This window comes from Schistocerca piceifrons, chromosome X (genome assembly GCF_021461385.2).
Source record: "Schistocerca piceifrons isolate TAMUIC-IGC-003096 chromosome X, iqSchPice1.1, whole genome shotgun sequence".
NCBI lineage: Eukaryota > Metazoa > Arthropoda > Insecta > Orthoptera > Acrididae > Schistocerca > Schistocerca piceifrons.
In genome coordinates, this window is record NC_060149.1 from 489,234,671 (window position 1) to 489,306,759 (window position 72,089).

Consider the following 72,089-nt stretch of genomic DNA (forward strand, 5'->3'; position numbering starts at 1 on the left):
GTGCAACAGATTTTTAAGTGCCAAATTTTAACCCGAAGAAAATGGTCTTTACGGAGAAGTCACCAAGGTTCTATACGCGTAGCTCTTCCAAGGATTTCAGGTGGTAGATCCTGTTTCATTTTTGTTTTCAAAATTAAGGTAGTAATGAAAGACCTGACTGCAGTATTTTTCTGGAACAGTGAAACAGTTCCATGCAAATTATTTCCCCTTCGCATCCAAACATGCCGTAAGTAGGTATTTTAGTGGAGCTCCTCTGCTCACGCCAAGTACATCCCAAATGAAATTACCGACTTCCAGGAGTTAAGGGTCCGCTCCTCGTGGTCTCGCGGTAGCGTTCTCGCTTCCCGAGCACGGGGTCCCGGGTTCGATTCCCGGCGGGGCCAGGGATTTTTCCTGCCTCGAGATGACTGGGTGTTGTGTTGTCATCATCATCATCATCATCATCATCATCATTCATCCCCATTACGGTCGGAGGAAGGCAACGGCAAACCACCTCCATCACGACCTTGCCTAGTAAGGCGGTGCGGGTCTCCCGCATCGTTCCCCTACGCTCTGTAAAGAATTATGAGACTTCATCTCATCTCTCAGGAGTTAAGGCACTAATGTGTCGATTATCTCGGCATTTTTTTTTTTTTTTTTTTTTAGACGTAAATTAGGGAGTGTGCCAGGCCATGACATCTTTTATCGCTTATCGATAGCGTTCGTAATAACCACTTTTGTTATCCACGCACGCACCATTCTCTTTTACATCGATGATGTAATGCCGTCAGCTTTAGGCTGTATTCCCACAAAAGGGAACAAGATACTGTGATACCTAAGTTAAAATGAAGGAGCATGTGTATCGATAGCTGGATGATTAATGCTATCATTCACCTTAATCAAGAAATCGGGATTCGAGTACCGGTCTAAAAGATTTTCGTTTGTCACTATATCCCACACCAATGCCATGGTAAGGTACTTGTGCGCTAATTTATTTAGAGAGTAACTTCGAATGGCCGTTAGTTGTTACTGTATGTTTCTGTAAACGGGGCATCAAAAGAACTTTTCGCAAATTGCTTAGCTTGTCATCTACTTGGGACAATTGTTAGCGTTTTTCTAGAATACGCCACTAGTATACTGCGCGAATACCCTATTCCTCGTTCCATTTTCCGAGAACACAAGAACGTATTTACGCAAGTGAAAATTTGTCAGTTCATTTCAATGTGTGTTCCGTATCTTGCAGTGATGACTATTTCGTGTGTGATGTCCTGTACGAAGATCAATCTTAAACTGTTCAAAACGGGCCCAAAGCTTAAGTATCATGTATTGTTAACATGAACTAATTTTAATGATAAGAATAAAGGAACTTGAGAGGCTTGCGAAGTTTCTAGGGACTAATCCATTACAACCACTTTGATCATTTACCTTTAATTCTTGAGTAACTTAAGCTATTTGTGTTATACGGGTGCTTCTGATTAAAATTCACGTTTAATCTTTTATTGTAAGATTTTTGAAATAGGTACACAGAGCAGCATAGGCTTTGATTATTTTACAATACAATAAGTTGTAATTTGCAGTAATTTGAGAAAATTACTCTCCCTGTCCGTAGACAGTCTTATTTCAGTACCAGTAGTTACACAGGTATCTATGGTAATAACGGTTCACATTCAGTGTTAGCTGTGGTCTCAGCAGGTGCTGCTTCTGTGGTGTTCTTTGTGAACAAGCACCTGGACATGACGCCAGCTGCAATGCCTCCGACAAGTGGCCCCACCCAGTAGATCTAGAAAAAGTAAAAATCTACAGCAATATTTTAACGAGACTGATGTGGAAACTTTTGTTCAGATGTTTACATTTTGTCAGACACTAATGCTTAGTTATTACGAATAAAATTGAAATTTTTAGAATATGCTACATTTGTGCAAATTAATGTACAACAGCAATTTTCTTTTACAGAGAACGGACAAACTAAACAGACAGCAAATGCACAGCTGGAACTAAGTCCTCCGTTAGCAGCACGGAGTCCTCTCACCGCCACGTTTGTGGTTTAAATGCTGTGCTTCTTTCACTTTTCGAACGTAGAGAAATGTTTGGGAGACCACTGCAGGTGACTTACTGCATGATACTGATACAACGATGATACATTCCTTATGGGAGTAAGTTCTGTTTCTCCCAAGATATTTCTTGTTTCTGCCTAGGGAACTTCAGCTGTTTACATCTCTATTAGGCATTTTAGATGACGCTGTATTTGAAATTGGTGACTCACGGTAGCGTTCGGGACGTGTTTATTCGAAATAAGCTGATATTTATCCGGAGTTCAGTTGTCATTCGACCCTAGGAAACAAGCACTTGTCACTAATGTATGGCAAACATTTGAGTGTGAAAAAATGGTATTGTGCCGCTCTTAAGCTACTTTGTGTGTTTCTGGGTTTAGTAACCACGCCTAGCTACAAGCTTTTTCTGGAAGCAGTGGAGACTTCAGCGTTGTTCATATGATACAATAAATCTTAATTAACCAGTAGCAAATGGTGCATTTCTAGCAGCGAGGACAGAATTTTACTCCATCAGTGTCAATGGATGACACGTTCAGAGACTTTTTTTTTTGGTTGGGTTTAAGGGCACTCAACTGCTGAAGTCATTAGCGCCCAGTCACTGTTGTTAGAGCACATGGAATCTGATAAAACTCAAGGGGATTTGGGGGGGGGGGGGGGACACCAGAAGGACCTGACAATGTCTTTGGACAAGCCAGTTCAAGTTATAAAACGCAGAATACGAGCAACTGCTCTAGCGTCATCAGCTAAAACATCCGGTAAAGTAGATGGCAGGGACAGGACAACACGAAATTGACTAAAACGGGGACACGACAATAAAACATGGCGCACTGTTAATGGCTGACCACAAGGGCACTGCGGGGCTGGGTCACCGGAGAGCAGGTAGCGGTGGCTAAACCGGCAATGCCCAATCCGCAACCTGGTCAGAAGGACCTCCTCGCGCCGAGATGGTCGGGAGGATGTTGTCCAAGCAGTTGGGAGCGGTTTTACTGCCCGGAGCTTGTTTCCTTGGAGGGATGACCAAGCATCCCACCACAACGACACAAGCCTCTTACATACATCCCCACGAACGTCAGATGACGGGACACAATGGGAGGCTGGCCGAGGCAGGAGGACTGCAGCCTTGGCTGCAGCATCCGCAGCCTCATTCCCAGGCACTCCTACATGTCCGGGAACCCACAGAAAGCTGACAGGAGAACCATTATCAGCGAAAGAATGGAGGGACTGCTGTATCCGTTGAATCAAGGGATGGACCGGATAGGGAGCTCCAAGGCTCTGAAGAGCACTGAGAGCGTCAGGGCAGAGTACATACGATGAATGAGGGTGGCGGCGGGCATACTGAATGGCCTGATGGAGAGCAAAAAGCTCGGCCGTAAAGCTGGAACATTGGTCGAGGAGCCGGTATTTAAAGGTGGCGGCCCCGACGACAAAGGCACAGCTAACACCATCGTCAGTTTTGGAGCCACCGGTGTAAATAAAGGTGTGACCAGCAAGTCGAGCGCGGAGTTCGACAAACCGTGAGCAATACACTGTAGCCCGAGTACCCTCCTTCGGGAGTGAGCTGAGGTCGAGATAAATATGAACCGGAGCCTGGAGCCAAGGTGGTGTTGGGCTCTCACCCTCTCTGAAGGTGGTAGGGAGGGCAAAATCCAATTGTCGAAGCAGGCGACGGAAGCGGACTCCGGGGGGCAGCAGGGCAGACACATACAACCCGTACTGACGGTCGAGAGAATCGGCGAAGAAGGACTGGTAAGAGGGGTGGTCGGGCATTGACAACAGCCGGCAGGCATACCGACACAGCAGTACGTCGCGCCGGTAGGTCAATGGTAACTCGGCAGCTTCAGCATAAAGACTCTCGACAGGACTAGTGTAGAAGGCTCCGGTCGCAAGACGTATCACCCGACGGTGGATGGAGTTGAGCCGGCTTAAGAGGGATGGCCGAGCGGACGAGTAGACGAAGCTCCCATAATCCAGCTTCGATTGGACTATGGACCGATACAAGCGAAGCAGGACAGTGCGATCCGCTCCCCAAGATGAACCGCTAAGGACTCTGAGGACATTAAGGGAACGTGTACAATGGGCCGCCAAATATGAGACATGTGGAGACCAACACAGTTTCCTGTCCAACGTGAGCCCTAGCAACTTAGTTGTGTCCACGAATGGGAGAACAACGGGACCGAGATGTAAGGATGGCGGAAGGAACGCTTTATATCGCCAAAAGTTGACACAAACCGTCTTCTCTTCAGAGAACCGGAAGCCATTTGCCACGCTCCATGAGTAGAGGCTGTCTAGACAACGCTGAAGGCAGCGCTCCAGGAGGTATGTTCTCTGGGCACTGCAGTAGATCGCGAAGTCATCGACCAAGAGAGAGCCTGAGACGTTAGGTGGAATGCAATCCATAATTGGATTGATCGCGATGGCAAAAAGGGCTACACTCAAAACGGAGCCCTGAGGCACTCTGTTCTCCTGGAGGAAGACGTCGGACAATACGGAACCCACACATACCCTGAACTTTCGATCCATTAAAAAGGAATCAATAAATGGGGCAGGCGACCGCGTAGGCCCCACCTGTGCATAGTGCGGAGGATACCTCCTCTCCAACAGGTATCATAAGCCTTCTCCAAGTCGAAGAACACGGCTACCGTTAGGCGCCTTCGCAAAAAGTTGTTCATGATGAATGTTGACAAGGTCACAAGGTGGTCAACAGCGGAGCGGCGGCGGCGACGAAAGCCGCATTGGAAATTAGTAAGTAGCCGTGGAGATTCAAGAATCTCGACTAACCGAGCATTAACCATGCGCCCCATCACCTTACAGACACAGCTTCTAAGAGAAATGGGGCGGTAACTAGAAGGAAGGTGTCTATCCTTCCCGGGTTTGGGTATAGGAACAACAACGGCGTCACGCCAACGCCAGGGGAGTTGACCTTCGGTCCAGACGCGATTGTAGGTACGAAGAAGGAAGCTTTTGCCTGCCGGAGAAAGGTGGGCCAGCATCTGAACGTGAATGGCATCTGGCCCCGGAGCAGAGGACCGGGACAGTGCAAGCGCACGTTCGAGTTCCTGCATAGTAAAGGGGCATTAGAAGTTTCCAGATTCAGCGAGTGGAAGGAAGGTCGCCGAGCCTCTTCTGCCACTTTCCTGGGAAGGAAGGCAGGATGGTAATGGGCGGAGCTTGAAACCTCCGCGAAAAAGCGGCCGAAGGCGTTGGAGACAGCCACAGGATCAACAAGGACCTCATTACCTGAGGTCAGGCCAAGTACCGAGGAGTGGGCCTTAATGCCCGACAGCTGGCGCAGGCTACCCCAAACGACGGAAGAGGGAGTGAAACTGTTAGAGGAGCTGGTGAAAGAGGCCCAACGAGCTTTTTTGCTGTCTTTGATGACTCTACGGCATTGCGCTCGGAGTTGTTTGTATTCAATACAATTCGCCAACGTAGGATGGCGGCGAAAGGTGCGTAAAGCACGTCGTCGAGCACGGATAGCGTCCCTACAAGCCTTGTTCCACCAGGGGACGGAAACGCGACGTGAAGAAGAAGTAGTAGTACGAGGAATGGAACGTTCGGCAGCATTGATGATAACAGCCGTGAGGTATTCGACCTGACTGTCACAACTGGGAAAATCGTGGTCTGGAAAGGTCGCCAAGGAGGAGTGACATCCCTAGTCAGCTTTTGGTATGTTCCAGCTCGAAGGACGTGGGGATGGGGTGTGGTGCAGGAGACGAACGACACAGGGAAAGTGGTCGCTCGAATAGGTGTCAGAAAGGACATACCACTCGAACCGACGGGCGAGAGTGGTAGAACAGATCGAGAGGTCCAAGTGGGAGTAGGTATGAGTAGAGTCCGAGAGGAAAGTCGGGGCGCCGGTATTGAGGCAGACAAGATTGAGATGGTTGAAGACATCCGCCAAGAGTGAGCCTCTTTGACGGGATGCAGGAGAGCCCCAAAGGGGATGATGGGCATTGAAGTTGCCAAACAACAAAAACGGCAGGGGAAGCTGAACGATCAGGTGCATCATGTCAGCCCGACTAACAGCAGATGATGGAGTGTAGATGGTACGAACTTAAAAAGTAGAAGCTGAAAGAGTAATGCGGACAGCTATTGCTTGGAGTGGGGTGGTCAATGGGATGGGACGGTAATAGACATCGTCCCGAACGAGCAACATGACCCCACCATGAGCTGGGATACCGTCCACAGGGGTGAGGTCATACCGCTCCGAGGTATAGTGGGTAAAGGCAATACCGTCAGTCGGGCGCAACTTGGTTTCCTGGAGACCAAGGACGAGCGGACAGTGCAGGCGGAGGAGCAGTTGTAATTTCTCCCGATTAGATCGAATACCTCTCATGTTCCAATGAAACAACGCCATCGCTAGTCAAAAAGTTTGGGGAACGAGACGGGGGAAGAGCTGGTCACCTCGACGGCCGCGGAGGGCCAGGTTTCAAGGGAACAACGCTACAACCGGTGGGAGGTGGATCCTGTTCCATCGACTCGTCGCCAGCTGCGGCCGCTGTCCCTGGTTGTGTAGGAGGGGCAGCATCATTTGCCGACGAAAGTCCAGCTGAGCGCCTGGCAGCAGAGTGTCCCAGCGAAACTGAGGACGGCCGGGAGCAGCGACTCACGGATGGAGCATCAGACGAAACGCACCGTGTGCAGAGGGGGATAGAGACTTCTTCTTGGAGGCCTTCTTGGAAGGCCGAGGAGGCACAGGGATGGTGGGCTGGACCCGAAAAAGGTCCTCACGCGCGGGGTGCGTTTTGGAACGCCGGACCTCGGAAGCTGGGGTCCGGAACGTTTCCCCGATGGACGCCTGAGAAGAGGATCGCTTTTCAGGTGGCGTGGGGGGGGGAGGAGGAGGAGGAGGAGGAGGAGGAGGAGGAGGAGGAGGAGGAGGAGGAGGAGGAGGAGGAAGGGTGGCCCCTGGGGCAGAGGGGGTGGGGGCCACGGGGGAGGACGATTTGGAAGGGAGGGATGTGGGAGGTGGAGGCAGAGCCCCCTGATGGGCGGAGGAGGCGGAGGGGGGACAGGATAGGGGTGAGGATACCGCGGAAGGAGTGGACACAACTGAGGCAAACGAAGTGGTCAATGGCACGGGATGGAGGCGGTCATACTTCTTCCTGGCCTCAGAATAAGAGAGCCAATCCAAAGTTTTGATTTCTTGTATCTTCTTCTCCTTCTGATATGCGGGGCAGTCTGAGAATCTAGGCGAGTGGACGCCAGGACAATGCACCGAGGTGGTGGGGTGCATGTATGTTCCTCACGAAGAGGACGTCCACAATCGCCACGAAGGGGCTCAGCCTCACACCGTGACGACATGTGCCCAAAGCGCAAACACCTAAAACTGCAAATAGGAGGCGGGACGTAAGGTCGCACGTCACACCGGTAGCACATCACCTTTACCTTCTCCGGGAGAACGTCCCCCTCGAAGGCGAGGATAAAGGCCCCGGTGTCGATGCAACGGTCTTTGGGGCCGCGCTGGACTCGCCAGACGAAATGCACGCCTCGGCGCTCCAGGTTGGCCCTGAGCTCATCAGATTGTAGCAGGAGGTCACTATGAAAAATAACCTCCTGCGTCCTATTTAGTGCCAGATGTGGGACAATGGATACTGGGATGTCTCCTAGGCGGTCGCACGCCTGGAGCGCCGCCGACTGTGTGGCGGAGGTGGTCTTGATAAGAACAGACCCTGAACGCATCTTGCTGAGAGCCTCGATTTCCCCGAAGATGTCCTCAATGTGCTGAACAAAGAACATGGGCTTGGAGGTGGCGAATGTCCCCCCATCGGTTCGAGAACAGACCAAATAGCAGGGTAAGTACTTCGCCCCAAGTCGGCGGGCCTGTCCCTCCTCCCATGGCGTGGCGAAGGGGGAAAGGGCAGGAGAACTAGAACTAGAAACGGTACCTTTTCTTTTGAAAGACTCGGCCGCAGAGCGACCTGATACGTGTAGACGTTTCATCTGCGAAACGTCCGCCCCGATACCACCCACTCCGACCAGGGGCTCTCCCCACGGGCGCCACCCAGCCACAGCAAGGGCCACCTGGCAGGATGACCATTGCCGGGAGTCCTGATGCCCCAAGGAGACTGGCATCTATTCCTTGGCCAACGTGGGGAGGGTGCAGCTCAGGTATCGGCAGTACGATCCCCATGTTGTCAGGGGGCTACAACCTAGAGGGTACATGATGACCCCACCACAACGGGCTGGCTACCGTGCTGGATTTCTGGTGCCATGGAAAGTCCATCATGATCGCTGGTGCAGATGGAGCTGCACTATGGGCGTAACTTGGACAACCCATCAGGCGTTTAGGCCCAATTTGAGGAATAGTGGGTATGGTTACAACGCCGGTGCAATGCTGAGTGCCAAGGTCTTAGTGCACTTAGGACCAGTGGTACACCATGTAAGGTGTCCTTCCCCCAAAGGCTCGTACTTCTGTAGAATTTTGAAAAATGGAGGTCAAACCCCAAGGGGGACCATCACATGGAAGGCCGAAACAGTTTAAACTCGTTTTAGTCGCCTCGTACGACAGGCAGGAATACCTCGGGCCTATTCTTACCCCAGACCCGCAGGGGGGACGGTCAGAGACTGCGCTTATATAACTTGAAATTTTGGAAGAACCTCCAAACAGCAAGCTATTACCTACTTGTTTCGGAGGTCTGAATCACATTCGTAACTAAAAGCAGAAGCAGGAGCTCCGCCTAGGTTCCTAATCCGATGACCACCACCACCACCACCACCACCACCACCACCACCACCACCACCACCGTTTTAGGGCGCACAACAACGAGGTTATCAGCGCCCGTTCCCAAAAGTTCAATTCAGAGCCGAATTAGGAGAGAATTTGTATTGTTCAAATTGCAAGATTGGACACAGCACATCAAAATAGGGAGATAAAACTAAAAATAAAATAGCAGTACAAACAGGTAAAAATAATTAACGGTTGCTGAGTGACCACTTACAAATAATGGGTGACCAAACCACTGGACAGCACATTAAGACTTCAATCCCAATATTTTGGGAAGAAGGCCAGACATCACACAAAAACGTAAAACTCTAGCGACACTCGCCTCATTCTTGGTTAAAAGAGAGGGTAGGTCTGGTGGGAAACTGAAATCTTCCCTCAAACCCGCATATAAAACACACTCAGTTAAAATATGTCGTACCGACAGCTGTGTCCCACATGTCTGACACGTTGGTGGCTCCTCACGACGTAACAGAAAACCATGTGTCAAAGGACAATGTCCTATTTAAAGCCGTGTAAGGGCTACTTCCTCAGCGCGTCGTTGTCGGAAGGCGGTGAGCCACAGTCGGACAGAATCATTCACCGCTCGCAACTTATTATCCCTCACGTCCAGCCACTGAGCCTCCCACCAACGCATGACCTTCCGAGTCACGAAAGACTTAATGGCCTGCAGGGGGACGGAACAGCGAGCAGGAGGTGGGATGGAGCAAGCCTCCTTGGCAGCCGCATCTGCAAGTTCATTTCCAGGAATCCCTATGTGCCCTGGAACCCAGCAGAAAATCACATCCTTACCCTGCCGTTGCAAGGGCAGGAGTGCGTCCTGCACCTCTTGCACCATCCGATCTGCTGCGTAGATCTGTTCAAGAGCGTGTAGAGCACTTTGGGAATCGGAGCAGATGAATTTCGTGCCACGATGTCGGCGCATATGCTCTAATGCTTGCAGAATTAGAAAGTTCTGCATACTAAACTGAGAACTGCTCTGGGAGCCCTATCCGATGGACAGTATCAGGAAACACAGCAGAGCAGCCCATAAAATCCCACTGTTTAGACCCATCCGTGTAAACAGTAATAAAATCGGAATGGCGTTCTAAAATCTCAGTAAGTTTGATTTTAAAAAGGTGGTCCGGGGTACAATACTTCCTGTAAGCAGCCAGATCAAGAAGTGATCTTGGCCTTTGTAGTCGCCAGGGAGATCCCCTACTCCATCCCTGGTGGAGGACCTTAATGCCCTCCAGGTGTACTGACTGGAGACTCCTTTGCACGGATGCCAAACGGCTTTGTTGCCGCCGGACGGTGGCGGAAGAGACGTGCCAGTGCCGGCCGGGAAAAAGTGTCGGACGTCAATGAAAGAGGAGTGGACTTGGCCCTGTACGCGTGCCGTACCACGAGGAGAAGACGCCGAATGGACAGCGGAGGCTCACCCGCCTCGACACACAGACTAGCAACTGGACTCGTGCGATAAGCCCCCGTTGGAAGCCTAATACCCTCATGGTGAATCACATCCAACATTTTGAGGTAGGAAGGTCTTCCAGAGCCATAAGCTTGACATCCGTATTCCAGTCGAGGCCACACAAAGGCATTATAAAGTTGGAGCAGACGTGCCCTGTCAGCGCCCCAGGATCTATGACTGACGCATTTAAGGACGTTTAAAGCTTTGAAACAGCGGACTTTTAGATCCTTTAAGTGTGGCAAACATGTGAGCTTCTCGTCAAAAATAGGCCCGATATATTCCACTTTTTCCATAAAGGGGAGAACAGTGTCTCCTAGTTTTAGAACAGGGAGATTAAAAAGAGAACGGGGACGGTTTACATCTACACAAACGGTCTTCTCCAAAGAGAATTTAAAGCCCGTGGTCTTAGACCATTCCTCCAATCGCACGAGTGTCAGCTGTAATTGGCGTGTAGCAGCTGTGAGGGAGGAAGACGCACAGAAAATGGAGAAATCGTCCACAAACAAGGAGCACTACACGGGTCGTCGTACAGTGGACGCAATACTATTGATGGCAATTGCGAAAGCTGTCACACAGGACATTTCCTTGAGGGACACCGTTCTCCTGCTTAAAACGGTCAGACAGGACATTCCCAACCTTATACTTAAAATACCTGTCCGACAGAAAGGATCTGATGAGTGTGGGTAAACGCCCACGGAAACCCCACTCATAAAGCTGGCGCAAAATGGTATGCCTCCAGGTAGTATCGTACGCCTTCTCCAGGTCGAAGAAAACCCCGATAAGGTGTTGCTTACGTAGAAAAGCATCCTGTATCACTGTTTCGAGTAGGATCAGGTTATCTAGGGTGGAATGATACCTCCTGAACCCACACTGGCAGCGGGTAAGTAAGGATCTGGATCCGAGAACCCACACCAGGCGCCTATTGACCATACGCTCAAATGTCTTTCGGACGCAGCTCGTGAGACTAATGCTACGGTAGCTACTGGGTTCGGTCCGATCCTTCCCTGGTTTTAAAAGGGGAATTAAAATCGATTCTTTCCACGAACTAGGGAAGTCGCCTGTCTTCCAAATTTCATTAAAAAGTTGAAGGACTTCCTTTGACCGCAGATCCAGCTGCTGCAGCATGCTATACGATATCAGGTCTGGACCAGGTGCGGTATCCCGAGATACGGACAGTGCAGAGTGCAACTCCCACAAAGAGAAAGGCTAGTTGTATTCCTCAGCGTTCTTTGAACGGAAATCAAAACCAGCCCTCTCCTGTGTACCCCGATAGCGCAGAAATTCTGGGTCCTGGCTAGAATCGGCCGTAATAGTTTGAAAAGATTCTTCCAACGCCCGGGCGATGTCTCTTGGAGATGTTAGGAGACACCCCCGCTCACGTATAGCTGCTATTGGCGGTCGAGAGTATCGCCTTGAGATCCTCCTAATGGCTTCCCATACTTTGCTTGAAGATGTGGACCTATTGATGGAGTTCAGGAACTCGCGCCAAGACCTCCGTTTACTCTCCCTAACGATTTTTCTCGCCCGCGCCCGTGCTATTCGGAAAGTTGTCAGACGCGCAGCCGTGGGGCACCGACGGAATCTTCTCAAAGCCGCCTGTCTGTCTGATGGCGGTACGACAGTCGTCATTCCACCAAGGGACAGGCTGCCTCACAGGTGTTCCCGTTGACTTTGGTATGGATAAATCAGCGGTATGGTGCATCACCGCCGTAATGTGATCCACCCAATCCTGGACGCCTTCACACCGTTCAAAAACAGCCAACTGCCGGTAGAGCGTCCAGTTTCCCTTCCGGAACAACCATTTCGGCGGCTGTGCGACACGACCCATTTCAACTGGCAGATGGAGCCAGATAGGATAATGGTCGCTGCCATGAAGGTCGTCGTCGACGACCCACTGAGCAATATCCGCAAGCACAGGCGAACAAATAGAGAGGTCTATGGCAGAAGACGAACCTGAAGCGGTGCTAAAATGCGTGGCCTGACCTGTGTTCAGCAGTATGATGTCGGAAGTCCTGAGCAACTACTCGATCATCTGGCCTCTGGGGCAGGTTTTGTTGGAACCCCATAATGCATTATGAGCATTAAAGTCTCCTAAAATGAGAAAGGGACGGGGTAGCTGATCAATGAGCCGTGCGAGGGCTTCACTGTCAATGAGCTCAGCGGGCGGTAAATACAAGGAGCACACTGTGACATTAACCTGGGCCAGGATCCGAGCTGCAACCGCTTGTAGTGTTGTGGTTAAGGTCACAGGTGGGGAGTGGAATGTGTCCTTAATGAACACTGCCACCCCACCCTGAGCCCTATTACCAGTCAGGTCGCCTTTCCTGTACATGTGATATCCCTTAAGTACAGGCGTGTCAGTCTCTTTAAAATGTGTCTCTTGCAAAGAGATGCAAAAGGGGTTTTCCTGTACTAACAGCCGCAATTCTGCAAAGCGAGGTCTGACTCCATTCAGATTCCACTGAAGTATGGGAGCCATATCAGCGTTTCGGTTTAGATTTCCCCCTGTCTTTGCGCTGCGCTGGTGAGGCACTTGTAGAGTGCGTGGCAGCAGAGGGGCTGCCAGGTTCTGGGGAAGAGGTATCAAAATCCATGACGATTTCCTCCTCATCAGTCAGGGATGCCATGACGACATCCGATGGTGCCTTTGGCAGGTTTGACGTCAAACGCCGTGCCCCTTTCCCTGGTCCCGTTTTCTTTGTGGAAGTCGGGGATTGGGGAAGTGGAGAGGCCCTCTGTTTCTGGAGGGCCTTCGAAGGCTTCACTGTAGCTTTCTCTGCAATAGCGGTTGGTGCAGGTGGAGCAGCCTGAATAGCTAGATCGTTATTGGGAGTGCTCTGGCAGGTACAAACGCAGGTACAGGTATTGTTGGAGGATATTGCTACGCTGGACATGGTCTGCGTCGAAGCGTCTACTTGCGACGCACGGTTGTGCACCAAGGAGGCACAGGATGTGGCAAAGACAGGGGGTTTTGTAGCCCTATACTCTTTTTTGGCTTCCATATAAGGTAGCCTCTTTGTCACCTTGATCTCCTGAATTTTTCGTTCTTCCGCAAAGACGGGGCAGTCTCTGCTCCAGACGGGATGGCTCCCAGAGCAGTTGATACACAGCACCGGAGATGTGCAGTTGGTCCCAGCTTCATGAGCTGCCTTGCAACATACCGCAGGTTGGTTCACCCCCACAACTGATTGTCGTACGGCCAAATCGCTGACATTTGAAACAGCGCATAGGGTTAGGTATATAAGGCCGAACCTCAAGGTGGAGGAAACCAGCCAGAACTTATTCAGGTAAGACAGGCGAATTGAAAGTCACAATGAAGGTGGCAGATTTCTCAATAACTCCATTATTCCTACGTGTCCTTTGTTCCACGTCTACAATCCCCTGTGTTGCCCATTCTTGCTTCAGCTCGTCGACATCGATATCCATTAAATCACGGCAGGTGACAACGCCTTTACTGGAGTTGAGGGAATTGTGCAACTCGACAGTAATATCATACTCGCCTAACTCGGTTGACTTTCGAAGCAGCTCCACTTGCTTTGCCCTAGTAGTCTCAACTAACAGGGTAGCATTCCTCAGGCGTTTGATAGATTTCAGTGTACCTGCGAGTCGTCCTAAACCTTTATGTATGTAGAAAGTAGACCCTTTTCTCAAATGAGCCCTCCGTCCTCTTAATCACGATGAAAACATTGTTATTTACGACTCCATAAGCCCTGTTACTCTTTTCCATCTGCATATCTGGAGGACTAGCCTCCCTCATGCGCTTGACTGATTGCGAAGTTGGTGAAGGGAACTACGTGGTTGCCATGTGCGTCCCACGAGCAGCTAGGGAACGAAACGTCAGCCCAGACAGAGCCCCGCATGCCTGGGTAAGCCTTATACAACTGAGGTGCGGCAGGTTCCTCAGAGGTCGCCCGCTAGCGACTGTTCCACCTCAACAGCCATGCATCTTATCAGCGCGCAGCACACATTAAGATTGAAGGGTTTTTTATAGAGGTATGTACCATCCACGCGATCCAGGCAATCAAGCCAAGATCCCCGGTCCCTGCGGCACACAACGTTCCACCGTTGCGCCACACGGTGGTCGCTGAAGCATGCCCAGAGCTTACGGTATCAGAGGACTGGCGGCGCACACCAGTCCACAGTTCGGGGACCCCGGGTTCGCCAAGCCCGTACCCAGCAAATAAATGCTGAGTCCCCTGAGGGGTCCTAATCCGATCTGAAGGGGCTCACAGGGGAGGGGGGAGAGACATTTCGTTCTGTTGCGCGCGCGCGGTGTGCGTGTGCGTGTGCGTGTGTGTGTGTTCCTACTAACAGAACCAATTATTAGCGTTTTGTCCACTTCGTGACACTGGACCGAATTGTGGATGTGTCGCGTGGCTCAAGTGGCATACACGAACATAGTTTGCAGTTAATGATGTCATTTTAAGACAGTGAAATGTAATCAATGGAGTCCCAAGATGAAGTTCGTATAAGTCGACGTGTAAAGTGTTAAAGCGCCTTTTTTTTATCTGGCAGTCGTTATGTATTAACTGGGAGTGGCATCTCTGGACAGTTAAACTACGTTAACGTCAGTTCCTTACTGGCTTCATTGCTGCCCGATGACCACGGCTCTACGACTTCAGTGCTGCTGTCTGCGCAGAAGCCATGTTTCTAATATTATGTATTTCATTCATGGCGGTGTATTTGACTAGGTACCTCGAGTGTGTTACATTCGCGGAACAAATGGGATGTTTAACAAATTATCTGTTTTGATAGATGTAAGGTTACGGTGATCAAAATCCTTGTTTTCACTCACATCACAAAAGCTGAACTAAAGGTATCGGTATTTCCAGCTGGGTAACTCCAAGGTTGAAAACAAGTTAAAGTTTCACTAATTATAAAACCAATACTGCACTAGGTACGGTCAGCAGCATACAACCGTTAATGAAACTTCATATAGCAAAATAAAGCATTGTTTACGATGTGGTTTTAGCACTATTCGCTCTGTCTGGTCAATGTTTTAGTCACTACTAAATTCTTATTTGCAAGTGGTAAAGTGGTAAGAGTGAATACGTACCCAATGATTGTCCCACTGCCACTTCAGCATAGCAGGCCCAAGCGAACGCGCCGGGTTCATGCCTGCGCCAGTGTATTGCATCTGTGAACAGTATTCGTTTACTAAAATATATTGTTAGCATCTTAATACTTGACTGCGTAATACATTTGTCAAGTTTATTTAACTACAAGGATCGTTCCTGGTGCTGCAGTTACAACAGTAGGAGCTTTGGTACAGCCAGATAAAGTGACAATGACAACATTTTATTTTCTAGCATGAAGGAGAGAAGTGCTGTTAAAAAGCAGTCTGAATTTGTGTCTCCAGGAAACATTTCGACTGCGTTAACACCTAAAACGCATGCATTTTATGTACGATGGCGTTTCTCATTTCTCTGGACATATCGAAACCTATATATGGAAGGAAAGCAAATTTTAAGCTAAAGAATAACTTTCAGATTCTTGAAAATAAGAATCGGACTGCATGTCAATTTTAGAGTTATTTCGAGAAATTCATCCATGCATCGCGTTTGTTGAAATGCAAACTTTCTCATTTAAGTTTAGCCGATTTTTTAATATTTCTGTATGCCTCGATTACACCAGTTCTTTGTCAGATTTTGATAGATTGGGGGGGGGGGGGAGTGGGAGAAGTACACGGTGAGGTCATCAGGCCCTCGATTCAAATGTTATACATTGAAGAGAGGTTCCACTAGAAGACAGGTGACACCATAAAACCAGGAAGTTTAAACACACAAGGTATGAAAGGATAGCGCAAATCTAAAAACAGAGAGGTAAAAGAGCTGTCTTTGCCGGGGGGAGTGGTTATGGTCCCAGACCAAGCGAACATTGAGAGCCCCAACCAGAACCACCCCGTCCCTACTCCAGAAGCAACGTAAAATCTCTATGGACGGCTCAAGACTGGACTCCATCCGAAAGGAGCGTAAGGAGGAGCGCCAAATTGCAATAGACTCCTTAATTGTGCGGAGATCATTACTGTGAGCAGTAGTGGACCAGATGTCATTCCACTTTTGGCAAAGATTTGAAGTAGACCCGCATATTCGCAGCTGAAATCATGACATGGAGTGAGGTTTAAGTATTTTTCTAGCCAAACTGTCAGCCAGTTCATTCTCTGGGATATCCACCCGACTTGGGACTGAGACAACTGAGCATGCAGTACAGGTATCTATAAAGAAAGTCATAGATACACAATAGTGGAGGGCTCTGAATAGATCTAGTTCTGTGAACACACGAACTGATCCGGCAAAAAATTGTGTTGTAAGTAAGTGGAAGACGCGCACATTCCAGTGAGTGGAAATTTAATGCGTCTCACTTCCCTTTCAGGACCTCCAACTAACAATCCCATCCATGGGCAAATAATTATCAGGTGGGAGACGTTCAATGTTTGCAAGAGCATGGTACATTGCATGGTCAGGGAATCGTCTAATGGCGATTGCTTAAGAAACAAGGGGTTGGCTCCATCATGTTTGTAGAGGGGGAATCCCCACTTATTGAAGGAGACAATGGAAGTAGTGCGAAAGGCACCAGTAGCCAGATGCACCCCACAATGGTGTACAGAGTCTAGTATTTGCGGAGTGGAAGGAACAGCTCAGGTGCAATCCTGACTACCACAATCTAGTCTAGGCAAGACCATACCACGGTAAAGATGGAGAAGAGTGACAGTCTGCACCGAAGATGTGTGGTCCAGGAAGCAGAGAGCATTAAAAGCTCCTGGATGCTTGTGGTCTTCAGGTGGCGAATATGGGGCGGACTCGCCAGCTCTCAAAAGTAAGGTCCAAGAAATGGGACTGCTACAACATCGAGGAGGTGGTCGCCTAAATAAAGTTTTAGATCATGGAGTACTGTAGGTAGACAACAAAAATGCGTAACCAACATTTTGGAGGGAGAAAATTAAGCCACGGGAGACGCCCCAGAGGCCTGTTAGACGGCGCCTTGAGCCAGCACTCAGCAAATGCTACGAAGTGGAAGCTGCACCATATGCAACAATCATCTGTGTACAATGCTGGTGTAACCACAAGCCTAACAGGTTACAAGCCCGTTGATGGCTGTGAGGAGGAGTGTGACAACTAACAACCCTGGGGATACTGTTCTGAATCTGAGGGGTACTAAGTAAAGTGCAAACTAATCTTGAAGAGCCAGTGGGATAAAAGTTTTCGGAAGCCCCACTTATGGAGGTAACTCAAATGTTACAGCACCAAGCCACGTCGTATGCCTTAAGTAGGTGAAAGACCGCAACAAGGTGCCAGCAGTTAGTGTACGCCTGTCTGATTGCCATTTACAAGCGGAGAATATGGGCAGTTGGAGATCGTCCTTCCTGGAAGGCAACCTGATAGGACAAAAGGCCCAAAGATTCAAGTACCCAACATGATCTGAAACCAACCATCCTATACTCGTTTAAAGATTAGAGTCTTCAGGCTAATCGGGCGGTAACTTTAAAGATGTTCGGTACTTCCTGAGATTAAGGATAGGGATGACTACTGTCTCACCCCTGTGAAAGGGAAACACCTGTGAGCCAAATGCAGTTTAAGACCCTGAGGAGATGTTGCCTCTGAGTAACATCTAAGTGTTTCTTCTGGATGTGTGTAGAATCTGTGCCTGCAGCCTTCTCATGAAGAGGAAGAGCCTGCAATCCCATTCAGTATGGTGCCGATTGAAAGAGGAGGAGCCGGCCGAAGTGGCCGTGCGGTTAAAGGCGCTGCAGTCTGGAACCGCAAGACCGCTACGGTCGCAGGTTCGAATCCTGCCTCGGGCATGGATGTTTGTGATGTCCTTAGGTTAGTTAGGTTTAATTAGTTCTAAGTTCTAGGGGACTAATGACCTCAGCAGTTGAGTCCCATAGTGCTCAGAGCCATTTGAACCATTTTTTTGAAAGAGGAGGTCTGTGCAACTCGGCGTTTCTGCACGAGAGGTTATGGTATAGGAAGAGGACGCCGATGCTATCGCAAATTATGTCTTGATTTTCTAAGAGGACCTTTGAGATAAAGGCTTAACAGCCTAAGTTGGCTGTTCAGAAGGCTATGGTGGTTGGACAAAACCTGCTATGAAGAGGCATAGGTCATCAGAGGAAACAGTGTTCCCAGCCTTCCGGTCTGCTCTGCATAAGGTAATTATTAGCCTTAGCATAGCATGGAGATGCTTAAAAAGGAAGAAGGTTGGTATGTGAAGGGTAACGTTTAATCGTTGCAGCACTCGCCGGCTGTCCTGGACAGCCACTGCTACATTATTGATCCATAACGGTACCGGTCAACGACGAGGGGGACATATGGACAGGGGAACAGTTGTGCCTGCAACATGAATAGTGGCAGAGACTCTGCACGACTGCATCAATGCAGTTCGGGAGATGTGCAAGTGCACAGGATATTTGTAAGTAACAACTGGCTCTACGGAATGCTCAACGTGGGGGGCCTGTCTGCCTGGCGGCAGCAGAGGAACTACCGTATTACCACAAAGTTGTCACTGTCACCGAGATCATGGGATGATCTATGTAGGGAAGCCACGAGAGCAAGGGAGGAGATCGTGAGATGTACCAGGAAGGTACTATGACCAGCACTGAAATGGACAGGGGCGCCATGAGTTAGATTTCCCTCCTAAGTCTGTAGCAAGTAAGTCAATTGGAAGATCTCTACCCGTTTAAGTTGCTGATTGGGCGGTAGAAGCTTTGATTAGCAAGCAGCCCGACTGCGTCTTATTGAGCGATACCACCAAATTGGTCCTCTATTCTCCACAGGAAACAATGGCTTTGTGGCGGTGAATATGTTCCCATCCGTGGTAGTACAGACGAGGTAGTGGTGAAAGTGTTTCACCTGAAGACAGTGATTCTTGCTCACCTATAGTGTAGCCAAGGGAAGGGAAGGTTGCCAGATAAAAGAAAGCATTCAATCATCCTTCACTATTGGAAGATATGGCTGTTTGAGGACAGCCAGACTTTTGCAGTTTGATACGCTCCAAATGTCTAGTATCCGCTCTGATAACACCCATTCCGATCAGGGATTCTCCAATGGGCAACATCCAGCCACAGTTAGGTCCGGCACAGCAGCCATCGTCCCGAGTTCCAATGCAACAAAATAAGCAACCACTACCTGGCGTACATGGGGAAGGAAGAGCTCAGACATTGAAGTCTGATTCCTGCTAGGGGATTCAGCCAGATGGGTAAGTAACAGCCCCACCACACGTACTGGCTGTATGTGCAGTTGACTATCAGAGTCAAAGAAGGGCTATGGTGAGGAAGGAAATGGGGAGATAAATCCATGCAGTTGACCCTAGGGAGGGAGTTCTTCCCCAAATGGCTCACACTAAAGAAAAAATTTTGAAGTGGAGGTCAAACCTCAAGTGGGGACCTAAACGCCATGAAGGATGAAGAAACAGGCAGAACGAAATTTAAAGCAGTAAAGGGAACCAGCTGGATAGCCACGTAGCTATCTCAAAAAACTGGGAGGAGGGGGGGGGGGGAGGAAGGAGGGAACAACGGGGAAAGAGCGAGGATAGTTAAGGAGGGAAGGTGAACGAAGAGGAGTCAGGAGGAAGAATGGGCTGCAATAGCTTGGGGCCCTGTGAGCGCTACTCACGAACTCTCAAAGGAACTGAAACCTCAAGGGGGCCAGATTTTTATATCTGAAAATTATAAAAATCTTACGAATGATGGCTAAAACTTAACAGTAGGGAATGACCAGAAAGAACATGGGAATTTATCTCGCTCTCAACAGAACTTACAGAACTCCGTCATCCATGCCCTGTTTTCCCTAGCGTTGCTTAATGAAGTACACAGCTTTATTGTCGAGGATGCTAGATACCACGACGTAGTTTTAAGTATTATCAGCAAAATGTATTTTGGATGACTATCGTGTTTCAGATACGCTTTGTTTTTATGTTGCGTACCTGCAGCATTTCGAAGTAATTAAGTGTGCATGACTTAATGGCAAATACTAATTTAAGTTTCTTTTAATGTTGAGGTAAATTTCTGCTTGAAGTTTATTATGCTAGACAATACGTGGCGATGACGTTTTGCCGAACTCCGCTTTTGTTTAATTGCTATGCCACACATGCATTTGTGTGTAATCACAATGAGGTTAAACTATTTCCATTTACAGCTGTCACCAATGCGACAGTTAGACCTAGTTTTATCGACATCAACTTTTTGCTACGTAAGATAAAGGTAGTCCGTAGTGACTACTCGTGTCAACCTCTATTCGGCAAGTAAAATCGAAACTTAATGTGATATGAGTTAAGTTTACGTTAAGTTGGCTCTAAACAGATTGAAAGTGGATTAATAATAGTACTATGACTGCCCAATTGTTTACGCGACGGCAGGTGTCAGTCGTTTATGATGCTAGCACTATCCGACGTTTACTGAATGCTACGTAATGAGTACTAGGGAGCTAACTCATTGAAAGATTGGTGTTTCATTTCGTTCAGTTATGGGATCATCGATCACGGTATTTGACTAGCTTACTAGATTCTCACTGGAACAGCGCACTTCCAAACCAATTACTGAATGTTGAACGAAGATTTGTTCGCACAGCACAGCTTCGGCACTCTGCCGTTTTTAGTGATAACAGAAGAAAAGTTATTGGGTACACTGGTTGTGTACAGAATATCCAGGCTACGACTGGGCGGCCGGGTAGGCTGCGAATTTAGGGAAAATAGGAACGCGTAATTTACGCCAGAGTAACTTATTGCAAATGCTACACATGTGCAGAGGAGCAATTTCGGAAAACCTTAGTCTCTACATCGATCCAGTGCATGTCGATGCCTGTAAGAGCTGAGCGTCCTACCAGGTCAGCTGTCTGGTAAACTCGCCGATCTGATTTGATCGGTCGCCGCAACATTAGAGCCGACACTGCAGCAGCAACACTGGTCTTCTGGAGCGGGATCCCTCTCCGCTGGCCAATCTCTGAGAATGGATTCTAATTACTGAGACTGTTTAAGCACTTACACATCGTACAGCTGAATATTTCTGCTCCTCAATGAAAATTTTGCTGCAGGCATTAGCCATCTTATAGCGTATTGATGTATGTTGTTCGTCCAGCCAGACAGAACGTAACCACAGCTTGGTTTTTGAAATGGTTGAACTGTCCAGCGTATTGTAGCTTCCCTGTCACTCAAGATCGTTGCCCGAGAAATATGGACTGATATTTGTGTCCTAAGCAGTACACGCAGCCCATTTCCAATTTGTTACCACGTACTGGCAAACGCCCAAGAACATCGGTCCAAGTGTTACATTCAGCGACTGGGACCCAGTGAGCCGGAGCGTTGATGTTCTACCGTGACCACGTTGTAATGCAACGAGACCGCCTACATCTCACAGAAAAAACCTTCATAGCCGTTTTGTCCTGACTAAGCACAATGCGCCTGCACAGTATCAATTCCATTTAATATTTTGGGCCATTTAAACCTTTTAGATGAGCATATCCGTAAACTGAAGAAAATTTGGAAGGAAATGTAGATATTCAGCTCAGCACTACATTAATGCTCGAGATACACTTCAAGTGAACGTATTTAGTGTGTATTCTAATGTCTCAATGGGTAGAAATCTAAGTGTATGGAACTAGTCATTGCACACAACCTGTAGCACGGAAGTATTTTTTTATTATTTAACTCCAGAAATGCACCATTTTAGTTCATAGCAAGGTTTCGAGAATGAGGCATCTGTTTTGACAGTACTCATATGAACATTAATTTTATGTAGCACCAAACACGTGACAGTGTCGGTGTTATACAACTCAGTTAACTTCATTTCAGGCATTTCAGTAATATGGTCATACTTTGATCAAGTTTACTGGAAGTGATGGAGAGTAAATGACGTACAATCATGATCAGTAAATTACATTAATTGAGGCAGACGTTTAGTAAAGGTAATTTATAACTTTAGTTATTTAGATCTTAAGTGATCAGACTCACATTTCAACGTTTACTTCAGAACCCTTTGTCTTCTGACTCTTTTAATGTCTTTTGTACTGGAATAAGTGAATTTGTTGCGCTGATATCGCATGTACGACAGACTGCCCATAAGATTCCCAGGCTAATTAGTGGACCTGCCAGCACTAAGGCTGCTCCAGCAACAGGTGGCCACAGTTAGGAAAAGGTTGAGAAGCGCGTATCGGATTTGACTCTGAAGCCGCCATAGCCTCCGAACGAAATTGTCAGTCTAATTGTTAGACTTAGTTCAGAGGACCAGAGATGAAGTGTTCGACGACGCCGTTGTTCCAGAAAAATGGTATTCAGTACACTTTCATTGTAACAGGTAGGGTTTGCAGTAGCTAACCCCATGAACGGACACGATTGTAAGCATTAAATTTGGACTGCAGGAACTGATTTTTGTTACGCCATGGATCTTTTGAATCCGACGCGAAGGAATGGCGACTCCAATCTACCTGTCCAGTCACTGTTGGGTGTGTATTTGAAGGTGAGCAACTTTCTCATACAACAAGGTATCCACGTTCAAATTTGAACAGATACTGACTTCAGGAAAGCGATTATCTAAGTGGTTTATGAACCTATAATACAAGTTATTCAAGCAGTCAGAACAGTTAACTCATTTTATATCGCTTGATAAGTCAATTCTCATGCCTTACACAAAATTTGGTAGATAGCTACAAAAATCTGAAGTCACTGCCTTAACGCTGCTTATGTTACACATGCACGTGATGTAAGTGAAGGATAGATGGCAGCAGCACTTTTTTCATTTGCCGAGTTATCTTTACTTTCATCAATATGCCTTCCTGTATTTATAGAATTTTCTCTATTAAGTAAGGAGTTAACTGCGGGCTTCTTCGTGATTCTACAGTAACTGCATCAAGTTTGAGATAACCTTAGTAGTGTTATTTGACTAGTACTCAAGCACCTGGCTGTAACAGCAAATCGTGGAGACTGTTAGACGAAGTGCATAACTTTATGTCCACACTAAGTCTTCATATTTTGCGGAATGAACGCTCATTGAGAATGCCGAGTTCGGTGGAACCTGGCTAAAGGTAGGACAATTTTCGCTATAAACATAAAAGATTGTGCATTAAGGAAAGTACGAATTGAAGTGAATAGGAACTTATTTGTAAAGTTACAATTCCATCTTTAGTTTTAATATACACTACTCCAATATTAGTGTATGGATCCGGCCAGAATGTTCCTGCCATTGCAGCTATCGCTGTGTCTTCGGATAAATTAGTCTTACGTCTTCCACGAGACTGGGTATAGCGTCTCCTGCAGAGATTTCACTATCAGTTATTTCAGTTGTTTCAAATGGTTCAAATGGCTCTGAGCACTATGGGACTCAACTGCTGTGGTCATAAGTCCCCTAGAACTTAGAACTACTTAAACCTAACTAACCTAAGGACATCACATACATCCATGCCCGAGGCAGGATTCGAACCTGCGACCGTAGCGGTCGTGCGGTTCCGGACTGTAGCGCCTTTAACCGCTCGGCCACCCCGGCCGGCTCAATTGTTTCGCTGAGTTTCTTGCATTCGTTTCTTGTGGAGCTAAAGAGTCATTTCCTAGTGCGAGAGAACTAGTTTAAGTCCAGTAGAATTTCATTTTGCACTCGTTTTATGTAGTGCTTGCTCTGACTAGACACTGGTACTTCGTCCCGATACGGCTGACAAAACCTGAACGGCAACGAACGTTTTGGAACTGTTGACTAATTCTAGTTGAACTCTGCGCAATATGCCCCATTCGTTGAGTGGCGAGAAAATAGTCCTAAAATGAACCTGTATTGACTTTACTGTCTTGCGTTATTAGCGAGCGTCACGCATGGGTCAGTCTTCCCTCTGTTGAAAGAGAGTTAAGCAGGCGCATGCTATTTTACTTACCGCGAATAGGTGGCAGGCAGTTATGGATAGGCCTATGGCGAAGGGAGTACCACTCCTCGCCTCCGCGCTCTCCCCGAAGCAGGCGCCACACACCGTCATAACCAGCACGAAAGTTATTATCGCCTCCACGAAGACTGCCTGCGTCAGCGTAAGGCGTGGGCTCACCGCCGTTAAGCCCAAAGTGGATGCAGACTCTTCAGGTGTCAGTGCCTGAAACATTACGTATACCTTCTGCTAGCGTTTCCGATTACATTGAGGGCTTAATCTCTAGGCTTTTATGTAGGTTATACGCTTAATATTTTCTCTGCACTGAATGCGGCGCGAAGGTAACTAGTACCTTACAGTCCTTGAATATACTCTTATTCCAAGACAGGGTGTTTCCCGCTATTACTGAAGAAATGAAATTTGGGTCTGGCAGTAACAATCTGAGAATTATTTCTGATTAAAGGAAGTCGGCATTACAGTTCTTGTCAGAATTGTGTCTGATAGCGCACCACAAGAGGGTCTTTTGCATTTTTACCTAGCAGGTAAGTTTGGACGGAATGTGTGGGCTCTTCCTCTACCTTTTGTGAAGGCAAGTTTCTCTGGGTGTACTTTACGTAACGACCTGTGTACCACCCAGTCGTTACTTTAGGGTGTATCGAGGATAGCAGAAACTCACGACCTCCGTTTTCTACGTTAGATCACTGAAGTGAAACTTTAGTCTTCGCTGCTACAGAATAACTACCTATCGAGTACAGACCATCTCCCTTTGAGTATTTTGGGGTACACGTCTGAACATTGCAGGAGGGTATGTAGTTCTGTGTGTGCCAATATTTATGATAATTATTAGAATACACTTATGCCTCATATTACATCCTATTACGCACTTGACAACAGTGGAATACGCTACTGTAACCGCTACTGGAAAATTAGTCAACTATGTGATATATCCGAGAGTTACTTTTCTTACCATCCTCAAGACCACTGGTGTATTTCACTCTACATGTCTTTAGTAATTTCGCCGACTTCATATTTCGGTGTTTAGAGATTAAATGCGACACAGGAAGGGGACTGCGAAAGCCTTTACCCTTCATTTATCAACACTATTTCTAGCAAGTTTTGGCTTGCAGTTTTTCCGATACCTTATTGCAGGAATGGCATTGTCCTAAACCTTTAGCTGCTGAGTAACATGTTTTAGTAACCAGTTACATTTTACTGAACTCTTCAGATACAGTCGTTTAACTATATATGACGGTAGTATCTGTTCCCGAAAGAACAGTTACCGTAGATGACCATGCAGCTTTGCTAGAAATGAAATGATAATTGACACCCTAGCTGCGAACAGGCGTTTATCTATTTCACTGGGGACATGTTGAAAATGTGTGCCGCGACTGGAACTCGAACCCGGTATCTCCTGCTTACATGGCAGATGCTATCTATCTGATCCACCGAGGGCACAGAGGATAGTGTGCCTGCATGGACTTTTCCTTTGCACGCTCCCCATAAAACCCACATTCCCAACATGTCCACACCACTACATTCCTAGTGCGCCTAATAGATGTTTGCCCATGATACCCATTATTCGTGGCAGATTACCAAGTCCCGTATGAGTTCGGGTATAGCGTGTGCGTTCGCACACGGTGAATGGCCGGGAAGCTGTATTGTAACTATATATGACGGTAGTATCTGTTCCCGTGCTCGAGTTCCGGTTGGGGCACACATTTTCAACATGTTCCCAATGAAGTACATTAACGCTTATTTGCATTTAGGGTGTTCATTTAATTATCATTTCATTTACAGTCGTTTAAATTAGTACCTGTGTCAGTACCATCGCCACACACTAATCCATAAATTCAACACCAGTACCGATTTCATTGCACATATCCACGTAGCACTACTACTACTACTACTACTACTACTACTACTACTACTACTACTACTACTACTACTACTAGCTTTACATAGAGTAGTACATCAGTACATCGTATCAGCGTCATTTATGGAAGCTTAAAATGATTGTAGACACTGTGCGACGATACTAACACGTAATTTCCACTTTTCCACCTGTTGACATTGGTGGCGAATTATGTTTACTGCAGCATCTGAAGATGTTAGCCACCGATTCCTGCAATTAATCAGCTGTGGAATACCTCTGATCGAATATTTCCCTCACTGCTGGAATAAAGGTGATATTTAAGGTATGTTGTGGCAATGGTGTTATATTTAACTGGACGCTCGTGCACTGATTGACGCTCTTCATCTGAATACTGCCTAAAAAAAAAAGTCTAGTCTCCAACCGGCAACTCTCATGCATCCTTACCTTTAGGACGAGGGCTGCAGCAACGGCGCCGGCGCACTGGGCCACCACGTATAAGAGGGCTCTCAGCAGGAAGACGTGGCCGGCCGTCAGCAACCCCACTGTCACCGCCGGATTCACGTGCGCGCCGCTGACATGGCCCAGACACTGAAACAAAGCAGGTCTCACTTGCACACGTTAGCTGGTAATTACTACCTTACTTCAGTGTGGTTTTCGTCAGTATGTGTCCTGGTTCATCTGGTATGAAATATCGATGTTATAGGAAAGCATTGACGTTTTCGCTGCTACAGTCGTGCTCTGTGCATTCCGTGGCGGGCGAGTCGTCTGACTTCTGTTCGAAAAATGCTGGTAGCTATGCTGTGCAATAGCTTTTCAGCCGATATGAAATACTTAGTTGAGTTAAGGAACTCTTCAATACATATTTCCACATTTTCAATCGGTAAATACAGGGTTATTACAAATGATTGAAGCGATTTCACAGCTCTATAATAACTTTATTATTTGAGGTATTTTCACAATGCTTTGCACACACATACAAAAACTCAAGAAGTTTTTTTAGGCATTCACAAATGTTCGATATGTGCCCCTTTAGTGATTCGGCAGACATCAAGCCGATAATCAAGTTCCTCCCACACTCGGCGCAGCATGTCCCCATCAATGAGTTCGAAAGCATCGTTGATGTGAGCTCGCAGTTCTGGCACGTTTCTTGGTAGAGGAGGTTTAAACACTGAGTCTTTCACATAACCCCATAGAAAGAAATCGCATGGGGTTAAGTCGGGAGAGCGTGGAGGCCATGACATGAATTGTTGACCATGATCTCCACCACGACCAATCCATCTGTTTTCCAATATCCTGTTTAAGAAATGCTTCTGCTTTAGCTTTTTCCGTAAGATTTTCCAAACCGTCGGCTGTGGTACGTTTAGCTCCCTGCTTGCTTTATTCGTCGACTTCCGCGGCTACGCGTGAAACTTGCCCGCACGCGTTCAACCGTTTCTGCGCTCACTCCAGGCCGACCCGTTGATTTCCCCTTACAGAGGCATCCAGAAGCTTTAAACTGTGCATACCATCGCCGAATGGAGTTAGCAGTTGGTGGATCTTTGTTGAACTTCGTCCTGAAGTGTCGTTGCACTGTTATGACTGACTGATGTGATTGCATTTCATTTCAAGCACGACATACGCTTTCTCGGCTCCTGTCGCCATTTTGTGTCACTGCGCTCTCGAGCGCTCTGGCGGCAGAAACCTGAAGTGCGGCTACAGCCGAACAAAACTGAGTTTTTCTACGTATCTGTAGTCTGTCGTGACCATATGTCAATGAATGGAGCTACAGTGAATTTATGAAATCGCTTCAATCATTGGTAATAGCCCTGTAACTGTAGTTATCCATCATACTACATTGCATACAATTATTTAAACATTGCAAGAATTTTGAAGATTTGGGAAAAATAAAAACGCATTGCCTTAATTTCTGTATGATTTGATTTTAGCTCATTGCAGCTAAAGAAATGTAGCAGAAATATCTAAGTTTTGAATAAAACAGAAGGGTATCATCTTGTAGTATTACTTGGTTTTATATCTGAAGGACGGTCGCACGGCTCGTCCATTCGAGTCCTTGGGCATCGCGAATCTTTTGGTCGCGATCTGTGTATCTCCAAGGTACCAGAAGATTTTCTGGGAATCTAGCACACAATCAGGGGTTTTTTTTTTTTTTTTTTTTTTTTTTTTTTTTTTTTTTTTTTTTTTACACCAAAGATATAAATCTTATTCAAAATATGGAATTAACTTGTCTGCAGCAGAGAGAGGTCGACAGCTGAGGATGCGTACAACACACTGCTTTCCTTTCTAGCAGTATCGTAAAGACTGAACATTTGTTGCTCTTATTCTTTGGTATTTACGTTGAGCAAAGACTTAATCTAAAAGCGAACTTTTGCCTGATTTTTAGCGGTTTTGATGTAACAGCTACTGGTTTAATCGTAAGCTTTTAAGTCTACATTGTATCGCTCCCTTGTCCACACGATAACTTTCTCGTTTTGTTAAATGTGATGATACATCTGAGCTATGCGCTCAATAGTACTCATAACTGCAGCGGTTTCTTCTTAAAGCCTTACTGCCTATCAGTTACAGTAGACATTCAAGTGACTGTAATAGAACTTTCACAGCGGAGTGTTTTATTCCCATGTAATTGCGAATTTGTCTTTCAGATCGACTGTAAGCAGATTTCGCTGCCAGTTCCGATATGCCCTGTGTCTAGATGGTCAGTTTGATCTTCGCACCGTGTCAAATGGCTGAGCACTATGGGCCGTAACATCTATAGTCATCAGTCCCCTAGAACTTAGAACTACTTAAACCTAACTAACCTAAGGACATCACACAACACCCAGTCATCACGAGGCAGATAAAATCCCTGACCCCGCCGGGAATCCAACCCTGGAACCTGGTCGCGGGAAGCGAGAATGCAACCGTACGACCACGAGCTGCGGACCGCACCGCGTCCAAACTTCTGACTGTATCGCAACTGAAGAGTAGTGAAATTTAGGAATAAATGGAACCACAAAAATTTTCCTTCAACATCCTTTCAAGGAAGACTGCTCAAAGCTCATAAGAAGAGATTTCGCATAAAAACAAGTCGTTCGAATATACAGATAAATACAACGTGAAATCCGAAGAGTGGTGGTGGTGGTGGTGGAGGCATTGTGTTATGAAGTTTAGAACGTTATCTCTGACCGCTTTTACAATATTTCACGTACCAACCCCTTCCCGAAGGAGTTTTGTCCACATGGGTGTTAGTGAGCAATTACGATTTGCACGCATATTCTTATTTGTCTTACGGCTAGAAACGTCACTAAAATTTGTCGTTTGCTTTTGCCTCGCGATTTTCTGTGTACATTTAATGTGTTTTTTTCTTTTGTGGTTTTAGGGCGCAAAACTTCTATGGTCATTAGCGCCCAGCCCGTGACGTAGAAAACAGGAAAAACGAAATTTAAAGTCAGCAGCAATCGGAACAAAGTCATAAAATTTGAGAAACTAAAGGCAGAAGGAATGCTTAAAAATCCACTGTAGAAAGCGGTTGGTTGTCCCCAAAAAAAAAAATCAAATGACTGACGTCATTTCACTGTCACTAATAAACTGTAGAACGCGGTCAGCTGAGCGCGTGTCATCTGCTAAAATCGACGATAGATCAGGCGATAGCTGTAGACGGGAGCGTAACGGATTAAAATAGGGGCATTCAATTAAAAGGTGTCTGACCGTCCACAGCCGAGAGCAGTGGGGACAGAGTGGGGGAGGATCACCGCTTAAAAGATGTCGATGGCTAAAAAGACAGTGCCCTATCCGGAGTCTAGCTAAAATCACCTCCTCCCGACGACGCGTTCGGGAGGAAGAGGTCCAAGCGCAAGGAAGGGCTTTCACTTCCCGCAATTTATTATGGGGAAGTGTTGACCAATGTTCATGCCATAAATGAGCAACTTGGCGACATAAACCGCTCCGTAGATCGGTAAACGGAAGAGACTGAATAGCTGGCCGAGGAAGAGAGACTGCAGCCTTGGCCGCTGTATCGGCCGCCTCATTCCCACAGATACCAGCGTGTCCCGGGAGCCAGAGGAACGCCACTGAGACGCCCCCCAGGTGGAGCAAGCGCAGACAGTCCTGAATCCGGTGGACCAGAGGGTGCACAGGGTAAAGAGCTTGGAGACTTAGGAGAGAGCTGAGAGAATCTGAGCAGATTACGTACTGTATCCGCTGATGGCGGCGGATGTAGTGGACAGCCTGGAGAACAGCGTAAAGCTCCGCAGTATAAACCGAACACTGCTCGGGAAGCCGAAAGTGATTTGGGGTGTCGCCAACAATATAGGCACTCCCTACACCTAACGATGTTTTCGAGCCGTCGGTGTAAATAAATGTGGCTTCCGTCATTTGTGCACATAGAGCAGCAAATGCCCGACGGTAGACAAATGTAGGGGTACCATCCTTGGGAAATTTACATAGGTCTCTGAGCAAGTCGATCCGGGGACGGAGCCAAGGCGGTGCTTTACCCCAAGTTGTCAAGAAGGTTTTAGGAAAGCGGAAGGGGAGAGAATGGAGCAGTTGACGAAAGCGGACTCCCGGGGGTAGTAGGGAGGAGGAGCGGCCTGCATACCCGACATCAAAGGAGGCGTCGAAAAAAAGGTCATGGGCTGGATTAGCAGGCATGGAAGACAGATGGCTAGCATAAGGACTCAGAAGGACTGCCCGCCGATTGGACAGCGGAGGATCAGCAGTCTCAGCATAAAGGCTTTCCACAGGGCTGGTGTAAAAAGCTCCAGACACTAAACGTAATCCACGGTGGTGGATAGAGTCGAGACGCCGAAGAATAGACGGCCGAGCAGAGGAGTAGACTATGCTTCCATAATCCAATTTCGAGCGCACTAAGGCGTGATAGAGGCGGAGAAGGACCACTCGGCCCGCTCCCCACGAGGTACCATTCATTACACGTAGGGTGTTAAGGGATTGCAGACAGCGAGCCGAAAGATAGGAAACGTGGGAGGACCACCACAGTTTTCTGTCAAACATAAGACCCAAGAATTTAGCGACGTCGGAAAACGGAAGGTTGACAGGACCTAGATGTAAGGAGGGCGGAAAAAACTCTTTAAGTCGCCAAAAATTAACACAAACGGTCTTACTGGGTGAGAAACGGAAGCCGGTTTCGTTGCTCCACGAGTGGAGGCGATCGAGACATCCTTGAAGACGTCTTTCAAGCAGGCTGGTCCGTTGAGAGCTGTAGTAGATCGCAAAATCGTCCACAAAGAGGGAGCCCGAGACATCAGGAAGGAGACAATCCATAATTGGATTAATGGCGATGGCAAACAGTACAACACTCAGCACGAAGCCCTGGGGTACCCCGTTTTCTTGGGAGAAAGTACGGGAGAGAGTAGTGTTCACCCGCACCCTAAATGTGCGCTCTGCCATAAATTCGCGAAGAAAGAGGGGCAGCCGGCCTCGAAAGCCCCAAGAGAACAGTGTGCGGAGGATGCCTGTCCTCCAACAGGTATCGTATGCTCTCTCCAGATCAAAAAATATTGCTACCCTTTGGCGTTTCCGGAGAAAATTGTTCATGATATAAGTGGAGAGAGCAACAAGATGGTCAACGGCAGAACGATGCTTTCGGAATCCGCATTGGGCTGGTGTTAAAAGACTGCGGGATTCCAGCCACCAAGCTAAACGGTAATTCACCATACGCTCCAAAACCTTACAGACACTACTCGTGAGAGAAATGGGGCGATAGCTAGAGGGGAGATGTTTGTCCTTTCCAGGTTTTGGAACGGGAACGACAATAGCTTCCCGCCATCGCCTGGGAAAGGTACTGTCTGTCCAAATTCGATTATAAAGGCGAAGGAGGTAACGCAGGCTATGGGTTGATAAATGCAGCAACATTTGGACATGGATACCATCCGGTCCTGGGGCGGAGGAGCGAGAAGAAGAGAGGGCACGTTGGAGTTCCCACATGGAGAAAACAGTATTGTAGCTTTCGTGATTTTGAGAGGTGAAAGCAAGACGTCGCACTTCCGCTGCACGTTTCTTCGGGAGAAACGCTGGCGGGTAATTTGAAGAGCTCGAAATCTCAGCAAAGTGCTGACCCAATGAGTTAGAAATTGCGACGGGGTCCACTAAGGTATGATGCGCGACAGTGAGCCCAGAGACCGGGGAGAAACTAGGCGCGCCGGAGAACCGTCGAAGCCGACTCCAAACTTCCGAGGAGGGAGTGAAGGTGTTAAATGAGCTAATAAAGTAGGATGGTGTCTGAAAATGCGAAGAGCACGTCGCCGCGCACGTATTGCGTCACGGCATGCCTCGTTCCACCAAGGAACTGGGGGGGCGCCGGGGCAATTCGGAGGTGCGTGGTATTTAACGTTCCGCAGCTGTGAGAATGACGTCGGCAACATGTGTGACCTCATCGTCGACGCTGGGAAAGCGACGGTCATCGAATGTCGCTAGAGACGAAAAAAGTGTCCAATCGGCTTGGGCAAACTTCCAGCGTCGCGAGCGCATATATGGCAGTTGAGGCTGCAGTCTAAGAACACATGGAAAGTGGTCACTCGAGTGTGTATCATCAAGGGCGAACCATTCGAAGCGCCGAGCTAGCGGAACAGTACCGACCCCAAGGTCCAAATGAGATAAATTTGTCGTGGAGGCAGACAAAAATGTGGGGACCCCAGTGTTGAGGCAGACTAGATCCGCTTGGTGGAAGACGTCTAGCAATAGTGAGCCACGTGGACAAGGATGTGGAGATCCCCAAAGCGGGTGGTGGGCATTGAAGTCCGCAACCAGCAAATAGAGGGGTGGAAGCTGATCAAGAAGATGAAGATCAGCTCGTGCCATTGGTGTGGACGATGGAATGTATACCGTACAAAGAGAGAACGTGTATCCAGAAAGGGAAAGAAGGACGGCGACAGCTTGGAAGGAACTGTTTAAGGGGATTTGGTGATAATCGAGAGTATCGTGGAGCAGAATCATGAGTCCTCCATGGGCTGGAGAGCCTTCAACAGAGGGGAGATCATATCGGACGGACTGAAAATGAGGGAGAACAAAGCAGTCATGGGGACACAGCTTTGTTTCCTGAATACAGAAGATGACCGGCGAGTAGGATCGTAAGAGGATCGACAATTCATCCCGATTGGCTCGAATGCCGCGGATATTCCAGTGGATAATGGACATAGGGTGGACAGAAAATGGAGGAACGTGACCAAGGGTGCTGTCAACTCAACGACTGCTCAGAGCTTGCGATCGACAGCATGGAATGGCATTCAGTCGAAGGCAGAAGATCCTGATCCATAGGTTGGTCAGGAGCAGCTCTTGCCACCAACGATCGGCCAGTTGACCGGCCACCAGCAGTGCGCCTCGGCGACACAGGAGACGGCCGAGGGCGATTGCCGCCAGGTGGTGCTGTAGATGGGACACGCCTTGGCAGAGAAGGAGAGGAACTGTGTTCTTTAGCCTTCTTGGAAGTATGATGTTTAGATGAAGGAGGAACCGATGGTTGGGAAGTTGCAGTACGTAAAAACTCTTCACGAGAATGCTCTTTTTTCGAAGACTTGGCGTCTGACTTTTGGGCTCGAGATTTAGCAGAACCCGACGAAGGGTGAGCCATAGAGTGGGCAGGCGAAAGTGGTGAGGTTGAACGGGCGATCTTTGCGCTGGCCGATCTGACGACCGTGGTACGAAAGGTGAGGTCGCAAGTCTGCGTGGCCGCCTCCTTTGTTGGCCGAGGAGAAGCAAGGACAGTGCTGTATTTTCCTTTCTGATGCACAGTGGGCTGTCGACTGGCGAGTAACTTTCGAGCAGCAAAGGTCGACACCTTTTCCTTCACTCTTATTTCCTGGATGAGTTTTTCGTCCTTAAAAACGGGGCAATCTCGAGAGGAAGCAGCGTGGTCACCCATACAGTTGATGCAGCGAGGGGATGGAGGTGGACAAGCGCCCTCATGGGCATCCTTGCCACACGTAACGCATTTGGCCGGATTGGAACAGGACTGGCTAGTGTGATTGAACCGCTGACATCGATAGCAACGCGTAGGGTTTGGGACATAAGGGCGAACGGAAATTCTCATAGCCTGCTTTGATTTTTGATGGGAGTTGAACTTTGTCAAATGTCAAGAAGACAGTGCGGGTTGGAATGGTGTTCGAGTCAACCCTTTTCATAACCCGATGAACAGCCGTGACGCCCTGGTCAGACAGGTAGTGCTGAATTTCTTCGTCAGACAATCCATCGAGGGAGCGTGTATAAACGACTCCACGCGAGGAATTTAAGGTACGGTGCGGTTCCACCTGGACAGGGGAGGTGTGGAGCAGAGAAGTACGCAGCAATTTTTGAGCCAGGAGGGCACTGTGTGTTTCTAACAACAGGGTGCCATTCCGTAATCTGGAACAAGGCTTTACAGGACCCGCAATTGCGTCAACACCTTTCTGAATAATGAAAGGGTTGACCGTGGAAAAGTCGTGACCTTCGTCAGACCGAGAAACAACAAGGAACTGTGGCAACGATGGAAGAACCGTCTGTGGCTGAGACTCAGTGAACTTATGTTTGTGAGCAGACAGTGGAAGGTGAGGAAACTATTGTGGAAGAATCCCCATGATTACCGGCGTCTCCGATGGCGCGCTCCTCCCTTGTGGGGGCCCTCACCGAGGGCACACCCGCCTTAGGTGATTGTTCACACCTCAGGTCACACCTCCCGACAAACGGACGGAGGGACCAATCGGCACTTTCGGAAGGTATCAGCTCGGGTAATCACCCCCTCACTGGGCCTGGCCGTTACCAGGGGGTACATACGTGTCCCACCTGTCTACCCGGGGCGGGGAATTACGCGTTACCCCGTCACCGGCTACGCATGGAAGTGCGTGGGTCGGCCTTCAGACACGCACAGGGAGGAAGAAAGAGACAGGGAAAGGAAAGAAGAGGTCTCAAACGCCGCAGCGGAGAAAAGGGTAAAGAGAAGAGGTAAAGAGAAAAGGTAAGGAAAAGAAAAGGACGAAGAAAGATGAAGACATACAAGCAAGGAAGGCGAAGAGTGCGGTACATTTACAAGCGTCCGTCTCCGGACGTAGGCACAAACCATACTCCCAGAGGGGGAGAAAGGGAAGGAGAGAGCCAGAGGTGAGGGGGGGGGGCGAAGATGGGGGATGGGGAAGGATACGGAAAGGGAAGGTATGCAGCCCGGAAAGGAAGGAAGGGCACATTAGCTCGGGGTCCCGTGCTCGCTACACACGTATCCACAAAAGAGTTGTGGATCCCCTGGGGGGACATTTAATGTGCGCGTGCGGGATGTGAAACTGACGATTTACGTAATTGAAATGAAGCTATCTGACCGGTACGTAGGGATTGGTAGAGGATGTGCCGATTTCCACCTCTAACCAAACCGATTTAAGGTGAAGACAGGCTCACAGTAAGGAATACCTTCTACCCAGCAGGTAACAGTGAAAAAGTGAGATTGCTGATAACTTAGCTGGCCTAGAAGGTAAGCTTTCAGGGCTTTTATTTGCCTAATTGCTGATTTTATGGGTCACGTGGTCCAAAGCAAAGTATACGTAACTACAAGAAGGATGAACGCCCACCATTATTAAGGTAAGAGCAATCGCCGCCTGAACAAGGTGACTGAATTAGCGGCAGCAGATCATACACTGGAACAAGGAACCACCCAATTAGTTTCTGAGAAACCGACCTATGGCCGTAAGATGTACAGACGCCATAAAAATAAACCAGGAGCATATGAAGATATGAGACAAGTTTTTATCGTTAGTGCAAAAGAACAAATACCGCGAACTCTTTCTCACTACAAGCTCCTTAACAGATAGGCCTAACTCCGTTGATGCCTCTGAATGTTTCCAACACTGGAAGCTTTAACGTTAGATATTTTGACTTGACTACGACCCTATACCTACGAAAGAGTAGTGAACATTCCTTGAACTTTCTATAACAAAAGGTGAGGTCGCCTAAGTAAAGAGGGTGGGGCCTTAAGTCACCTGGGCCTCTGCATGCGACACGAATTTTTCCACCCACAGCCGTCGTCTGCATTGCAGACAAGCCCTAAGGAGCACCCACTAATAGTGCTACCTCAAAGAGGGAAGTGTGGCAGAAAAGGAGATACTGCACTCAAGAGCGATTCAAACAGGAAAGGGATGAAAGAGTGAGCTGGTTAAAGAGGAAAGGTTCACCACACGCTGCACGCAGTGGTAGATGGCGCCAAGCCGAGACCAATCCACGTAGCTCAAAGTTAGCGTAAGTCTTACCTGAAAATAGAAACCACTTTTGCATAGAAAACCAATTCAATTCCCAGTGATTCGTTAGTGGCAAAGACTGGGGCGGGAGGCCCCTTTTACGAGAAGCCTGAAAATTATTTTCGTGGTCGGCCACAAACCGATGGCGAACATACTGTACATAATATCTAGTCTGCACGTCCACGTTCTTGTCTTGCCCACTAAAATAAACGTTTCTACTCTACTCTGCAGGATCAGAATCTATGATACATGAAAATTGAGTTCTAATTGATAGACATTTGATAATTGTCATACGTACAACACAGTAATATTTATTAAAAGATTAATACTATCAAACCGCACTATTAGCAGTTCAGATGTGACCTATACAGTAAGTTCCCAATAAATGGTCTTTCGCCCTCTTCTCATCTGAGTTAATTGCTCGCCACAGAAGTGGGAAATCATATCACCACTTGCCACGTGATTTTGTTACCATTACGGGCGGCATAATTACTTCCGTGAAGTGTAAGGGATCCAGTACTATACAATTCTCTCGAGTTCACTTCCTATTTTTACCGAAAACATGAGTTTAGTTGTAGTCTAGCTGTGACGTCACCCGAGGCAGCGCGTAAGCCGACGTTTGACGCCGACCACGAGGTGGTTGGGTGCAAATTTAAGTGAAGTCACTGCCTCAGGCAGAATTTATACAGGGTGTTACGAAAAGGTACGGCCAAACTTTCAGGAAACGTTCCTCACAAATAAAGAAAAGATGTTATGTAGACATGTGTCCAGAAACGCTTAATTTCCATGTTGGAGCTCATTTTAGTTTCGTCAGTATGTACTGTACTTCCTCGATTCACCGCCAGTTGCCCCAATTGAAGGAAGGTATTGACTTCGGTGCTTGTGTTGACATGCGACTCATTGCTCTACAGTACTAGCATCAAGCACATCAGTACGTAGCATCAACAGGTTAGTGTTCATCACGAACGTGGTTTTGTAGTCAGTGCAATGTTTACAAATGCGGAGTTGGCAGATGCCCATTTGATGTATGGATTAGCACGGGGCAACAGCCGTGGCGCGGTACGATTGTATCTAGACAAATTTCCAGAACGAAGGTGTCCCGACGGGAAGACGTTCGAAGCAATTGATCGGCGTCTTAGGGAGCACGGAACATTCCAGCCTCTGACTCGCGACTGGGGAAGACCTGGAACGACGAGGACACCTGCAATAGACGAGGCAATTCTTCGTGCAGTTGACGATAACGTTGATGTCAGCGTCAGAGAAGTTGCTGCTGTACAAGGTAACGTTGACCACGTCACTGTATGGAGAGTGCTACGGGAGAACCAGTTGTTTCCGTACCATGTACAGCGTGTGCAGGCACTATCAGCAGCTGATTGGCCTCCACGGTTGCACTCCTGCGAATGGTTCATTCAACAATGCGTCAATCCTCATTTTAGTGCAAATGTTCTCTTTACGGATAAGGCTTCATTCCAACGTGATTAAATTGTAAATTTTCACCATCAACATGTGCGGGATGACGAGAATCCGCACGCAATTGTGCAATCACGTTATCACAGATTTTCTGTGAGCGTTTGGGCAGGCATTGTTGGTGATGTCTTGATGGGGCCCCATGTTCTTCCGCCTACGCTCAATGGAGCACGTCATGGTTTCATACGGGCTGCTCTACCTGTGCTGCTAGAACATGTGCCTTTACAAGTACAACACAACATGTGGTTCATGCACGATGGAGCTCCTGCAAATTTCGGTCGATGTGTTCGTACACTTCTCAACAACAGATTCGGCGACCGATGGATTGGTAGAGGCGGACTAATTCCATGGCCCCAACCCTCTCCTGACTTCAACCCTCTTTACTTTCATTTATGGGGGCATTACAAAGCTCTTGTCTACGCAACCCCAGTACCAAATGTAGAGACTCTTCGTGCTCGTATTGTGGACGGCTGTGATACAATACGCCATTCTCCAAGGCTGCATCAGCGCATCAGGGAGGCCATGCGACGGAGGGTGGATGCATGTATCCTCGCTAACGGATGACATTTTGCACATTTCCTGTAAGTAAGTGTTTGAAGTCACGCTGGTACGTTCTGTTGCTGTGTGTTTCCATTCCATGATTAATGTGATTTGAAGAGAAGTAATAAAATGAGCTCTAACATGGGAAGTAAGAGTTTCCGGACACATGTCCACATAACATTTTCTTTCTTTGTGTGTGAGGAACGTTTCCCGAAAGTTTGGCCGTACCTTTTTGTAACACCATCCCTGTATATGGGCGCAGCGGATGGCCAAGGGAACACCTGTCATGCGCTCTATGCCCCCAGTGGTAGCCACTAAATAGCCATTTTCTAACGATAACATTTGTGTATAAATTTAGAATTTTCGTGATTTTTTTATACGAGTTCAAGTAGGTTCTAGTCACCAAGAAAGTTTTAGGTGGGCTGCATTTCAATATAGTCTAGAATTTTTAGAACGGAACTGATAGAACATGACTTCTGAACTACAACTTTGATGTTCATGTCTGTACAATGTCTCTGAAAGCCTGAACTTGTTCTATTATTTAATGGGTTTGATCACGTGCTGTAATTAAGACTTTCTAGCATTAACAGAACTGATACTTTACCACAAATAAGGAATTTGTTGCAGATTTAATTCTCAGCAAGTTACTGTAATATAGAGGTAGCTTAATGGGGTCACATCAGGTTTTCATATCAGACAGACTTCATGCAAATTTTTGGCTTTCTAGCGCCACTTAAGAAAGGGTTAATTTAGGAAGAGATCTGATCACCCAGACAATTTAAACAATATACTGACGCGTATTTTGACCAAACTTAAAAAAGCTACTTTAATTTTCAATTTTATTCTTTAATTACGGTGCAATACCTGACGTCTCAAAATAGAACGATAAAAGAGGAAAGGCTGAACAACGTGGAAGAGCAGTCTTGTCAATGGTAAATACAAAATGAGGTAAGTCGGCAAGAGAGCGACCCCAACGCTATGCTAGAGGCAGGAAATATCCCACCTCTGAAGCAGTAGAGGCAAGACCACCTGCGACTTAAAAGCGTTCAACAGCTAGAATGCAGAAGTGCGTATGCGGAAAGGAGACTAACCAATCCCAAAAAGTGAAAAACAGACTAAAAGGGGAAGAAAAATATCTTGGCCAGAGGGGAATCTCCAGACACATCTTACAGTGGGAGATACCCCAACGCTCACCGCCCTGCCCAAACACCAGAGTGAGATTAAAGACCTTAAAACTGAGAATAAAACTACATTCCTGGAGGAAATTGAGAACGAGTTCGACTGTCCGGGAATCGTCAGCCAACATTAAAAGTAAAGTTCAGAAGAGTCTGTACTTAGTACGCAGAGCAAAGTAAGGGACATTCCACCAAAATGTAGGCTACTGACTGGAAGGCTCCACAACCACAAAGGTGGGTGGCTCATTACGCAAAAGAAAACAGTGGGTCAGCCTGGAATGGCCAATGCAGAGACGACAGTGTGGTCGAGTCCTTTCGGGAGAAGCGAAAAGAAGAACACCACGGGCCTGGTGTCACCTTAATCGCATGAAGTTTATTAGACAGGGAGGTAGCTTCCCAAGAGTTGGCCCATGATTGCGCGAAGTGCGATTTGATGTGAAGCCGTAAATCCGCTGCAGGATGGGTTACAGAGAATGGGGGTAAGCGGCTGCTCCCCCAGCCAGACGATCAGCATGCTCATTACTTGGCATACCCACATGGCCAGGAACCTAAAGGAAGTCAACGGAACAAGCAGCACAGTGAATATCAGCGAGATGGTCATGGATGGCAGAGACCAAGAGACGGCGCGAAAAAACCACCAGTCAATAGCCAGAAGGCCACTCATCGAGTTTGTATCTAACAAAACGCGGTTGTGTTTGGACTGCTTAATAAAGGTAAGGGCCTGGGAAATTGCCATCAATTCCGCAGTAAACACCCCACGTTTAGGTGGCAGCAGATTTTCCGTTCCAACAGAGAACGTGAAGGCATATCCCACACGGTCAGCAGATTTAGAGCCATCGGTGTAAAAAACAACAGCATCCCGAAACTCCCACAAAATTCGGCGTAAAAGGGAACGGAACACCATAGTGGGGGGATGGAATCTCTCGGACCTCGGCGGAGATCCATTAGAATTCAGGATCGAGGAACTAACCGAGGTGGATGGTTGGTTGTTTGAGGTTAAAGGGACCAAACAGCAAGGTCATCAGTCCCTTGTTTCAAATAGACTCCATTCTGCTAACGGGACATCTCAGAAAAGTCAGAACAATAAAACGGATAAAGGGGAAACGTAAAAGGGCAGTCACGTTGTCATTAGTAAAAACAAATGAGGGAAGTTGGCAAGAGAACGAACCCAACACTATGCTGAAGCAGCATAGGCAAGACCACCTGTGACTTAAAAGGTACAACTGCTATAATGCAGAAAGTACGTATGGGAATAGAAAAACTAACCAAGCCTTAAAAAGAAGAGGTAAAAACAGAGTAAAAGGGAAAGAAAAGAGGATTCCGGTCAGGGAGGTGAATCGGGAATCTCTGAACACTGCCTACAGTGGGAGACACCCACACTCACCGCCCTGCCCCAACACCAGAGGGAGATTAAAAACTTTAAAACTGAGAATAAAAACCACTCTCCCGGAGGAAACCTAGAACCAGAGAGACCATCCGGGAATCGTCAGCCAACATCAAAGGTAAATTGTGGGGGAGTCTGTACATAGCACGCAGAGCCAAAAGAAGGGGGCATTCAACCAAAATGTGGGCCACTGACTGGAAGGCTCCACAACCACATAGCGGGGGTGGCTCATCACGCAAAAGGAAACCATGGGTCAGCCTGGTATGGCCAATGCGGAGACGACACAGTGTGGTCGAGTCCTAGCGGGAGAGGCGAACGGAAGAACGCCATGGGCCTGGATTCACCTTAATTGCACGAAGTTTATTAGACAGTGGAGTAGCCTCCCAAGAATTGGCCCATGCCTATGCAAAGTGGGATTTGATGTGAAGCCGTAAATCCGCTGCAGGAGGGGTTACAGAAAACGGGGGGTAAGTAACTGCTCCCCAGGGATACCCACATGGCCCAGGACCCATAGGAAGTCAATGGAACAAGCAGCACGGTGAAGATCAGCGAGATGGTCATGGATGGCAGAGACCAAGGGATGGCGCGAAAAACACCGGTCAATAGCAAGAAGGCCACTCATCGAGTACGTACATAACAAAAAGCGGTTGTGTGGGGATTGTTTAATAAAGGTAAGGGCCCGGGAAATTGCCATCAATTCCGCAGTAAACACCCCACATGAGGGTGGCAGCAGATGATTTTCCGTTCCAACAAAGGACGTGAAGGCATACCCAACATGATCAGCAGATTTAGAGCCATCAGTGTAAAAAACAACAGCATCCCGAAACTCCCATAAAATTTGGCGGAAAAAGGAACAGAACACCACCGGGGGGATGGAATCTATCGGACCGCGGCGGAGATCCATCCGAATTCGAGGCCGAGGAACTAACCAAGGAGGGGTGGAGGGAAGGGAGCGAGGAAGACAGGACAAAGAAGGAAGCTGAAAATCACGGTTAAGAGACGCAAGGCGCAGCCCAACTGGTAAACCCGCCCGAGGGCGGGAGTCGGGCGGGCGACGTCCATGGTCTGGGAATAGGATAGAATAGGAAGGATGAGTGGGAGAAGAACGGATAGTAAGGGCATAAGACACCAGAAGCTGAGACCGCCGAACAGAAACGGGGGGGGGATCCCAGCTTCAACCAGGAGACTATCAACAGGGCTAGTAGGGAAGGCACCAGTGGCCAAACGGATACCACGATGGTGGACTGGATCCAGCACGTGCAGTGTGGAAGGAGCAGCTGAACCATAAACTTGACAACCATAGTCCAAGCGAGACAGAACTAGAGCACAATAAAGACGGAGGAGGAGGGAACAGTCCGCACCCCAAGAGGAATGGGCAAGGAAGCGAAGGACATTGAGTTTACGGAAACATCCTACCTTCAGGTGTCTGATATGGGGCAGCCAAGTGAGCTTGTTGTCGAAAAGACGACCCAAGAAACGAAACTGTGGGACCACAGGCAATCGTTGTGCATCGAGATAGGGCTCAGGATCAGGGTGGATCGTAGTACGGCGACAGAAGTGGACCACCTGCGATTTTGAAGGAGAGAATTGAAACCTGTGTGAGAGGGTCCATGGAGAGGCACGCCGTTTAGCTCCCTGGAGCTGTCACTCTGCAGAGGCCATCGAAGAGGAACTAACCCAAATGCAGAAATCATCCACATACAGAGCAGGGGCGACCAAAGGACCGACAGAGGCCACAAGTCCATCGATAGCAATGACGAAAGGAAGTACACTCAATGGAGAACCCTGTGCGATGCCCGTCTCCTGGGTCTGTGGAGAACTAACAACAGTACAAACCCGAACCCTGAAAGACCGATGGAACAGGAACTCGCGGATAACAATTTGGAGTGAGGCCCGAAGGCTCCACTGATGAAATGTGAGTAAGATGTGACGGCGCCAAGCCGTGTCATAGGCCTTGCAAAGGTCGAAAGCTACTACAACCAAATGGCAGTGCTGGGAAAAGCCTGCCAGACTGTGGATTCCTAGCGAAGTAAGTGATCGGAGACCGTCCCTCTCTGAAGTCACAATGGTAAAGTGACAATAGATACCAAGATTCGAAGACCCAATTGAGCCAACGGGCTACCATCTGTTCAAGTAACTTGGAAACAACATTGGTCAGACTAATTGGCCGATAGCTGTCAACAAATAAGGGGTTCTTACTAGGAGTAAGGACAGGAACCACGATGCCATCCCTCCACTGAGAAGGAAGTCACCCTGGAGCCAAATACGGTTGAACACCTGGAGAAGACGTTGCCATTGTGGAGCACTGAAATTTTGAAGCAATTCGTTATGAATCTAGTCTGGGCCAGGGGCTGCATCATGAGAAGAAAGTGTGGAAAGATATTCCCATTCAGTAGAAGGTTCGTTGTAAAATTCTGACAAGGGGTAAAATGTCGAACAGAGCTTTGGCCTGCAGTTTCCAGTGAAGGAAAGCCGCCAGATGAGAGGTTGATGCCAATGCCATTGCAAAATTGGTCGCAAGATGTTCCGCAAGAATCAACGGGTCCGTACAAAGGCCATCTGGGAGGTGGAGGTCGGAGTGTGGACTGCCTATGGCAACCTAGGAGAGGGAAGTGTAGTCCACACCCGTGACATACGGACAGTAGAATGGAGGGGAAAAAACAGATCGTTCCTAACACATCCGTTTGCTTTGATTAAATAAGGCGCTTTAGCGCGAAGGCGTTTAAAAGTAGTAAGGTTGGCAACGGATGGTTGCCTTTTAAGGTGGTGCAAACACCGACGGCGATCACAGATGGCAATGGCTGTACTACACCATGGGACTAGCCATGGAAGGGAAGGCCGAAGGGGCAGGAGAAGCAGCACCAAAAGAATCAGTTCCACACGAAGAGTCAGCCGCAGAAGAACGGCCAGGGTTCTGGACTTCTAGGCATTTCATTTGCGTAGCATCCGCCCTGATACCACCCACTCCGATCAGGGGCTCTCCTCACAGGCGCCACCCAGTCACAGCAAGGGCCGTCTGGCACAACAGCCATTGCTGGGAGTTCCAATGCTCCAGGGTGACAAGCAACCACTCCTTACATGAGGTCAGAGCTCAGGTATCTGAAGTGTGACCCTTTGTTCAGGGGGCTCAACCAAAAGGGTACACAGCGACACCACCACATGGGCTGGCTACTGTGCTCTTTCTTGTTAGGGTTTTAGGGCGCAAAACTACTACAGTCATTAGCGCCCGGTCTGTGACTTAGGAAAAGGTAAAAACGAAAATGGAAACCAGCAGCAATGGGAACGAAACTCAAAAAATTGGAGGAACTAAAAGCAGAAGGAAAGCTTAAAAAACCACTACAGAAAGGGGTTAGTTGTCCCCAAAAAGAGCTTCAAATGACTGTCATCTCACTGGCACTAATAAACTCGTGAACAAGATCGGCTGAGCGCGTGTCATATGCTAACATCGACGATATGTCAGGCGACAGCTGTAGACGGGCGCGTAACGGAGTAAAATAGGGGCACTCAATTAAAAGGTGTCTTACCGTCCACAGCTGAGAGCAGTGGGGACAGAGTGGGGGAGGATCGCCGCTTAAAAGATGTCGATGGCTAAAAAGACAGTGCCCTATCCGGAGTCTAGCTAAAATCACCTCCTCCCGACGACGCGTTCGGAAGGAAGAGGTCCAAGCACAGGGAAGAGCTTTCACATCCCGCAATTTATTATTGGGAAGTATCGCCTAATTTGAAAGCCATAAAAGAGCAACACAACGACAAAGCACTCCGTAGCTCGGTGAAGGGAATCATGCGAATAGCTGGCTAAAGAAGAGAGACTGCAGCCTTGGCCACTATATCAGCCACCTCATTTCCACAGGTACCAACGTGTTCTGGGATCCAGAGGAATGCCACAGAGATGCCCCTCAAGTGGAGCAAGTGTAGGCAGTCCTCAATCCGGTGGACCAGAGGGTGGACCGGGTAGATAGCTTGGAGACTGAGGAGAGAGCTGAGATAATCTGAACGGAGAACATACTGTATCCGCTGATGGCGACAGATGTATTGGACAGCCTGGAGAACAGCGTAAAGCTCCGCAGTATAAACCGAACACTGGTCGGGAAGCCGAAATTGATTTGGGGTGTCGCCAACAATATAGGCACTCCCTACAGTAAACGCTGTTTTTGAGCCATCAGTGTAAATAAATGTGGCTTGCTTCATTTGTGCACATAGAGCACAAAATGCCCAACGATAAACAAGTGAAGGGGGTACCATCCTTGGGAAACTGACAAAGGTCACGAAGCAGGCAGGTCCGGAGCCAAGGCGGTGCTGTACCCCATGTTGTCAAAGTTTTAGGAAAGCGGAAGGAAAGAAAAATGGAGCAGTTGACGGAAGCGGACTGCCAGTGGTAGTAGGGAGGAAGGGCGGCCTGCATACCCTAAATCCAATTGGGCGTCGAAAAAAAATGTCAGGAACCGGATGAGCGGGCATGGAAGACAGATGGCTAGCGTAACTACTTAGAAGTACAGCTCGCCGATTCGACAGGGCAGGTTCAGCAGTCTCAGCATAAAGGCTTTCCACAGGGCTGGTGTAAAAAGCTCCAGACACTAAACGTAATCCACGGTGGTGGATAGAGTCGAGACGCCGAAGAATAGACGGCCGAGCAGAGGAGTAGACTATGCTTCCATAGTCCAAATTCGAGCGCACTAAGGCGCGATAGAGGCGGAGAAGGACCACTCGGCCCGCTCCCCACGAGGTACCATTCATTACACGTAGGGTGTTAAGGGATTGCAGACAGCGAGCCGAAAGATAGGAAACGTGGGAGGACCACCACAGTTTTCCGTCAAACATAAGACCCAAGAATTTAGCGACGTCCGAAAACGGAAGGTTGACAGATCTTAGATGCAGGGAGGGTGGACGAAACTCCTTACGTCGCCAAAAATTAACACAAACTATCTTACTGGGAGAAAAACGGAAGTCGGTTTCGATGCTCCAAGAGTGGAGGCGATCGAGACATCCTTGAAGACGACGTTCAAGAAGGCTGGTCCGTTGAGAGCTGTAGTAGATCGCAAAATCGTCCACAAAGAGGGAGCCCGAGACATCAGGAAGGAGACAATCCATAATTGGATTGATGGCAATGGCAAACAGTACAACACTTAGCACGGAGCCCTGGGGTACCCCGTTTTCTTGGGAGAAAGTACGGGAGAGAGTACTGTTCACCCGCACCCTAAATGTGCGCTCTGCCATAAATTTGCGAAGAAAAAGGGGGCAGCCGACCTAGAAATCCCCAAGAGAACAGTGTGCGGAGGATGCCTGTCCTCCAACAGGTATCGTATGCTCTCTCCAGATCAAAAAATATTGCTACTGTTTGGCGTTTCCGGAGAAAATTGTTCATGCTTTCGGAATCCGCATTGGGCAGGTGTTAGAAGACTGCGGGATTCCATCCACCACGCTAAACGGTAATTCACCATACGCTCCAAAACTTTATAGACACTACTCGAGAGAGAAATGGGGCGATAGCTAGAGGGGAGATGTTTGTCCTTTCCAGGTTTCGGAACTGGAACGACGATAGCTTCCCGCCATCGCCTGGGGAAAGTACTGTCGGTCCAAATTCGATTATAGAGGCGAAGGAGGTAACGCAGACTATGGGTTGATAAATGCTGCAACATGTGGACGTGGATACCATCCGGCCCTGGGGCGGAGGAGCGAGAAGAAGAGAGTGCATGTTGTAGTTCCCGCATGGAGAAAACAGTATTGTAGCTTTCGCGATTTTGAGAGGAGAAAGCAAGATGTCGCACTTCCGCTGCACGTTTCTTCGGGAGAAACGCTGGCGGGTAATTTGAAGAGCTCGAAATCTCAGTGAAGTGCTGACCCACTGAGTTAGAAATTGCGACGGGGTCCACTGTGGTATGATGCCCGACAGTGAGCCCAGAGACCGGGGAGAAACTAGGCGCGCCTGAGAACCGTCGAAGCCGACTCCAAACTTCCGAGGAGGGAGTGAAGGTGTTAAATGAGCTAATAAAGAATATCCAGCTTGCCTTCTTGCTATCGCGGATGACACGACGGCATCGCGCACGGAACTGCTTATAGCGGATACAGTTGGCCAAAGTAGGATGGTGTCTGAAAATGCGAAGAGCACGCCGCCGCTCACGTATTGCGTCACGGCATGCCTCGTTCTACTAAGGAACTGGGGGCGCCAGGGCAATTCGGAGGTGCGAGGTATTGAACGTTCCGCAGCTGTAAGAATAACGTCGGTAATGTGTGTGACCTAATCGTCGACGCTGGGAAAGCGACGGTCATCGAATGTCGCTAGAGACGAAAAAAGTGTCCAATCGGCTTGGGCAAACTTCCAGCCTCGCGGGCGCATATTTGACAGTTGAGGCTGCAGTCTAAGAACACATGGAAAGTGGTCACTCGAGTGTGTATCATCAAGGGCGAACCATTCGAAGCGCCGAGCTAGCCGAACAGTACCGACCGCAAGGTCCAAATGAGATAAATTTGTCGTGGAGGCAGACAAAAAAATGTAGGGACCCCAGTGTTGAGGCAAACTAGATCCGCTTGGTGGAAGACGTCTAGCAATAGTGAGCCACGTGGACAAGGATGTGGAGATCCCCAAAGCGGGTGGTGGGCATTGAAGTCCCCAACCAGCAAATAGGGGGGTGGAAGCTGATCAAGAAGATGAAGGAGATCAGCTCGTGCCATTGGTGTGGACGATGGCATGTATACGTTACGAAGAGAGAACGTGTATCCAGAAAGGGAAAGACGGACGGCGACAGCTTGGAATGAACTGTTTAAGGGGATTGGTTGATAATGGAGAGTATCATGGAGAAGAATCATGAGTCCTCCATGGGCTGGAGTGCCTTCAACGGAGGGGAGGTCATATCAGACGGACTGAAAATGAGGGAGAACAAAGCAGTCATGGGGACGCAGCTTTGTTTCCTGAAGACAGAAGATGACCGGCGAGTAGGATCGTAAGAGGATCGACAATTCATCCCGACTGGCTCCAATGCCGCGGATATTTTAATATGGAAGAATGTAACCATGGTTCCCCTCAACTCAACGACTGATCAGACCATGCGACCGACAGCGTGGAATGGCATTCAGCCGAAGGCATAAGATCCTGATCCATAGGTTGTTCAGGAGCAGCTCCTGCCACCAGCGATCGGCCGCCAGGAGTGCGCCTCGGCGACACAGAAGACAGCCGAGGGCGGCTACAGCCAGGTTGTGCTGGAGATGAGACACGCCGTGGCGGTGAAGGAGAGGAACTGGGTTTCCTATTAGCCTTCTTGGCAAAATGATGTTTAGATGAAGGAGGAACCGATGGTTGTGAAGTTGGGGTACGTAGAAACTCTTCACCAGTATGCTCTGTTTTGGAAGTCTTGGTGTCTGACTTCTGGGCTCGAGATTTAGCAGAACCCGATGAAGGGTGAGCCATAGCATGAGCAGGCTAAAGTGGGGAGGTTGAATGGGCGATCTTCGCGCTGGCCGATCTGACGACCGTGGCACTAAAGGAGAGGCAAGGACAGTGCTGTATTTACCTGTGTGAAGCACAGTGGGCTTTCGACTGGCGAATAATTTTCGAGCATTAAAGGTCGACACCTTTTGCTTCACTCTGAGTTCCTGAATGAGCTTTTCGTCTTTAAAAATGGGGCAATCTATAGACGAAGCAGCGTGGTCACCCATACAATTGATGCAACGAGGGGATGGAGGTGGACAAGCACCCCCATGGGCATCCTTGCCACACGTAACACATTTGGCCGGATTTTAACAGGACTGGCATGTATGATTGAACCGCTGACACCGATAGCAACGTGTAGGGTTTGGGATGTAAGAGCGAACGGAAATTCTCATAGCCCACTTTGATTTTCGATGGGAGTTGAACTTTGTCAAATGTTAAGAAGACAGTATGGGTTGGAACGATGTTCGTGTCAATCCTTTTCATTACTTTATGAACAGCCGTTACACCCTCGACAGACAGGTGGTGGTGAATTTCCTCGCCGGACAATCCGTCGAAGGAGCGTGAGGAATTTAAAGTGCGTTGCGCATCCACCCGGACAGGGAAGGTGTGTAGCTGCGAAGTACGCAGTAATGTTTGTGCCTGGAGGGCACTAACTGTTTCTAAGAACAAGGTGCCATTTCGTAATCTGGAACAAGACTTTACAGGACCTGCAATTGCGTCGACACCTTTCTGAATAATGAAAGGGTTGACCGTGGAGAAGTCATGACCCTCGTCAGACCGAGAAACAACAAGGAACTGTGGCAACGATGGAAGAACTGTCTGTGGCTGAGACTCATTGAACTTACGCTTGTGAGCAGACTTAGTAGAAGGTGAGGAAACCATTGCGGAAGAATCCCCATGATTACTGGCGTCTCCGATGGCGCGCCCCTCCCTTGTGGGGGCCCTCTCTGAGGGCACTCCCACCTTATGTGATTGTTCACACCTCAGGTCACACCTCCCGAGAAACGGACGGAGGGACCAATCGGCACTTTCGGAAGTTATCAGCTCGGGTAATCACACCTCCCTGGGCCTGGCCGTTACCAGGGGGTACGTAGATGTCCTACCTGTCTACCCGGGCGGGGAATTACGCGTTACCCCGTCACCAGCTACGCATGGAAATGCGTGAGTCGGCCTTCAGACACGCACAGGGAGGAATAAAGAGGAAGGGAAAAACAAAGAAAGGGAAAGGGAAAGGGAAGAAGAGGGGTCTCAAACACCACAGTGGAAGAAAGGGTGAAGAGAAGAGGTAAGGAAAAGGAGGACAAAGGAAGGATGAAGACTTACAAGCAGAGAAAGCGAAGAATTTGTTACATTTTTGAGCGACCGTCTCTGGACGTAGGTACTTAACATACTGCCAGAGCGGGAGAAAGGGAAGGAAAGAGGCGGAGGTGGGGGGAGGGGGAGAGCGAAGATGGGGGATGGGGAAGGACGTGGAAAAGGAAGGTATGCAGCCTGGAAAGGAAGGAGGGCCGCATTAGCTTGGGGTCCCGTGCTCGCTACGCACGTATCCACAAAAGAGTTGTGGATCCCCCTGCGGGGTGGGGGGGAGGGGGGCCGGGCTACCGTGCTGGCTATGCACCCTAGCATCAGTCAACAATGTGAAAGGAAAGGTGGCATGAACAAGGAGGGCACACGTCAGAGGGACTAGGTAAGGTGCTCTTCCCCAAATGGCTCACACTACTGAAGAGAAGTTTAGTAATGGAGGCTAAACACTGCAGGGGACCAGGGAATGCCAAAAGGATGAGGTTTATGCAACTAAACTAAATTGCAATACCAACATAACCAGAAGGATAGCGAGGCCATAATAAGAAAGGACACCAGGAGAGGGATAGGAGAGAGCGAAGGGGAAGGAGCAAGGAGAGGAAAGGAGGGGAAGAACGTAAGTACCTAGCGACTGGAAGAAAGCGCAGGTCGTTCCCATTTTCAAGAAGGGTCATAAATCAGATGCGAATAATTATAGGCCTATTTCGCTTACGTCAATCTGTTGTAGAATAATGGAACATGTTTTGTGTTCTCGTATTATGACGTTCTTAGATAATACAAATCTCCATCATAACCAACAAGGATTCCGCAAACAGAGATCATGTGAAACTCAGCTCGCCCTATTTGCCCAAGAAATTCACAGTGCCGTAGACACTGGCGAGCAGATTGATGCCGTATTCCTGGACTTCAGGAAGGCATTTGATACGGTTCCGCACTTACGTTTAGTGAAAAAAAATACGAGCTTACGGAATATCGGACCAGGTTTGTGATTGGATTCAGGATTTCCTAGAAGAAAGAACACAACATGTCATTCTTAACGGTTCAAAATCTGCAGATGTAGAGGTAATTTCGGGAGTACCGCAGGGAAGCGTGATAGGACCTTTATTGTTTACAATATACATAAATGACTTAGTTGACAACATCGGTAGCTCCGTGAGGCTATTTGCGGATGACACGGTTGTCTACAAGAAAGTAGCAACATCAGAAGACTCGTACGTACTCCAGGAGGACCTGCAGAGGATTAATGCATGGTGCGACAGCTGGCAGCTTTCCCTAAACGTAGATAAATGTAATATAATGCGCATACATAGGGGCAGAAATCCATTCCAGTACGATTATGCCATAGGTGGTAAATCATTGGAAGCGGTAACGACCGTAAAATACTTAGGAGTTACTATCCGGAGCGATCTGAAGTGGAATGATCACATAAAACAAATAGTGGGAAAAGCAGGCGCCAGGTGGAGATTCATAGGAAGAATTCTAAGAAAATGTGACTCATCGACGAAAGAAGTAGCTTACAAAACGCTTGTTCGTCCGATTCTTGAGTATTGCTCATCAGTATGGGACCCTTACCAGGTTGGATTAATAGAAGAGATAGACATGATCCAGCGAAAAGCAGCGCGATTCGTCATGGGGACATTTAGTCAGCGCGAGAGCGTTACGGAGATGCTGAACAAGCTCCAGTGGCGGACACTTCAAGAAAGGCGTTACGCAATACGTAGAGGTTTATTATCGAAATTACGAGAGAGCACATTCCTGGAAGAGATGGGCAACATATTACTACCGCCCACATATATCTCGCGTAATGATCACAACGAAAAGATCCGAGAAATTAGAGTAAATACGGAGACTTACAAGCAGTCGTTCTTCCCACGCACAATTCGTGAATGGAACAGGGAAGGGGGGGGGGGATCAGATAGTGGTACAATAAGTACCCTCCGCCACACACCGTAAGGTGGCTCGCGGAGTATAGATGTAGATGAAGGGCAAGGAAATTGAGCCCTGGAAAGAAGGAAGAGTGCAATAGCTCGGGGCCCCATGCTCGCCATGTACGTACTCACCAAAGAACCGTGAGCCCCCTGGGGGGCCTTATCAGTGATCATTGATTTAGCATCTGCTACCTCTGAGGACACTTTGGGACATTCTAGTAGCTTTTGAGGTCCTAGACTCCATCCTGGGAATCTGGAGACCCTACTCGAGACAAGTGGGAGTGGTGGGGCAATTAAGAGCCAGTAACTGAGCTACAGGCCACAGCTTTATTCATTAGCTGGCACTGGGCCGCTTATCAGTGGCGTTCTGGGAGGGAGATATTCTGGCTACGTGCCGGAAGTATTTCCCCGAAGACACCAATGGAAACTACTGGAGATGGCAGTTTGCCTACTTGTTTATCAAAAGTTTCAGTCACTGGCACCTGAGTTTCCCATAATCCGACATCAACAGGATGTAGCGATTCCCGTTTTGGCATGCCTCACTGTACAAGCTGCAATTGGATTTTTCCTGTAGTTTCGTTGTTGAACACTAAGCAAACGAGTTATTGTCGAGGATGGTATTCTGTTCAATTTAAATACCAATTTTCAGGAAGACTACTTTCGTGGAGCGATCGGAGTTACCAAATTTTGGATCGTTGTGCAGCAGGATGATTACGTCATTTCATCTGAAGCACCTAATGGGAGATGAGTTTCACGCCAATTGTAGGACCCAACTTTCTTAGAGGAGATTCCCTTTAATGGTTAGAGGACCTGTATTATCTCTGGGACCTTTTAGGCGTGACAAAATGTGTTCTTAACTGCTTAAGATTTTAACGAAGCGCGTCGTCTTTAGTACCAAGTCTCAGTGAAAGATCATTCACTTGTCCATTTTTCGAGTCTACTGTGAAGGCAACGATCTTTTATGGTTTTATGCCAGCCAGACGTTTACCTGTTTGCTTATCTGTAGATTACAACTGAATATGATTAACAGTTACCTTTTGCGCTTTTTTTCCTTGAGGAAATTTAATCTTCAATATGTTCCACAGAACTATCTGAGTTTAAGTACTCCGCCCTTAGTTGAAGTACACACTAAGTATCTGATGAATTTTTTCGCTCCTCGATGTTTCATTTTTCTCTCTTCCACGGGAGAGCCAGGGTAGGGAAAGCTGTGAGGTTTTAGTTGACCGGTTTGAATAATTAGCGTCTTGAGACGATCCGTACGGCAATTTTTTTATTTAAGGCGTTTCATGTGCGGAATGTCCACCCTGTTGTCGCCTATCAAGATGTCGCCCCACGAAGCCGCAGCACCGGTTGTCTAGCATGCGCCCGTTACATCGAGTCCTGATGCCGCAAGGGAGACAGGGGGAGCTACCGGCTCAACCTTAATAGATGACGTCTGCTCCCAGTGGGCTCTACCAAAATACCCGTAGCGACCGTACCATGCCCGATGGGCTACTGCGTTTATTTTGAGCACACGTGAGATTACGCAATAGTTGTGTGGGGCATTTTGGAGACCATGTGCTTTCGAGTAACGGGAAGTAATTACTGTAGCCTTCCCTATTACGTTTATTGGGTTTAGACCAAATAGTACCTATGTACTGAATTTTATAGTGTACCCTGCCATGTCACATCAAAATTTCACAAAACAGTATTTCACGAAAAAAAAATTTAGGCTCCTAGCGGTTCTGTTTGCTGTCTATACGTTTGCAACACTGCTAGTTTTGCACTATCTGAATTGTCCGTTCCCGTTTCATTTCTCTTTGGTGCAATGCCTTGTTTACAGTCTGCTGCGGAAGTACTCGCAATTTGAGTTCCTTTATGAGCAATAAATACGATCAGTGGCACACCAAGAAATGCGATAGAAGAAAATTCGAAGGTAACTATTAAGTATTTAATACCGAATTGTTACGCCACAATAGGAAGTGGTACATATTAGAAACATGTTATTTAAACGTACATCGCGAAAGGCAAATTCAAGTTATGCCCGACAGGTGGGCGAGAGAAGCAAGGCGGTATGTGTCTAGCTGGTTAGGTCGATGATCTTTTACAGATGAAGGATAGGCAACCAGCAGAAAAACCGACAAAACCGCAGCAAGCGTGACAAGCGTCCTCGTTTGTTTCTTGCAACATGTCTTACAACCTATCTTTCAGAGGAACACACAGAGGGACAGACGCAGCACTTAACAGCTTGCCAAGTGCAGACAGAATTACGAAGAGATTTTATGATTATGAACTATCGCTCCGTAGCCTCACGCTATATCTTTTTACGTACTCCAGCTCTCATCACGAGCTTATTGGGATCGACGGTATTCACAATAAAAGCGCTATTCCACGATTAGAATACTGTAGTTAATCTGAATCGTCCTTAAAGGAACGATTTAGATTTTTATGGGAAAGGTGAGTTTTAGTGAATGTGTACGAACACATTTACCATTGAAGCAAAACTTACTGAAAGGAGTAAGAGGAAGTTTTAAGATAAAATGCAGCAGGATGGAGAGTGTTCGCATCATTTCGTGATGCATGACTGATTGGGAATTTTCTGCATGCATTTCAATATTTGGGCACTCAAATCATTCCTTGTCTATACCTAAAATCCAACATGACGTGTTCAACTAAATTATACAGAAAAACCTTAAATTTCATGTGCGTAATTTAATAGGCCCAGAATCTCTGCGATCATGTCATACATGCGTGGTAAAAAAATCATCGCATATTGGGTTAAGTGTTACCCGACCGAATCATTATGGAATATTTTGTTCATTATTTAATGTACAGAATTGTCCAAAACTCTGGAAAATTTATAAAATTCTGAATCAACTAAGTGCGTGAAAGTTTATTTTTACAACACACAGAGCCAAAAAAGAACGCGTGTCAGACATTTGAGTGAGCGCTATCTTTACCAGTGGGTCAGCACTACAGGAAAATATTCTAGACTTTAGGTCAAACCCATGAAGGAAAAAAAAAAAAAAAAATCACTTTAGCCGAAAAGTAAAGGACAACACCAACGAAGGAAAGCAGAGCCTAGGGAAACGGAGCCAATGTCAAAGACTGCCATCCAGAGGAAGTAGGCAGTAAGAACAGTCAAAGACTGCACCAAGAGTAAGCAGGTAGGTTCTGTAATAGCTTAGGGTCTATTGCGCGCTACCGAAGTAGCCACGAAAGAGTTGAGACCGCCGAGGAGGCGAGTGGCTGGTTTTGTCGAAGGATCAACTGACTTATGGTAGTTCCCACGTGGCTTTTCCACAGTGCCTCCCAGTCAAGCTGGCAGAACGTGAGGCAAATTCAATTAGAGATTCAGAGGCAGTAGCAAACTTGGAATTTTATTAGGACGGGGCACACCAATAAAGCTTAGAGACTTCCACATTAGGTTCAAACAGACACTGACTTCAGTTAAAGAAGTTAAAGCCGTACTGACTGGCTAGATTTAACATGTTAGAATGTTTAATTTTACGTACTGTTACTCATGGATATCTACAAATGTAAAGTACGAGCATGTTTGTTAGATACATGTGCTAGTGTAACATTTAATTGAAAGTAGCACTGGGAGAGTGCATTTGCACGTGACACCTCATTTTAATGTGTTAGTTTGATATGACATTTACTACGTGGTTTCCATTTCATGGCACGTTTCATCAAGCTCTTAACATTACTTTCCCCATTCGCTCTAGACAGTGGGTAAGAAACTTTTCTAACATACGCAGACAGATTTATAAACGCTGTACCCAATTTTCTATTTTTGAAGAAATTTGCATACATTTGGGTGTCCGAGTTGTTAGCGTCACGTGCAACGTAGATTCAGCACCACACAACCTGGAAGGTAATGGGAGTGTAAGAGGAACATGTAGCCGTTTGAGATGTATAAACGATTAAACAAACGAGTTTTTTGTAACCAAAGATTCTCAGCAAATGATAACATAACATTGATTGTTTTATTCTCTTAACTGAGGTGTTTAAGTGAGCATCCTATGGAATGGTTTAAAGCATTCCAGAGCTCTTCGGAGCATGCGCGATTAACATGTTCCTCTTGTTTACGAGGAATGTTTTTCCCTCTTATTTGTTTTCCTTCCCGTGTCGTTACAAATGCTTCCAGTGAGTCATTGCTCCACTTACTATCCATCGGGTTCTCGTAAGTAGCGAGTTTTACTGTAACCACCTCAATTTTGAAACCGCAAACGACTACACAGTTATGGGAAGTGTTAGTGAGGCGTAAAGCGTTAGAAATCAGTAAGCTTAATATTTTTCGCATCCGTACTAGAAATTAGTATTTACTGAATTTAACTGTTACAAACCGTTTAATTTGCACCTTCCTGTGGGTGCAATTAACCGTTTAAGAAATGAAGTGTTTTGTACAGCTTCTAGAGTTTATGTACTTTTACTGTGTATCACTTACACTTAAGTCATGTGTTAAGAGACCACTAACGTAGCATTCACCCCAGAGTGAAAACATGAAAGCGTAAGGTTGCCGAGAGGCTTAATAGCGATTCGACACCACCGAATCCGGTAAGTATACCTGAGTTGCTCTTCTATGAAGGCAGAACAAGCTTGCGATAGCGAACGCCGGAATGTGTTGGCTAATGGAAACTGACTTGTCGACTTTCCATGTAGACATCCATTTATGTGACTTACGTATCACTCATCTGAAAAGCATATGGAATTCTAAAGAGACCCGTTACGGATATCTGCAACTACATTAATTTATTTCACTTAGAACGAGACGAGTTGTCAAAGTCTTTAGCTTTCGTTGTGTAAATTTCTACTTCCGTAACACCATCGCTCCTCCTGCAATACCGCCCCTCATCTTATGGACTAAGCTTCCCAGTCCTTGGTATTAACGGTATGGAGAAGCCTTTACTTATTTCCTAAGATCTGGCCAACATATGCCTTTTCGTCCATGCCAGTTGCGTTCGTGTTGCAACGATACGGCGGCAGGTTAAAGCGTGGCCCAGTACGTTCTTAGTTCGTTCAGTACGTTAGTCAATGTTTTGTTTCTTTGCACTAGAGCATACAGCTAAGCTTTTATTACGGTGCCATAGCGTTCTACCGTTTGCAGAATCGTTCCGTCCGATACCCTTGAGCAATCCAGTACTTTTATTTTGTCCGCCAGCACTAGTGATACGCGTTGTCTACGCCAGACTTGCAAGATTTGGCATTGAGTATTGTGCCCACCACTAGCTGTCCACGCCTAACAAACCGATGTTTCGCTTCAACACTTGCCCCTATCTGTCGGAAGCACGGCCTCACGCCCTAAGACTCTGCACCTTTGAAGATTTGCCTCATGTTAGGGTGCTCTCAGTTCTCGGCTTAAGATGAATGTAATCCGCTATGCCCAAAAGGAGATATGACCGCTAGAGCATATCATCACGTTCTAGTAAATTTTGTTTCTCATCTCTACACGAATCCCATGGAGTTAAGTAAATTTAATCAACATGTGTTATCCCAAAGCAATTCATCTCACTCAGCACTGGAAATAGTTCACAGCGTGTGAACTATTTTCCTTTTATACAGAACTAATGGAAATCTGTCTTTTAGTATACGACATTACTGCAGCACAATTTACAGTACGAATTATATTGTGAATTTCTTCCCTAGAGTCCCGGACTATTCACCAGGATGAGCTGGCAACGTTCTTAATGCTGTCGAGGCTTTAAACTCATATCGGTTTAAGTGGCAACTTTACTTGCCTGAGCGATAGGTTGTTTATGGTTTTCCATCTCCGTACACTAGCACATTGTGCGTTGTATTAGAATTATTACTTAGTATTACGAACCTATCATTTAGATGTTGTGGGAGTTTAACTAATAGATGTCACGTATATTCATTTTAAATTAAGAAAACATGCGGAGCACAAAGCTGAAAAGTTGAAAATACGAGGCATTCATTAACTGAAAAACGGCGTGTTAGAGGCTCTACTTCTACGGAGTATCTTAGAACCTCGACAACCTTAGACCGAAAGGACACTTAAAACACCATTTTTCCCGCGTAGTACTAATGAAGGTCCACTAAAAATTGTAAGTAGATTTTTTTTCTATAGTGTCCATGTTTTACCCATGAAATTACACTTACAAATTAAGTCCTGCAAATACGTTTTACGACTCATTTTATACTACGTGAGTATACTTATCCAACACGCTGACCTGCGAGAATTTACGGACTTCGCAAACAAATCAATCTTCCAATAAAGACTGGATTTAACCATTATCCGCTATTTACGTTTACATTGCTAGTGACACTTATTTTAAGCATCCAATAGCAACCGAATTTGAGTTTCGATTAACGTATGTTCGTCCAGCGAATTTTGTAATAGTAAACTATTTTTGGTGCCGACTAGACTTCATGTAATTTATCTGCTCTTTAGACTAACGAAGAGCATTGGTAAAAATGGCTCCTTAAAGCGACAACTAGAATTGGGGCAGCAAGACCGATTTCGAGGGAACGTCGCTAAAGCGGTAACATTGGCATCGTTTTAAGTGGGTAGGAACAATAGTAGGTTCTATTAAGCCCAACTGCACGCCAACATTGCCAGTAGTACTACGTGTCTACAGAAGTTGTTTTACGCTACTACGAAATTTGAGACTAACCTGTACAACACACGCAACAGTCAGCCCAAACGCCAGGGCAATTTGAACTGTTGTTGGCTTGTATCCGTCGGACCAAGCCACAGTGGTGGAACCGCACCCAACGAGCACCAATATAAACGTTCCTAAGAACTCTGCCGCAAACTTTCGCAGTGTAGAACTGCGTTCTTTCACCTCGTGCACTCCTGCTGCTGCTGTTATTCCTGTAAAAAAGTTGAAAGTAAATTTATACTCATTTTACCATTACATGGCTTACTTTACAGTTATTTTGAGCTATTTTCCTAGTCGTATAGCTGAGATTAACAGGAGATCTAATGTAAACTACGTCGTTAACAAGAAAATCGAGAAGACCCATCTATGACCAAAATGAACCTTTAGCAGTGATTTTAAAATTCCGCAAATATCCCGGGTTAGGTAATTCACGAGAAATTAAGCTGAGTGACCGGACGGATTGTTCAGGTACTTATACGGGGAAGTCATGTTGGTGTTAACCCGTGTCATCTGGCTGAGTACAGTTCAGTCTTCAAACTGCCGCTAACACTGACCCGTTGTCAGTTTGTACTAGGACTCAAGGACCCGTCAGACTCTGGAAACCTTCCTAAATTCGGTTAAAGCTATGTGGATTAAGTGCAGGGGACTTACTGGTGACTTCACAGAAATTTCAACCAACTTCATCCTAACCGAAATTAGTATTCAACATTGCCCTGCATCACAGTGCTGGTGTCTAGATATTTCACAACACAGCATGTCATCAACTTGCTTAAGAGTTAGGAACATGGAAAGTTCCTACCTACGAATTTATTGTTTGTATCTGTTCACTAGGCGTAGTGAGCTTTATTGACTACCAGATTAAAATTTAACATATGAACGGATGAAACTAGTGATCGAGAGTCACGTGACTTTCGCCATGAAAGTGATGAACATCCATTAGAAATTTGTCTCTCTTATTCCCCCCCCCCCCCCCCCACTTCCTGCCCTCTCGATAAGGAAGAAGGTAACAGTAACATACGTCGCACAAGTTTCCTCTTAGTAATGTGTTAATATACCTAACAAACTTTTTTCCACTACGAAACTAATACTAGTGCGGTTACATGTAACTTAACACCGACGTTATGAGATTACTGATAACCGGTATGCTGTGATCGCGTTTCCGCAGATTTGCTTAGTTATTCAGAACACTTTAAACTGAAAACCCACGAAGGTTCTTACCGCACACCGATTCAGCTTCAAATGCAGGCATCACGGCCGGTCCCGATCACATACGAAGAAAGTAATCTCTTCGAGTCTAGTTTTCCCTATTATCAGTGAACACTTCAAATTTAACTGAAAATACTATCTATGCGCTAGGCAACTACACTGCAAAAACTACGATAATGTTCCACAAAGAAGTTAATGCTACTCATGGATGTTCTGGCTGACGTAGCCATGCAGATAGCTACGAAGACTTACTACAAACATCAGTGCACCGATAAAGCAAAACTTTAAATAAAACGCTAAAACACTCAACAGGAAATACGAACACCATGTGCAACCCACTACAAGGAAGAGTAGCCTCACTACAAGTCACCAAGAAAAGTAAAACCTATAAACCGTTAGCTGGCGTATGACATCCATAGTGGAACAAACAATAGAACACAGAGACTTCCTCAGAAACATCACGTAACAACCAGCAAAAACACGAAAATAGATATTTAGCTCTCCATATTCAAACTCACTTTTTGTACTACAACATTCTTCTACAAACGGGGAGCACGGCATATTGAATTACAAAAATTAAGCACGGTCCAACCAATACCACTGCTCTACACCGACTACCCAAGCCATATGCTCCCGGCACTATTAGTATCGCGCAAGAGTAAACACCAGCACGGCAAAGACAACCCACACCGTGCCAAGGGTCACCATGTGGACCTCTCAACCTATAGCTCGACTAACTCAATTAAATATATAACTTGCTCTTCACAAATACTCACTCAGCAAAGCTTTTTTATTGAAGAATACATAACATACAATTATATTAACGTGTATTGTTTGAGCTTTGATTGAACTCGATAGAAAATAAAAATAAGTTCTCAAATCCTCCAGTCGCTAGCGATCGTGTTCAAAAATGGCTCTGAGCACTATGGGACTTAACTTCTGAGGTCATCAGTCCCCTAGAACTTAGAACTACTTAAACCTAACTAACCTAATGACATCACACACATCGCCGGCCGGGGTGGCCGTGCGGTTCTAGGCGTTACAATCTGGAGGCGAGAGACCGCTACGGTCGCAGGTTCGAATCCTGCCTCGGGCATGGATGTGTGTGGTGTCCTTAGGTTAGTTAGGTTTAATTAGTTCTAAGTTCTTGGCGACTGATGACCTCAGAAGTTAAGTCGCATAGTGCTCAGAGCCATTTGAACCATTTTGAACATCACACACATCCATGCCCGAGGCAGGATTCGAACTTGCGACCGTAGCGGTTGCGCGGTTCCAGACTGTAGCGCCTAGAACCGCTCGTCCACTCCGGCCGGCGATCATGTTCACCTCGGGATGCAAACCATAAAGTTAATTAATTTTTTGGTTTAGATCTGCATTGGTGGTTTTAGTTCTGACAGGCCGGAACTAATAACGACGTACTTGCGAAGGTCATCCTTGTCAGTAACAAATAAACTCGTTTCTTCGTAAATTTGTGAATTGTAAGAAACTTACTGTATACCCGCACAGGGGACTCTTCCTGTTAAGGAAACGGTTGACACTCCTATGAATTATTGACATTAATCAGCATTTTATGAATTCTTTAATCTCTCTTCAAAGTGGAGATCGCTAAAACGGACCGATTAAGATCACAGATACAAGGTGGTGAAAATATGGTAAGTGATTTTAATTTCGCTGGTAAGAAGAGAGTAGGAGTGAAAGAAGATTTCCATAATCGATTACACACCAACGGGCAGTAGTAAATAAGTTCTATAAATGGAGGGAGATTAACGTTAAACGCTATGTAAACGACGAGGTTGTTAGAGACGGAGCTGACCTCAGCTGTTTTGGGGAAAAAAGGGATGCTGCACAAGCCCGGAGAAAAGGGTATTATGGTGAAGGAAATCGGTCGTGTTCATTCCAAAGGAAGCGTCCCGGCTTTTATCTTAAGCTATTAAGCTATTTAGGGAAACTACGGAAAAACTAAATCAGTATGGCTGATCAGGACTTTTAATCAGCGACCACCCGAACTGGAGTCCAGATTCGTAATAATACGACATCTGCTTCCTTTTGGCGAGTTTTGGTTGCCCATCGAACGACTCTGCATCCACACCTAAATCTACACTTCACCAGCCGTGGCACTGTATGTTGCCGATGGTTCATAGAGTACTACAAACACTCCCTTTTCCTCTCTGCTCCCTTCGCGGGTAATGAGCGACAAGAAATATAGTAGATCCCCCTCTTGATACGCTCGAATTCCTATAACTTCTCGTCGTAATGAATACGCGCAATATTAGTTGGCTGAAGTAATATAATTCATCTCTCTTATTGTAGGCGCTACAGATTTGGAGAGTAAAGCTGTCCACGACTCAAGGACCGTGTCTTGTACCGCCTCCTATTACAGTTTATGGAGAATTTGTGACTAAACGAATCCATGACGCAGCGCGGTGATCTTCTTTCGATCTTCTCTTGTCCTGTTAATCCAGTTCGTAAAGGTTCCAAATCGAGAGTCAATTCTCAAGAATTAGGCGAACGAAGATTTTGTAAGTTACCTTGTTTATGAGAGAATTACATTTCCACTGGATTCCCTCACATCTGCATTACTCAGAGTTACATTATATAATCTTTATAGTTCGGCTCATGTAATCCTACATACTTGCAAGTGTAACGGACTACATTGACTGATGTCCGCAGCTCGTGGTCTCGCGGTTGCGTTCTCGTCTCTGGAGAACGAGGTCCCGGGTTCGATTCCCGGCGGGATCAGGGATTTTCACATGCCTCGAGGTGACTGGGTGTTTCTGTTGTCATCATCATTCTTGAAAGTGGCGAGTTTGGACTGCGCAACGGTTGGGAATTTGTACGGGCGCTGATAACCCCCCCCCCCCACCCACAATCCAAACATCATCATCATAACCCATTGACTGATCACAGGTTGTGTAATCAAATGCAACGTGTTTTTACGTCTGTTTACCCATATTAAATTTTATTTTATTTTATTTATTTATTTTGCATAGTCCACTTTCTTGATTTCAGCAATTGTCTGTTACATACAGAATTATATGCACGAGAATTTTGATAACTATCTACTCATTTTTCATCATTTTTTTCTGAACATGAATTAAGTTTACATTGTCTACATGTTGTTTTTACTTGTCTTTATTTTTTTCTACTACTTTCAAGTAATATTTAGATGGCTACCAATTATTTTCCTAGGGCACCTCTATCCACATTCAGTCGGGTCTTCACTGTGATAGAAAGAGAGCCATATAGAAAGTGGCTCATAGCTTTTCGTTGTTTCAAATTGCATTGACTAATTTACAGTCATTATTATAGCTACTACTATTACTACTCTCACAACACCATATACTACCGCTTCAGTAACAAACTATGTAACTGTTACAATCACAAAAAGCCGCCACCTGGGTTATTCAGCAAATGCTACTATTACTGAAAATTATGTTACTATTACTAATACAAATATCCCAATATTGCTACTGTGGTTACAAATTATCACTATTTGTCCTTAGTTTACCCTGAGATGGACACACATATAATTAACTACTATCGAAATGAATCAACTTTCTGTCTACGCGCCGCACCAGATCCGCCATCATGTCGAGTCCAACAATATTTTGCCGCCTCCAGGCAGCATGGTGACGGATGAGCGCGTATCACTTTCACTGATTCCTCTCGGTCTTCTTGAGTACGTTTGTCACCACCTCCCTTCACTGATCCCATTTCTGGACCACGTCATCGTAGAGCTATCGAGCTTCGTTCACGTCCCTTAGGATAGTATACAGGCCTTACTCGCCTCTGCTGTGGTGTCTGTTGGCTACACTTACACCATGCTTTTTCTGAGATAGTATCAGCTATAAGATTTAAGATACTGAAGTCCTCTTTTACTCTAACTAAGTCATAAACAATTTTACCTCTTAAAGCCTGCCTAGCAGTCCTTGCTATGTCTTCAACTAGGGGACAGTCCCATAGGACATGATCTGGTGTGCACATTTCGCCACAGTCACAGCTGCTCGTTGCCCTTTTACCATTTGAAGGGTTTATTTCAGTAGTGGCACAAGTCTATTTTCGTTCATTCTGAGATACTGAGTCCTAAAGTTAAAACTCCTGGTATCTCAACTGCAAATTTTTCAGCCCTCTTTTAACTTTAAGACTATGTATCTCAGAATGAACAGAAATGGACTTGTACCACTATTGAAATAAGCCCTTCATTTCTATTTAGATATTTAGGACATGGCACATGTCCGCTAATCTAGCGGACCAGTCCCCTACTTGGCACAAAATACGTCTTCTGATGCTTTTCAGTTACGTGAGAAAGAAACTGAAACGTGCTCCTTCCTGTGTCTGATGAGTTACTTTTCTGGTGCCATTCTGGAAATGTTAAATTCTTCATTTCTCTTGGATTTGTTGCCGGTTTCCCGGGAATTCTGTGTATTTTTTCGTATTGTTTCTTCATCAGCCAATAGATGGCAGCTTTTTTTGTTATTTGCGTGTCCAGAGGACAAACGCCCATTAATATAGTTAGCACGTCTTTGGTGCTTAAGGCCCCGCAGCATCGAAGCAGAATTTCTTGCTGTACTTTTCTTACTGCAGCGGCAGGTCTGACCAGTCGTAACCTATACGCCGAGACACTGGCACCATATCCCACAACTACAGTTAATACAGTCTCTTAGTACAGTCTACTTACACTCAGAGGCTAACGCAACCTCCTTTGTCTCAAGTTAATAATTTCATTCATTATAAAATTTCCTTTCCTCGTTACAATTTCTAAGTGGGCATTCAATGTCCAGCGTTCGTTCAAGTTTACACCTAAATACCGACTGACGGTATGCTTTTGATTTACCTCCTGATTTATTTTAGTCAATAGATCCCTAATAAGTCGTCCTCTAAGTAACATATACGTCGATTTTTGTGGAGCCATCTTGAGTCGCACCTGCCAGCACCACTCGTGCAGGATTCCGAGAAGTTTGTCATATTTATTTTCTATCCTATCTCGACTGTTGGCGTGCACTAAAAGTAACAAATCCTCAAAATTGCAACAACTCCTAACAATTCCGACTGCTTTGTAATCTGCCGAATAGTGGTTCTAAGTTAACGTCCGAGCAATCGTCACCGCGAATAGAGCCCTGAGGACGTCCTTTCGTAATAAGTTTGGTAACTGTAGCTGTGGGACTTGACAGCGTCACATATCGCTCTTCCCAATAATTCAGTAGGCGGTTGTGTAAAATTCTCGGACAGCCCGTTTTCCTTAATCTTTTATAGAATGAAGTGTACCATAAGCTGTCAAATGTCCCAGATATGTCTATCATCATACCTATTACATATTTTGTATCTGTAGCGTAAACTAATTTTTTCGCCTCCTTAATGCCATCCCCAGTACGTTTACCCTTCCTGAATCCATATTGCGCGTTAGTTAATCCCGTTAGAATCCTGTGACATTTTAATCTATTGCTTAGTGTTTTTCCAAAATCTTACATAGTAGATATAGTAGGTAAATCGACCGGTATGATTTGGGAATTAGGGGATATCTATCTTCTCCTTTTTTTATAATGACTGCTTCTGTCATTTTCCAACATTTTGAAAAGCGCCCCTGGACAATGGATTCATTAATTAGTGTGCTCATGTAAGGAACTACATAAGGACTTAATGATGGTATTATCTCGCCTGGTATGCCGTCGGGACATCGAGGTCCTTTCACTTTCATATCACATACGATTTCTGCGATCTCTATATGACTACCAGCGTGTACGGCAGCCGTGTTGCTATAGGGCTCTTCAAGCTCCGTTTATTACACTTCGTTCACTCATCTTTAGTATCAATTGTCCGTTTTAGCGCCACTTTCTTAATTTTTGTATGTGGTATGAAATTGTGTCGTCTGCGGACAGCCTCAGTAAACTAGAAATATTATCCTCCGGGAATTTATGTAGATTGTGAATCGTAAATATCGCATAAAACGTTCTCAAGATACATGTGACTCTTCTTTGGCTTCTGCCGATATCCCTCCATTAATAACTTATTGGATTCCGTTAATTGGGAAGGCTTTGGACTCATCACACACCTGTCCTGTTATTCTGTAAGGACAATGATGCGAAGTTGTTTCGAATGCTGTATGAAAGTCAGGAAATACGGCAGTGACCTGGTTTCCGTTACCTGCAGCCACCTGGGAGGCTGAGTTCCCCTTCATTGGAGATTAGAGATACATCGTCTGTTCGAAGACGGAACATTTTCGGTATCCTAAAAAGACATGACGTGTGGGCAAAATGTAAGCTTCATAATTGTTCAGCTGATTCAAGTCAGGTCAGGTCTACTGCGTTCCATCTGAAAGGCTGAAACAACCTTCACCTTTTTCTGAAACTCTAATTTTTTCCGTCAACCCACATTACTACAAGAGGAGCCACGCCCATCGCTTTCCTTTATTGAACGTCATTAATTGTGTTCGTAGTCTTTGCTAGCTTATTTCTATATCTACACTCCTGGAAATTGAAATAAGAACACCGTGAATTCATTGTCCCAGGAAGGGGAAACTTTATTGACACATTCCTGGGGTCAGATACATCACATGATCACACTGACAGAATCACAGGCACATAGACACAGGCAACAGAGCATGCACAATGTCGGCACTAGTACAGTGTATATCCACCTTTCGCAGCAATGCAGGCTGCTATTCTCCCATGGAGACGATCGTAGAGATGCTGGATGTAGTCCTGTGGAACGGCTGGCCATGCCATTTCCACCTGGCTCCTCAGTTGGACGAGCGTTCGTGCTGGACGTGCAGACCGCGTGAGACGACGCTTCATCCAGTCCCAAACATGCTCAATGGGGGACAGATCCGGAGATCTTGCTGGCCAGGGTAGTTGACTTACACCTTCTAGAGCACGTTGGGTGGCACGGGATACATGCGGACGTGCATTGTCCTGTTGGAACAGCAAGTTCCCTTGCCGGTCTAGGAATGGTAGAACGATGGGTTCGATGACGGTTTGGATGTACCGTGCACTATTCAGTGTCCCCTCGACGATCACCAGTGGTGTACGGCCAGTGTAGGAGATCGCTCCCCACACCATGATGCCGGGTGTTGGCCCTGTGTGCCTCGGTCGTATGCAGTCCTGATTGTGGCGCTCACCTGCACGGCGCCAAACACGCATACGACCATCATTGGCACCAAGGCAGAAGCGACTCTCATCGCTGAAGACGACACGTCTCCATTCGTCCCTCCATTCAGGCCTGTCGCGACACCACTGGAGGCGGGCTGTACGATGTTGGGGCGTGAGCGGAAGACGGCATAACGGTGTGCGGGACCGTAGCCCAGCTTCATGGAGACGGTTGCAATGGTCCTCGCCGATACCCCAGGGGCAACAGTGTCCCTAATTTGCTGGGAAGTGGCGGTGCGGTCCCCTACGGCACTGCGTAGGATCCTACGGTCTTGGCGTGCATCCGTGCGTCGCTGCGGTCCGGTCCCAGATCGACGGGCACGTGCACCTTCCGCCGACCACTGGCGACAACATCGATGTACTGTGGAGACCTCACGCCCCACGTGTTGAGCAATTCGGCGGTACGTCCACCCGGCCTCCCGCATGCCCACTATACGCCCTCGCTCAAAGTCCGTCAACTGCACATACGGTTCACGTCCACGCTGTCGCGGCATGCTACCAGTGTTAAAGACTGCGATGGAGCTCCGTATGCCACGGCAAACTGGCTGACACTGACGGCGGCGGTGCACAAATGCTGCGCAGCTAGCGCCATTCGACGGCCAACACCGCGGTTCCTGGTGTGTCCGCTGTGCCGTGCGTGTGATCATTGCTTGTACAGCCCTCTCGCAGTGTCCGGAGCAAGTATGGTGGGTCCGACACACCGGTGTCAATGTGTTCTTTTTTCCATTTCCAGGAGTGTATCATTTTCCCAACAGTGCAACAGTTAAACTTAGAAACTATGATGTGGTCATCTTAGGAGAAACTATTTCTGAAGATACAAATTAGGTTTGCGGTACGCATATCTCACAGGAATTATAAATTTGTCCATTATCTTACGCTGTACTGATAACTATGATTTGTACTTTAACTTTTATAATTTTTCTAATATATATATATATATATATATATATATATATATATATATATATATATATATATATATATATACATCGTAAGATTTTGAGCGGATGTTTCAGGCATTTAATCCTGAATAATTTTCTTGATTCGTCAAAATTTGTGCCCAAAACGAATATTATATCACAGCTTCAAGTCAATTAAGATGAACATACTGCAGGATTATCCTTAACATGTCTGTTTTCTTAAGATACACGAAGTGCAATAAGTTACATTTACAGTTGTGAGCTGCCCACGAAACATTATGTATCTTTTTTCTCTTCACATTTTGCCTCTAGAATCTTGATGAATAAGGAACGTATCTAACGCATAGAGCGAGGTGGTTAAGTATTGGATTCATAATCGGGTAGAATACGACCTTCCAGATTCGCGTTCTCGAGGATTTTCCAAAATTGCTTGACTCAAATGCTGGTATGGTTTCATTAAAAGGGATTTCCTACCCCATCCTCCAAAATCTGAGCTTGTGTTCCGTCTCGAATAATCTTGTCGTTGAGGGGACGTAAAACTAAAATCTTACTTCCTTTATTATTACGTAAGATAGGTATAAGTTTGAATGATAATACAAATACCTTTATTTTATTACGTAAGTTCTCTGCCATTAATGCCTTAATTATAGCAATAAAAATGCTTTTACATTATTTTCTGTAATATTGTGTTTGCTTTTCTCTTGGCCAGGACTACTGTGGCAACTGTTGTTTGGTCCGAAGTATATTCGACGTCGAAATTGAAATTTCATATTGCAGCCTAAGGTACCTGAAATTGGTGTCATTTAAAACTAATTTAGTAATTCATTATGCACGTATTTATATTCCGTTCCGGTGCTATCTTGATCAACAACAATTTGAAAAAACGACTGATTTTGCATAGGACAAAAACGTGTCATGATTTTTTTGGTATCCCGGCAGGTAACATTTTGCTATGAGTTCATTCGCCGCTTCTCGCACGGTTATCGTTACGATTGGTTTGGTTTGTTCGGCAGTTTTTTTTGTCAGCCTGTATTCGGTTATATTTTAATTTGTCATTCAGTACTCGCCAGTATATACTAAGCTATGATAATTTTATCACAGGAAAAAATAAAGAAAACTTGCGAAATAAATGAGAAATAAATCACATTAGAAGTGCAATAATCCTGAAGAACGTTAGTTCCGTTTTGTTTGAGCTTTTGGTAGTACATTCTTCAGTGCGAGTAATTACCTGTTTCATCGTAAGTCGCAAGAGGATTTTCGCGAATAAGGAAAAAACAAGCTTTGCAGTCTTCCAGACCACCAACAATGTTAATTTGTTAGCTACTTCTAACTCTTGGTCATCATTTATCTCTCGTTTGTCGTTTTTTCTGAACCACACGTCTCTTACAGCTTGGTCCTGCATTCTTTTTTAAATTGTATACGAATCTCCTCGAAAGAAAGAGAGCTTCGCAGAAGCTATTGATAGAAAAAATAATTAACTGATCAGAATTACACTTAGCAAAGATGGCGCCATGTTTAATCCACTGAACCTGCGTTCGGAAGGAGCTCTGATCAGACCCACGTTTGGCCAACCAGGGTTAGATTTCCCGCGGTTTTTCTATATTTTAAGACGAATGCCAGTATGGTACCATTGAGAACGTCTTGACTGGTTTCGTGGCCCATCACTATTCTCTCTCACACTGTACCTCTTCTCTAGGGTCGTCGTCGTTGACAGGATGTTAAACAACGATTTTCCTTTTTTAAGTTAAGTGAACTTGCTGATAGACCTCGCTTGTAGTTCAGTTAGTTTCTGTGGAATCTTCCATCAAATAAAAGTATGTCACGTTGAATTGAAAAGAAAGGTAAATATTTTCAGAGTACTTTTATTTGTAGAAGTTAAGTAAAATTTGTCTTTTTTTCGAGATGTTGTTTCAGTAATGTGAACACAGTATTGAAGAACATTTTTTGCTACAGTTTTACACATGTTTGACAGCAAATACATCAGATATGTTAAACGTATTTAAAAACGAGTAAAGGGGCCTACCAACCACACCCTTTATTGTTTTTTACAGATGGCTACAGAAATTAACCCACACCATGCGAATGATATAGTGAATCACAGTCATTCTCTAGTATTCTGGTACCACCTGCGCATGTTAAACGCCCATAGATCACTTATGTCGCCAGACGTATTGTACTAATTACTTCGAGAATTGGTTCACAAAGTTAGGATAATAATTTACCACACAGCTTTAAATTAGGAACCGTAGTAGCATTTCCTATTATCACAAAAACAAAGAATATTAATTTCAAATCCAGTCGTACAGGTCTGGTACCCTTAGTTATTTCTAAGCAGAATTGACTCCATTAGCTGTATATAACTTTTGCATAACTGAAGGACGGAGAAGTAATTATTGATTAATCTATAAAAGCAGTTTATACATGTTGTTGTTCATGCTAGCGAGCAAAGAATGTAGCTACATCTTCACATTTTGGCATTTTCTTCGTAAGAAAGTATCAAAGCAGAAATCCAGTTAACTGCATACCAATATGTCACAACGTATATCGAGGGACTTTCGATGACATCATCAGTATCAGTGATGTTGACGTATCTGATGTCAACCGTAATGCATTAATTCAATTCTATAAAAGGTCGATTTAGCCAGGAGACATTGTGATTCACACAGTCAAATGTGTTACATACTTCACAGAAAATACCAACTGTCGCTATTTTGTTATTTAGTGCTTGTAAAACTGATGGGCGCACTTGTAAATAGCATTCTCGGCTAATGTAAATTGAAGGTGGAAGGACAGAAAGGAAAGGAAAGGGACTACTGATGTCAGCTGCATTGGGACTTTACGCGGAATCAGAGGCGACAAGTAAAAGTGTGTGCGGAATTCGAACCCGGGATCTCCTGCTTATTAGGAAGTTGCGTTAACCGCTGCGCCACCCGGACACAGTGTTTATCGCAACTGCTCAGAGTATGTGGGCATGTCTCTCGGCCGACCAAGATACTCACCTGGCGCCATCTGTCTGCAGTCCCTGTCCATTTCCACCATGCTCGCTGCTTTGAGATTCCCACAGGAGGTCAGCCGTAATTGTGCATCCACAATGAGAGTGATGGATTCGTTGCCCATCGAGCGAATCAATTATACGAATGTGTGGTGTCTGTTCTCTCGGACATGAAAGTGATGGAGTCGTTGCCCATTGAGGCGAATCAGTCATATGAATGTGTCTGTTCTTTCTAACATGACACCGCTCATTCATATAACTGATATTCCTCGATGGGCAACGGATCCAGAACTTTCAGTGCAGATTCACAATTACGTCTGACCTCCTGCTGGAATGTCAAAGTAGAGGACGTGGACAGGGACTACAGATAGGTGGCGCAAGGTGGGAAAGTGGGTAGATAGAGAGGCGTGCCGAGATAGTTCGTGTAATTGCGGTAAACCCTGTGTTTCGATGGCGCAGTGGTTAACGCAACTGTCAAGTCGACAGTAGATCATAGGTTCACAGTCCATCACATACTTTCACTCGCCACTGATTCCACGTAAATTTCCGATGCAACTGACATTGGTAGTCCCTTCGCTTTCCGTTTCTTTCTCCATATCTCCACCCTCCATTTACATGTAATGTATCGCAGCCGCGGATTCTGCGTGTTGACTGTCCTTTCAGACACGTACGAAAGAACATATTCCACGCAGTTATGTAATTCTCAGCTGAGCTAGTTTTCTGTATTTGTGATTTACTAAGCATTTATAGTTGCTCAGGTGATGTACTATTCTAGAATACATGAACTTCTGAAAACTGATGTTTGTAGCGAAATGGGCGAGCAATTATTGACATCTCTCGGACCACCTTTTTTATAGAGAGGTGTGGCAATGGTATATTTCAATCTCTCTGGGAAAATGGCCTGAGTTAGTGATGCATGATGTATTTCAGATAATATAAGGCTTATTACATGGGCACACATATTTAACACTGTTGGAGAAACCATCAAATACAGACAAATGTTTATTTTTGAAAGAATATATAATTTTCTTAATTCCAGAAAGAGAAGTGGGTGAGACATCCATATGACTGAATTTTATGTAAGTTATTTGTTCAACGTACTGTTTTATTTCCCTTGATCTGTTTGTCCTTATAGTGTCTACTACAGTTAATAAATGATTGTTTACTGTATTTACCATTGTCACTGATTATTTAGAGCCCTTCCACTGAATTCAACAGTGAACTTATCTTGTTCTACGATCTGTTGTTTTGTCTTTCGTTTCACTACATGCCATATAAGCTTAAGTCTGTTGTCAGCATTACTGATTTCTGAAATAATGTGGATGTTTCTTGATTTTTTAAAACTTTTGTAAATTTTGATTACTTTTTTGTAGTGTGCAATTACTGCAGGATCTCTACTTGTTTTTGCAAACATATATTTTCTTCTCCTTTCACAATAAATTTTACTAGCTCTACTGATCCAATGTTTTTTACATGATTGTTTAATGGCCTTTCTGATTAGCTGACGTGGAAAGCTGTTCTCAAACAGTGATATGAATTTATCATGAAATAGATTAAAATTTATGTTAGCGTCTGTTTCATTATAAATTTCATCCCCGGTATGATTTTGTAAACTATTTGTAAAAATATTTGCCCTGGAATAATTAATTATTGTGGTTTCCACTGAGCAGTAGCTGTGCTGTAGGGCACTATCTCATTTATCTTATCGTTGCATCACTATCAGAGATAGCATTTGTTACTGGGTATACAGCTATTTCCTTGTTTTGAGCTTCATCAAAGAAAATGTTATTAGTTAGTGTTCTACTGTCTTTATCCAACTGGCTGGAAAGTTAATTATTGAGATCAAATTATAGGATCATAGTAAGGTTTCCAGTCGTTTACCCTATCTGTATTAACTGCTTTCTGC

General features: G+C 46.2%; 1 protein-coding gene across 1 annotated transcript; it reads right to left on the reverse strand.

Moving 5' to 3' along the window:
* Positions 1 to 1,624: 1,624 nt before the first annotated feature.
* LOC124722440 (aquaporin AQPAe.a-like) lies at positions 1,625 to 59,172 on the reverse strand. The gene is made up of 6 exons (XM_047247602.1): positions 59,142 to 59,172; positions 57,936 to 58,135; positions 26,357 to 26,500; positions 24,055 to 24,264; positions 15,261 to 15,341; positions 1,625 to 1,759 (listed from the first exon to the last, which is right to left on the reverse strand). The coding sequence occupies exons 1-6, from the start codon at positions 59,170 to 59,172 to the stop codon at positions 1,625 to 1,627; spliced, it is 801 nt and encodes a 266-aa protein (XP_047103558.1).
* Between the last annotated feature and the right edge of the window lie 12,917 nt (positions 59,173 to 72,089).

Excerpts from the sequence above, each read along its gene's own strand:
- LOC124722440 (XM_047247602.1), bottom strand. The coding sequence starts at position 59,172 with ATGCCTGCATTTGAAGCTGAATCGGTGTGCG. Across the intron at positions 26,501-57,935 it reads CTGTTGCGTGTGTTGTACAG|TGTCTGGGCCATGTCAGCGG; the intron begins GTTAGTCTCAAA and ends GCTTTGTTTCAG. Across the intron at positions 24,265-26,356 it reads CTGCAGCCCTCGTCCTAAAG|GCACTGACACCTGAAGAGTC; the intron begins GTAAGGATGCAT and ends GTAATGTTTCAG.